General features: G+C 40.0%; 1 protein-coding gene across 4 annotated transcripts; it reads right to left on the bottom strand.

The window, feature by feature from the left end:
- Positions 1-14297: 14297 nt before the first annotated feature.
- LOC140484775 (membrane protein FAM174A-like) lies at positions 14298-48463 on the bottom strand. 4 transcript variants are annotated; one of them, XR_011962328.1, is made up of 4 exons: positions 47583-48453; positions 34125-34259; positions 18891-19013; positions 14298-14910 (listed from the first exon to the last, which is right to left on the bottom strand). XR_011962328.1 is itself a non-coding variant. In XM_072583597.1 (4 exons), the coding sequence occupies exons 1-3, from the start codon at positions 47903-47905 to the stop codon at positions 19191-19193; spliced, it is 462 nt and encodes a 153-aa protein (XP_072439698.1). In that variant the 5' UTR covers positions 47906-48457; the 3' UTR covers positions 14298-19013; positions 19147-19190. The 4 variants fall into 4 exon arrangements, 3 of the variants coding, with proteins under 3 accessions (XP_072439698.1, XP_072439696.1, XP_072439697.1); XM_072583597.1 differs by adding an exon at positions 19147-19194 and having other exon boundaries at positions 14298-19013; positions 47583-48457; XM_072583595.1 differs by lacking the exon at positions 18891-19013 and having other exon boundaries at positions 47583-48463.
- Between the last annotated feature and the right edge of the window lie 23626 nt (positions 48464-72089).

Raw genomic sequence — 72089 nt, 5'->3', positions numbered from 1 at the left:
AGTGCTCCAGACCCATGCTCTATTTAACTGAAACATCATTTCTCATTATTATATTTCATGCCTTTTGGTAGTGTCAATATTTCATTATCAAGTTACTTTTTATATCTGTGTACATAGAAACCCAAATCTATTTAGTCCTAATCTTTCATCATTAAGACAGTATTCTAATTAGTCTTTCACAGATGACTATAGTTTTCTATAAAGAACTCCATTTATGTTGCCTACTTACTTAGTCTCTGTCCTGTTGTATATTTCAGTGGCCATCCACTACTGAGTTTGTATGACCTACAAACTTGAACATACAGCTCTCTATTCTCTCATGCAAGTCATTAATATAAATTGTGAAATGCTGAGGGGCTAGTACTCATCCCTGAGGAACAGTAATTGTCATACCCAATCAATCAGTGAATCACTCTCCTATTTTTCAATCAATTACTAATCTACGTCACAAGATTACCTCTGATTTGATTCTTGTTAATGATATCTTGTGCAGAATATTATCAGATGTTTTCTGAAATCCATAGAGACACTATCTATAGAAACTTTCATAGCCATCATATTTGATGAAAATTTCAATTGGATTAGTCAGATATGATTGCAAATCTTATTACCAGAAAAATACTCGTGAAAAAAATCCAAATTGTTGGAAATACTTAACTGGATCATTAATGTCTTTCAAGGAAATAATTCTGTTACTTCCACAGGGATTGACCTAAATGTGACTCTTACACTTAACTTCCACTGATGTTGCCAAAAATTCACTTAGTTGTAAAGGAAACAGCTCAAAACAGCCTTCTCAGAACAATCCAGATGAGCAATGTATGCAAGATTGTTTTTGTTATTAAATTGTTTAAAACAAATAAATAATAACATAAGAAATTTATTACCAAAACCTGGGACTTCTATAAAACTTACCAGTGGAAATTCCAACAGACAAAGTTAATGAATTATTAGTGCATCTATCAGTGAACTGCATTGATTTTTGCCATGAATTGACCACTTAGATTGCTCTTAAGTATAGACAGCCGTGGTTACCTTACTTCATCTGAAAAGAAATTGAAGTTTACTTGTCAGTTGACATGATCTAAGAACTGACCTCAACCAATATGGCATTTAGAAATAGTAAACATAAATACTGTGAACAGTATTTATCTGAGGTAAAATATATTGGCAATTGATGCAGTACAGAGAAAGATCGCTAGGCTGGTCCTGAGTATGGAGGGACTATTTTATAAGGAGAGGTTGAGTAGGTCAGGCCGGTTCTCATTGGAATTTAGAAGAATAAGAGGTGACCTTATTGAAACATATGAGATTCTCAGATAATTTGACAGGGTAGATGTGGAAAGTTTACTCCCAACTGTGACAGAGGTTAGGACCAGAGGGCATAATCTCAGAATAATGGGGTCACCCATTTAAGACAGAGATGAGGAAGAATTGCTCCTCTCAGAGTGTAGTGAATTTATGAAATTCTTTACAACAGAGGGATATGGAGGTTGGTTTGTTAAGGATATTCAAGCCTGAGGTAGATTTTAGATCAGTAAGGGAATCAAGGATTATGTAGAAAAAGCAGGAAATAGGAGTTAAGGATTATCAGATAAGTCATGATCTCATTGAAGAGTAAAATAGACTCAATGGGCTGAATGGTCTACATCTACTTCTCCTATTAATCTTATTACAATCACCGGCACAGTGATCCAGTGGTTAGCACTGCTGCCTCACAGCGCCAGGGCCCCAGGTTTGATTCCACCTCAGGCAACTGTCTGTGTGGAGTTTGCACATTCTCCCCATGTATGCGTGGGTTTCCTCCCACAATCCAAAAATGTGCAGGTTAGGTGGATTAGCCAAGCGAAATTGCCCATAGTGTTAAGGGATGTGTAGGTTAGGTGCATTCGTCAAGTGTAATGTGGAGTAATAGCACAGGGGAATGGATTTGGGTCGGATACTCTATGAAGTAGACTTGGTGTGGACTTGTTGGGCTGAAGGGCCTGTTTCCATGCTCTAGGGATTCTATTTCACTTATGTTACAGTAATATTTTTTATTTTCTTAAAACAATTTTGGAAAACATTTGATTAAGTTCATTTTTGGTTGAGGATCATTTTGCTCACTGGCTTTGTTCTCAGTAGAGGACCCAAGCATATGAATAGCTCACATAATACATAATCAGTCTGAACTTCTTAAAACCAACCTTCGCCTTTTAAAAGGAAGCTGTATATGGGCCAAGGCAGCTGCTGTCTTAGGAAGGCTTTGGTAGAAGGAAGAAGAATGATAAATTAGCAGCCAAACACATAGGGGGCTCCCAGGTTCTTGGATGCTGCACTGTAAACCTTAGTGATGGAGGTCAAAAAGAGGAGAGAGATAACGTTTCCACAGGGCATCTGGATGCCCTCAAGGCACATTCCGTAAAGGGAAAGTGAGAGCATATGTCCAGGGAAGTCAATCCCCAGAGTCTGACCTCAAGAACCTGGCTGAATTGCTGGAAAAAAAGTTTAATTTTCTTGCATGGGTGGTCAAGGTCACTGAGTACACAATGAAATGAGATTGAGTAGGCATCGATGATCAGGCATGAACATACTGAAATATGAAATTGGCTTGAAGTGACATATCATCTACTATTGCTTCTATTTCTGACATTTTTATGGTTGAAACTGAAAACTTGTGATATTTCAGTTCACTTTAGTCAGCTATTAGCAATCAGGACTCAGGCCCAGCATTCCGATACTCCAAAGTTGACAAATTTTACAGATTCCACAGAACTATAGCTTTTCAACAAAGGCAGGGACATCATGCAATAATCTGCAATCATTCACTGACATTAAGGAAAAGATTGTACATAGTACAAAGCGTAGCAGAGAACCGGTAGGTTCCTCGGACCTTTAGAGGAGCCCATACGGCTGAAAAGTGACTCCCCTGCCAGGTCCTGATGTTCAACTCTCAAACAGCTAGAGTTCCAAAGAAAATGCTACACAAACGCTTTGAAGCTCTTCATGAAATGTGGCAACATTGACATTGACTGGGAGGAGTGTGCCACCAATTGTTCAAAATGGCAACAATTTATTCATTAAGATGCATCATGCTTCGAGTCATATGCCTTAATGACGAGGCTGAGCTGCAATAGGGAAGAAAGGAAAAAAAAGCGAATACTGCACACTGGATCCCAATACTTTATGGAACATCCTACCCAATGTCATAGAGTCACAGAGATGCATAGCACGGAAACAGACCCTTTGTCCAACACATCCATGCTGACCAGATATCCTAACCTAATCTAGTCCCATTTGCCAGCACTCGGCCCATATCCCTCTAAACCCTTCCTAGAAATTGACTAGGCTGACACAGAACGGACAATCTATATAGGTAGATCAAGGGTTCACTTCATCGAACAGCTGTCTGGTAGCTGCAATCAGTCCATGATTGAGTCAGGAGATTCCAATCCACTGTGAGAGTAGGTGCTAAAGTTTCTTATCCTGGCATCAATGGGTTTCCATTGTGGTTAGTCCACAAGTGAGGTACATTGGTGCCTTTCAGTTTGAGCACCCTCTCACAGAGGATCAGAATTCCCTAACTCAATCACGGACTGATTGCTGCTACCAGATGGCTGGTTGTCCTCTTGATTATACTGTAATTCCCACCATATTACTGTACCCCTATAAAACTGCCTGTGCCCATTGCTCGAGGAAGAGAACCTTTGATCGACCTGTCCCAGTATGTGTCAGGAGTGAGGCTGCCCTTAGGGCTTCAGGAGTAATTGTGCTTTCTGAGGACTAGGAATTCTATTGTCAGGCTGTCTCAGGAAGTGTATTCCCCAGTCTAGAAGTGGATTGAGTCATCACCTGTTTGGTAGTTAGCCAGTCTAGACAAGGCTCACGCACTCCGGGTTGTTTCTGTAGTGGCTTAGGCAGACATGGTTCCTTATGTTCTTTCTGTCCATGCTGTGGTGGACAGTGAAGTAGATCTTCTCCCACATATCCCCATCTAGATGTCTTTTAAACGCTGTAATTGTACCAACCTGAACCACTTCCTCTGGCAGCTCATTCCATACACGTACCACTTCTGTGTCAAACAGTTGTTCCTTAGGTCCCTTTTATATCTTTCGCTTCTCACCCTAAACTTATGCCCTCCAGTTTTAGACTCCCCTAGCCCAAGGAAAAGACATTGTTTATTTATCTTATCCATGCCCCTCATGATTTTATAAACCTTTATGAGGTCACCCCTCAGCCTCTGACACTCCAGGAAAAATGTCCCCTGCGTATTCAGCTTCTCCTTACAGCTCAAAAATCTCCAACCCTGGCAACTTTCTTGTAAATATTCTCTGAACCCTTTCAAGTTTCACAACATCCTTCCAATAGGAAGGAGACCAGAATTGCACGCAATATTCCAAAAGTGGCCTAACCAATGTCCTGTACAGCCGCAACAATGACCTCCTAACTCCTATATTCAATGCTCTGACCAATGAAGGAAAGCATACCAAACATCTTCTTCACCATCCTATCTACTTGCAACTCTACTTTCAAGGAGCTATGAACCTGCACTCCAAGATCTCTTTGTTCAGCAACACTCCTCAGATCTTACCATTAAGCGTATAAGTCCTGCTCTGATTTGCTTTTCCAAAATGCAGCACCTGGCATTTATCTAAATTAAACTCCATCTGAAAGATCTGTGGATTGAGAACTGACCCGTTCAGTCACATGATGACCCCTGACAGAAACTGCATCTCTGAGTTAACTTATCTCAGATGAAGATCTGATCCTCAAATTGAGAGACAGGGATGATGATATTTCTGCTGGCAGGCCTTCCAACTGCTTCGGCTTCTTTGAACTCCAATGACATTCTCTTATGAATCTAAAACACAGGTAGTTCATGGGATAACACGCATTTCAGCAATGCGATTTGGCTATAATGTCACTGAACAATTAGGGTACAGTATTTTTGAGAACACTTACCTTCGTTGGCAATAGTGCAATTCCAGTAGGTATCGGCTCGTGCGCTTTGTTCTGCACATGCGCCTGACCGACACAGCAGCTGTCAGAGGTACAGAGGAACCTCGATTATCCAAAGGCCACGGACAGGGAGTATTTCGTTCGGCTAATCGAATGTCGGATAACATAGTTTAGCCAAGCATTGGGATCTTGTGATCTTGTTTGGATGATCCAAAATTCGGATAATCGAATGCTGGATAATCGAGGCTCCTCTGTACTGCACAGACAGCAGCTTTCTTATATTTTTTAAATGTACTGTTTAAATTTACTTTTATTTCATTAATAAATATGGTTTCAACATTCATTCAGGCTGTGCTAAACTTTGTGTTAAACTTTTGGGTGATTTTTGAGCGATCATTATGATATTTTTTGCTGGCCTGTTCCAAACCCCACTTTCCCCATAGGCCCCATTGTTTCTATTAAGTGATTTTCTGTTAAGCAAGATTTTGCTGGAACACAACTACGGTGTTAGTGGAGAAATACCTGCATTTTCTAAACTCTAACTACACAGTACTTCAATTCAGTCTGTAGAAGTAAAATAAACTGAAAGTTGCATATTTTTAAATAGCACGAATGATAGAATGTGTATGCGTAACTTCCCTTTAAGAGAATTTGTCTTTAAGGACTCTATCTGAAGTGCATGTACCATACTGCAATCCTATTTGACAGTTAATCCAGTGCGTTTGCGAGCTGCATAATGACAATACCAGCTGGGTTGCTATTATGTCAGCTTTGCAACTTATAATATGTTTTACTGTTTTACATGAATGAGACAACGGAGTTAAACCATCTCCAACAAGTGATTGATTATTTGACCATCATCATTAATATAACATGGTGAACTAAAGTGGAAAATAGTGCGTCGGTAAAGCCTACCATGTTTGAGCAGTCAGCAAGCAAATTAATCTCTTTACAAAACAAATGGCTCACAATCTTAAACTACATTGAAGTGCACGAGACAACCCTTGATGACTTAGTTCATGACAGTGAAGAATATTGAAAACACAGCTCATTCATAAGCAGATAAATTCATATCATGAGGCCAGGTCAGCTAGTTATCAGGGTGTATGTCAAATCAATAGGGAGGGAAGCAAGGTCAAAGGCATATTGTTAAAACGTCCACAAAATTCCCCAGTTTAAATTGGGACACAGTGCATTTCCTAACAGAATGTAAAATGTTTAAACAACATTTTGAATTATGGATTCTAGAGTCAGGTTTGTCTGATGCAGAAAAAAACAAGCATTGCTTAGCAATTAGGAATGAAGGTTTACACAGATCTAACACATCAAGAATAACAGCTAAACAGTTAAAGGAACCCTAAAAGATATGGATCACATTTGAAAAGTAATTCAGGGACAGATTCTTGACTAGAATACATGTAGTTTAAAGAGAAGCCTATAGAATCCAGAGACCAATTTGTGAACAGAGGCAGAGAGAAGGGCTCAGTAAGTGATTTGTTTTTAGATGGAGAACTAGCAAACTAAATTGATAATGATTACATCCACTCCCATAGAAGATTTGCAAGACAAGCCGAAGACAGCATGAACAGAATACTGAAGTTTGGTTATTAGTTATAAGTAATCCTGTTCTGATAAAGGGTCACTGGGCAAAATATTAGCTCTGCTTCTGTCTCTACAGCTGCTGCCAGATCTCTTGAGATTTTCCTGAACTTTGTTTTTTTGTTTTTGTTTCAGAAGTTATCCTCATGGGTTGATGTTTACAGGTTCTAAGTACAAGCTTAATAGTTGATACAATCACTAGAACACTCAAAGCTAACAAAATATATCGAAGGCATGGCCTTCTGTATTTTCCAAAGGAAATGCCTACTTTTCAATCAATTTTGGAAGGCATGTGGTAGAAAAAGCCATTGCCAAAGACTAAATATGGAACCAACCAGATCTGTCAATCTACATAATGAGACAAAGTGAAGTGAACACGTCTTACAATGTCAATCTCATAAGCATCAATGTCATAACAACTTCTGAATTATCAAAAAGAGAACTGATATTTTTTATCTGCAATTATTGTTGATTTCTTCAAAATTCATCAAATAAATTTTGCTTATTAGTTAAACATTCCTTTCTTTCCTATTTAAGTTTCAATTAGCCTGATCAACATAGCCTGGTTTTGGGTTGTGCTGAAGAAAGGTGGGTGATTGGAGGGCAATGCCAAACTTCACCTCTAAATTACTGCTTTTTTTCTGGCAACTCTTTACTGTTCAGCCTCTTACATGGAAATAGTGCTGGGATAGTGAGGTTTAAGTCTCAAGCACTGCCGTCAGTGTTTCCAACTCCCGAGAGTTCGAACTTTTACGTAAGAGATTGCATAGCTTTTGGAGGTACCACAAGGATCATCAGTGTTAGGGCCTCGCTTATTTATTATCTTTTTTTTATTCACTCATGGAACGAGATCATCACTGGCTAAGCCAGCATTCATTGCCCATCCCTAACTGCTCTTGAGAAGTTGGCAATAAGCTGTCTTCTGAACTGCTGCAGTCTCATAGGGCTATTAAGGAGGGAGGCCCAGGATTTTGTTTTGGATGAAGAGACAAACTATAGAATAAATTCACTAATGATACAAAGATACATAGGAAAGCACATTATGAGTAGGATACAAACAAACTGCAAATGTTTACACATACGTTAAGTGAGTGAACAATCATTTTGCAGATGGAGGATAATATGTCATTGCTCACTATGGCAGGAAGAATAGAAAATATTATTCACATTAAGGCTGCAGAATTCTATAGTACAGAGGATCCTTTTATCTGAAGTTGCTACATTGATCTTGAGATAAGGAGATAAAATAGAAGAGCATGGAAGTTTTGTAAGAACTGTATAAGAACTTGGTGAGACCACACTAAGAGAATTGTATACAGTTTGCTCTTGTAACCTAAGAAAGAATATGGTTGTATGGAGAAGCAATTCAGATTTGGGTCACTAGGCTGATTTGCCGAATAAATGGGTTTTATGAGGAAAGGTTGAACAAGTTGATGCACACTCAATCATGTTTAGAAAAGTGAATGCTATCTTATTGAAACATAAAATGCTTTGAGGGAAGCTTAACTAAATAGATGCTTGGAGGAAGTTTTCTCCTATGGGGAAATCTAGAACTCCAGGGTACAGTTTTTAATCAGGGGGTCCCCTTGAAAGTGGAGAGGAAAAGGAGTTTCTTTGCTAACTGTCATTTGTCTTTGGGATTCTCTTCTCCAGCGTGGGAGGTGGGGTAATTGAAAATATCAAGGCTGACTTTGACAGATTTTTAATTAACAAAGGGTGTCAAGGATTACAACACAGGCAAGGAAGTGGGGTTAAAGTTAAAATCCTTTTATCTATGAATACACTGATTTGAAATGAAAACATTAGATTTAAAATGATTATGCAATGCTTTTAGGGTGAATCTCCTAATTATATCCTTCTTGTACTGTGCTAATTGCCTGTTGTCACATGGACAGCATAGTTTGCACAGTAGAATTACACATAAAGGCTCCTTACAAATCTGCCTTCAGTGGGTGATAGTAGTCTTCTGCCTTCCCACCATGAAATGCTTTCCATTGAAAGTGCTGTGTTCAGGAGTGCAGATTATGAGTTAGGAGTACTTACAAATGCTATTCACTCATATCTATGTTACAGTTTAGACAGACTCAAAGCTGACAGCCTATTATACATGGCATATGATAAAAGCACTTTCCTTTTAAATACTATAGATCACTTTCAAGTTTCTTTTCACAGTCAGAGCAACATTCTCCTCAGGTCTTGCTTTTCGGCAATCAACTATTTGTTTGACGGAATGTTTTAATCACTTGAGTGTTGTGATTTTCCGCACTAAACATTAACCTGGCTTTTGGTAAGTTAGTTAAATCAGAAGATAAATATTTATTCATGCAACATAGAATGTAAACACAATGGACGCACTCCTTTCTTGAGTTCTAGAAAATGAAACATGCAGCTGGATTATTAATAGAATACAAATGCAACTCACATTCAGATTGAGTCAACATGTGCACAGTGTAGGCCTCATAAAAGTAATTCCTCTCGCACTGCCCGAGTTGACTGGTTGTTAAACAGGACTTTTATTGGGTAGAGTAATTGTCTCTCTTGTTGGCTTCCAGAACAATTTTTCTTTGTCTAGTCCTTTGAATAGTAAAATTCATTATCTGCAGCCAGTTTAAGTCACATGATGAATATCTTTACTGGCTGCTCAGGATAATTGCTATACAAATAAGATTAGATGGTGGTCTTGTACATGTATGTACAATTTGACTGGTTTCTTTACAACTCCCACTGTGAACTTTCAAGCTGGGATGCCATTTATTAATTCCTGCATCTTCCCAAAAACGAGGTGTGTGAAATTTACGCAGTCATCTTGATACATCCTTTCAAGGGAGGCACCTTCCCCATGAACAATTACATTTTAAGAATTTTCCAGAAGTACTTTCAGACATGATTAATCCTTTGTGCAGAAATCACAGAATGAAACCTGAAACTCAGCTGCCAGCTTGGGTCAAGGTAAATTATCCATAGCCATGCTGCTGTTTTATTTTTAAAAGTGAAAATGACTTGGAAGCATATGATCAGAGTATGTTATTAGTATAAACCTTTGGTATTTCATGTGCTAGGTAGAATTTTGCTTGAATCAGCAAAATAATCCAATTGTGGTTCACACGATAAAAATATTAATTTATTACTTGTTCAATTTACAAACATTTTTAGTTTTATTAAGAGCTCAAATATTAAAATCAGTGGGTTTTTTTAAATCTATATAAATGGGAGTTTTGGCTTTAAGATACAATTACTATAATTATATTTCAATTGTAATAACCAGTGTAATTACTACACAGCAACACTTAGAATTATGCAAACATTAAAATTATGTTTCACTAAGCTTAGGTCATTTTTTTCATTCATGTTGTATATATAATTGTTGAGACAGTAGTATATTTAACATTTTAATAACTTTAAATACATCTTTATTGCATGACAAAGTTAAAAGATTAAGGAGAGTTTGAACACAGGAATCAGAATAGACAATAAGCCAATTGAGCCAGCACCCACATTCAATATAATTATGGCCGATCAAATGCTTCATTGCCTTTTACTCACATAATGCCCATAACTCTGTACGCCACTGGAAATCATAAATACGTAACAAACATTGAGCTTCCACATCCCTCTGTTGTAGAAAATGCCAAAAGGTTCACAATCATCGGAGTAAAACAATTTCTACTCAACTTGGACCCAAGTGGCTTTCCCCCTCTTTTCAAAAACAAATTGCATCCTGGTTCTAGACTCCCCAACCAAGGAAATACTTTACTTGTGTCTACTCTTTCTTTCCATTTATGTAGTTTGTAGGTTTCATTGAGTGCATTTCTCATTCTTCGAAATCTTAGGGAATATAAGCCCAGTTCCCAAACTCTCTTCACAGACCTGCCATCCTGATAATAAGTCTGGTGAAACTTCATTGCACTCCTTCTATGGCAAAGCTGTCCTGAGATAAGGAAACTAAAACTGCACACACTAGTCCAGGTGCAAGCTAGTCAAACTCCTCTGCAATTGGAGAAAGTCTTCATAACTCTTGTACTCAAATTCTCTTGCAATAATGGCTAACATTCTATTTATCTATATAACTTATTGACACCTAACTATTCTTTGTGCATCTATACTTCCCAACCTCTTACCATTTAAAAAATACATCACACATACTTCTATCAAAGTATAAACTTTATAATTTCCACATTATATTTCATTTGCCATACTCTTGCCCACTCACTAAGTCTGTTCAAATCCCCCCTGAAGTTACTTCAAATCATTCTCATGACATATACTCCTACTTAGCCCATCATCCGTAAATACAACATTGGAAATACAACATTTTGTTCCCAACTCCAAATCATGATATTTATTGCGGATAGTTGAGGTCCCAGATACAGATTCTTCTGGTACCCCATTAGTTCAATCCTGCCAATCTAAAAATAACCTATTACTCCTACATTGTTGTCTGTCTATTAGCCAAATCTTACTGCATGACAATACAGTAACCACTATTTTTGAGTTTTAATCTTTCTGATCAGTCCCGTGAGGACTCTAGGAAAAGTCTCCCAAAAATCAAAGTACACTAAATTCATTAACTCTATTTATGACTTTTGTAAATAACATCTTCAAAAAAAAACTCCAAGTTCATCAAAATTTCTCATTCACAAATCCATGCTGACTCTGCCAATCAGATCATTATCAACCAAGTATCTATTTGTCTTTTATTGTAGATTCCAGCACTTTCCCTATACTACTTAATGCAAGACTAACAAGTCAGTAGCTCCCCATTTTCTCTTTTGCTCCTTTCTTCAACAGTAAGGTGAAATTTACTACTTTCCAATCCACAGGAATCATTCCAGAATCTGCAGAATTTTGCAAGATAATCACCAATGCCTCGACTATCTCGAATGCCACTTCCTTCAGCACTGTGGGATGTAGACAATCAGATCCTGGACAGTTGTCAACTTTCAACTCATTTATTTATCCAGCACAAATCTTCTTGCTAATGCTAATTTCTTGCAAATTCTCATTGGACCTAGTTGCTTAGAGTGGTATCTTATTTTGTGAAAACGAATAAAGTAATAAATTTAGCTTCACTGCCATCTCTTAATGCATTATAAATTCTCCTGACATTGCTTGTAACATTTGATTTAGTCAAACCTTCCATTTTATACACCTGTAGAAGCTTTGACGGCTGGCTATTGTTGTGCAGTTGAAAATTTGTACTGTCAAGACTTGGACTAGAATGAGACATTGCTGAAGGAATTTAAAAAAAAACAAACATACTCACTTCAAGTATTTATCTTCTCTACTAAAATATGGTTATGATCTTATTACTGCTTAAATGTTCAGTCATATGAGGAGGATTCTGGATCAATGAAAATCATTACTGGAAACAATGCATTTGAATGGGTGAAAGGTTGTAGTGAATTGTCATTGTAATATCAATTTTTAACCAATGCAAAGGATCTGGGAAATTAAAATGTAGGAGAATTATACTCAAAAAAAAAAATCGCTATGCTTGTATTTCTCACAATCTTTACAAGGGCTCAAGATTCAGTTCACCCAAAACAAACGGCAACAGAAAAGTGGCCATGTCAAAATTGAGAAATTCCACCAATTGCACAAAGCAAAGCAATTTGGAGAAGCAAGTCATTCAGCCCTTTGGGCCTGTTTCACCACTCAATAAAATCACAGTCTATCTTCTACCTCAACATCATTTTCTTGCAATAGCCCCATTTTCCATGATTTGTAGAAAATGAATTTGAAGAAACTTGGTAGTACAGAACTGGAGAATTGCTAATAAAAAAAAAAGAGACTTTCCTTGAAGCTAATTCATAAAAATAGCAATTCATAGGGGAAACCAACATTTGCGCACACACTATACACATTGGTTTTCCCCTTCAATTGCTTTTCCTGCAAATTGTTTTCATGCATGGAAGATGGAAAGCTTTAACAAAACCTATACTTGTTTTTTCCAGAAATACGCTCAGAAATTTCAGTTTTGAAAATACATATGCCTGAATCTCCAGGGACAGAGAATTCCAGACACCAAATCAAAAATTCATGCTCATTTCAGTCCTTTGAGTAAGTTTCCCCTGAGCCTCCACTATTAAGCCCTGTAAGAATTCTGTATGCTCGAACGAAATCACTTCTCATTCCTCTAACCTCCAGACAATATAGACCTTGTCTACATAATTGCTCCTCGTTGGTCAATCCATCCACCTCAAAAATTAGTTTGATGAAACTTTCTTCTACTCCCTCTATAGCAAGTTTATCTTTCCATAACTGAAACATCTAAAACTATACATAATAATTTAGGTGTAATCACATCAAGGCTTTAAATAATTGCAGTGAGACATTTTTACTTTTGTACTCGAATTCTCTTATAATAAAGGCCAACATATCATTGCAAACTATTTGCTGCACTTGTACATTAACTTTCAGGAACTCACAATCAAGGACACACAAGTTATAGAGATATACAGCATGGAAACAGATCTTTTGGTCCAACTCGTCCATGCCGACCAGCTATCTTAAATTAATGTAGTTTAATATGACAGCATTTAGCCCACATCCCCCAAATCTTTCCTATTCATGTACTCAGCCAGATACTTTAAGTGTTGTAACTGTATGAGCCTCCACTATTATGTCTGGCAGCTCGTTCTATACATGCATCACTCTTCGTGAAAAAGTTGCCCCTTAAGTCTAAGAAGGGCTTATGCCCGAAACGTCGATTCTCCTGCTCCTCGGATGCTGCCTGGCCCGCTGTGTTTTTCCAGCACCATATTTTTCAACTCTGGTCTCTAGCATCTGCAGTCCTCACTTTCTCCTCCTTCACTGAGGGAATGCTACCAGGTTTCCCTTCTTATACCCCTTTGATGTGTTCTCTGCCTTCAGCCAATGGAATCACAGGGCAGAGGTCACAACAACAATGAAGTGAGGCCAGGTCATCTTAGGTGCACTAATTCTCTTTACAAAATTTGGTTAATTCAAGTTGCCTAGGAATCTGTCCAATACTGAGGAATACACAAACTATGTCTTTCCCTATTATTCTGGCTGACTACTTCTAATGGCTTTCAGGCCATAACTCTCCCATTTAGGTCGAACATCTCTGTTCCATATGTAGAACAGATCTGTGGTGGTCCTCATTAGCTTTCAACCCTTGGTAAACTATGCCTTTTTACATTGCATCGGGCCTTCCTTTCAGGAAATGTTTAGCCAATTTTATGTTGGGACTAGTTGCTTAGATCATTGGCCACTTGGCTATGTATTGATGCATGGCAGAATTTCCTTTGTGATTATGAAAATTTAGCAGAAACTTGAAGTGTACTCTAACCAGTGAAATTTCAATTACAGTTGAAAGCTGAACTTTCACCACAATATACTTAGCACACAGCGTTGATTCTTTTTATTTAACATGTAGATTTTTTTCATCTTAATACTAAATTAAAATATGAAATTTTAGGACTTTCAATTGTGAAGGAAGGCAAATCACCATCCAATTCAACTAAAAACAATAACAGATCTTTTGCTTTTCTTGCTACATAGCAGCATTTACAACAGATGAATGGTTACCCATAATGACCTCAATTTAAATTATTTCAATGAGAGTAATTTTCTAACAGTCTACCATAGATCATCACTTTCTAAACTAGCAGCGATTGCATCACAATCATTCATGATTCAATGCATTTTCAACAATTGATACAGCATCCACAGACTCAAGTACACTCGATATTTGTAGGGTAGAAGAAAAAATGCAAGATTGCCACAAATGCTAGAAGTGTTTTAAATATGATTTATTAACCAAGTATTCAATTTAATACATTCCTCCAAATGCCAAACAGAGCATTAAAAGTTTACAGAAATCATTTGTAGACAGCACAAAATTTCACATACATGTTACCCATGACTAAAACAGAATTTAAAAGTAATGCTAACATATTGTGAACATTTTTCAATAGCTAGTTTCAATCTTACAGTTTTAAAAATTAAAAATATGTTCAATAGTTATGTTACAAATATTTTAGTTGTAAAAATAACCACTCTGATTTGAAAGAGGCTAAAACAATGTATAAAGCTTAACCTATTTTAACAATGAGCTGGCACAAAATAATTTTTTTTACTAAATTCTCATGTTATGTTCAACTAGAACCCTAGGTTAAGAGCTGAAAGAACATGTTTGCATGTTGGGGAAACTACAAAATGGTGTTTGCTTTAGGGGCCTGAAATGCAAACACTTCCTTGATAAAGTTAAGAAAGAATAGCAACCAAAATGGCTTCTTGGGAGGAAAAAAATTTACTGACTTTTACTTGTAAAGCATCTTCATGATCTCATGGCTTTTCAAACAACGAAGTACTTTATGAAGTGCAGCTACTGCTATTTTGAAGGAAACACTGCAAGAAAATTGTACAGAGAAAAAACAATTTGTTTTCAGTGAAATTTGTCAAAGGCACCAAATATTTAGGATTCTGGCTAGTTGGGCATCTTCACAATACAATGAAGAGGTGTTCCACACAAAATAAGGTAAATTATCATCCTTACATATACAACCATTTTTTAAAAATAGAATATAATCCATTGCCTACTAATTAGCTATTTATATAGGAACGTGAACTTTAAGGCTAACCTTTAACACTGCTAGCAATTGAGCATCTAGAAAGGAGAAGACATGCGGAAATCTATAGAATAGCTACCAAGTATGGACGGCTTTTTGATATCACAAGCTTAACTGAAATCGAAAGTCAATAAAGACTTCTAAACAAGACAAAACTAGTCGAAATATTACTCTACCGATGCTGCAGCAAAACGTGCTGAGCACAAGTTTAACCTCTTGCCATCACAGCACATCAAATTAAAAGGCTGCATTTGTGGCCACAACCACCACTAGGTGGAGCACCACATGCAAGTACATGGAATTAACTTGTTGCATTCAAATTCAGGTCACTGAAGTGTTCGAAACTTACAAACTTGAGGATCTTCAGGTAACAAACATACTGGTGACAATTTAACTATTCTATAGACAAAATGCATTTTTAAAAGTAAGTAATTTATTAGGGTTCAGAGTGACTCAGATTCCAACACAAACCTGAGAATAGTAACAATTTGCTGCACCTTTTAGTAAAAGCAAAATGCAGTGGATACTCAAATCATCCTTTATTTAGACAAGTGCTGGAGAAACTCAGCAGATCTGACAGCACCCGTGGATAGAGAAACAGAGTTAATGTCGAGTCCAAAAACTCATCTTTGGAACAATTCTGTAGTCATCTTTGGACTTAAAACATTAACTCTGCTCCTCTCCTAATGGATGCTGCCAGATTAGAGTGTTACTCCAGCATTTTGTTTCTGTTATTGCACCTTTAACCTGAAAATTAGAGAGTGAGCACAGAAGCTTTAAGAAAGTTAATCACTATTTGGTAACATTACACTGCCAAAAGGAATTCAGGGGCTGAGATGATGATAATAGGACACTGAATAAGTTGGTAAATACAGTTAAACATGATTTAATTGGCTTCACCGAAGTCATTTGCACATTTACATCAAACCACACAGGTGCATAATGCTCTAGGCTACCAGCTCAAATGCATTGGGAACAGATTCAGAGAAGGAGTCATCCCAAGTTGCTCTGATGCAGCAATGGGATCAGAGCTTATTCTTGTTCATCTTAAAATGGTTACATGGCCTGGAAGAAATAAAAGTCAATCAAGACTACTCAAGAGTCACTCTGTTTCAATAAAATCTAATGTTGAATTCAAACAGTGGCATATGACAGAAGGACCTGAATCTATCTGTACACAAACCTTCAAAATTGTTGTGCTGCTTGAGGAAGTGGTTAATAAGACATGTGGGATCCTGGGCTTCTTTAATGGAGGAATGGAGTGCAAAAGCAAAGAAGTTACAGTGGTGCTTTACAAAAATGTATTAGCTTCAAATGTAGCATCAGGTCCCTAATTCTGGATATTACGATTTGGTGGGTAAAGCATGGTCGTAAATACTTTGTAACAAAAGAATGATTAGCATCAATTAGGTTTTTTTAAAAAAAAATCATGTCTGAATCTACGATTAAAACAAAATTGATTTTCGTTATATATTTAACTATTCTTAGTGGCTTAAAAAATGCTTTCAGTCTAAGTCAATGGCATAGCATTTTAATATATCCTTCTAATGAATATCACATCCTATAAAGCTTCCATTTGCACTCTTTCACTTAACGAGAAAAAGGTAGGTGTATACCTATTTAATGAAGCTCTGACAACAGAACAACAATCAGCAAATATCCTAGCAGCCAAATAAATACAAAGATACAGAATCAGAGAATCCAAAGTTGAATAATTAGTGTATAAATAGGTAAAAGAAGGCCCTTAAATCAGGGATGAGTTCACTTATAGAACACAAGTGTGATTATGAAGGTAATTAATTAGCTGGACAAACAAAAGTGCCAATTTAAAAAAATGGGAATTCTTTTGATTTTCTTCTTAAAATATAAAACAGATGATGAATTGTTAATTAAAGATAAACAGCCATAAGTGGAAATCTGTTTGTTCCAGATTTGGTGGATCTATTCCATTACAAGTGATGAAGACTTTATTAAACAATATTAATCTAAGTTCAAGAGTTTGTGCTGAATTGGATCAACACCTCTGAACTCTGGGAGGTTTAGAGACATCCAGAGATATAATTTAAATGCCACAATATGTTGCTGTCACTATTCAATGATCTAGAAAAATAATGGTTTCGAACTGGATTCTTAGCATACAAAGCTGAGGATGGAGGTTTTTTTTTAAAAAAAAAGAATCTCTACAGTGTGGAAACAGGCCCCACATGTCCACACTGACTCTCCGAAGAGTAATCCACCCAAACCCATTCCCCTTACCCTATATTTACCCCTGACTAATGCACCTACTCTACTATCCCTGAACACTATTGGCAATTTAGCATGGCCAGTTCACCTAATCTGCACATCTTTGGATTGTGGGAAGAAACCAGAGCACCCGGAGGAAACCCACACAGGCACAGGGAGAATGTTTGTGTGGAGTTTGCACAGTCACCCAAGGCTGGAATTGAACCTGGGTCCCTGGCACTTTGAGGAAGCAGTGCCAGGGACCCACTTACCATTCTGCCCACATGAAGCATAGGAGTAACCTAACTAGGAAGCATTTTAATTGACCTGTTCAAAAGGTAGGTCTGAGAGTAGCAAATTATTACAAGCTCTACAGCCATATCTTAATGTGAAGATCTCAGTACCAGGTGAATGAGGATAAATTTAGAAAAATGCACCAAATCACAGCATTCATGGAAGTTTTCTGGATTTACGCTTTCTATGCTCTTGTACAGGGATATGATGACCCAGGAAGGCACATTCATAAAATGTGGCCAAACAGGTTGAGCATCAACTTTCAAAATCCTTCCAAACAATGGCAGGCAGCAAAAATAGAAAACATTTCTGGGTCAGTCATGTGATGGCATTAAATTAGAGTTTCTGCCATCACTATCCATAACTCTGGGCAACATGGAGTTTGATTCCTGTTCCACCTAGGGCAAGTTCTAGGACCTGCATCCTTTCTCTGCCTGTGGTGGAGATTGTTGCACAGTGGGCATAAAACTCAAGATGTCACTTTGAAACATATTTTGAAATGGTGCACCTACTCAAAAAGTACTGAAAGTTCATCATTTGTCAAAAAGCTATAAACTATTATAGAAATGTCATTGTGAAGCATTGATCAACATTAAGCAAAAATTCTTTCAAATTTCTATGCTGCTTTGAAAAAAATGGAAACGTATGAAACAAATAAAAGGAATTCTCTTCAGGTAGTTAGTTTGTAAACATTTGCCTAGTTTGTTCACAGTGTATATTCTGTACAAAACATATGCTAATACAGTACACATTATCTACAATAGCGACATGACAGAAAAAATCATTTTAAACAAATTACTATACAGTACCAATACCTTCTCATAAGGCTCCAAGCCACAGTAACAATTTATATTGCCAAGGAAATCTTATTACCTCTAGATCTAATATTAGCCACCAGTTTTATTTTTACAATTCCCATCACTAGACTATTAATATAGGAGTCTGATTGTAATTTTAAAAAGAGGCTGGAGTTTGACTCAAGAACAGATTTGATTTTTTAAACCAGCAAAAATTCTATCTCCCAGATTATTTCTATTTAAACTCAGATTAGCATTCACAAATACAAAAGAAATGTCAAGAATTTGCAATCTTAAAAAAAAATGATAATTCTCAATTTTAGCAAGGAATTAAAAAAATACATTCTCAATTTTAATTTACATTTATTATCAGAATCAAAAGCTTTATCTTATTAAAATAGCACGTTTTTCAAGAAAGTAGAGCTACAAAATTACACTAACTTACAATCACACACAATACATAGACTTGGAGTTCATTCTGGTATATCAAGATGTAGGTAGTTTCTTTATATTACTCTACAGCTTTGGTTTTCTTGCAGGGCACCCTCTTAAGACTGTCTGCATTTACCTGCAATTAAATCAAAACAAAAATTTTTTCAGCTGTTGAAGTGCAAGTGTGAAGGTGCTTTATTATCTAAATAATGCAATGTCTTTGAACAGATTAAGTCTATTTTCTATTGAGGTAATACTTAAATTCTTACAGTAGATTCTAAAAGTGGAAAACGCTCCGTTCTCTGGTTAACTTTTACCTAAATGAAAGCAGAAATTTGAAAAATAACTTCAGGACAGCCACAAAATTATAATAGAATTATTTGTCAGCTGAAGATTTCAGTTTTACATCTGTTATTATCATTACAAGTTTAAAGGAAGTCCAGGTTTTACATAATTTTAGAAGTTGCGTACCTTTTTTCTATTAGACTAACTGAACAGATATTATCAAAATAATAAAGCCATTTGGAAAACTGAAAAAACTGTCATAGAACAGAATATCTAACATGCTTCTGTTGTTGAATCACCAGTACAACTTTCATCATATTTTTAACTTTGGCTGTAAGTGAATTATTGTTCACAAATTACAGTTAAATGTAAAGGTTTCCACTTAGGCAGTAATAAGGTGAGACAAGAGACTGTTAATCTGGCCTTGGAAAGGCAGTAGCCATAGTTGTGGAAACAACAGGGCTCAGTCAAATTATAGGGAGCTGTTCTTCTAAAAACTTGAACCTCAGCAATTGGATAATTTATTATTTTTGAGTGATAGGAAGCACGTTAGATAGGCATTTCAAAACCATGGCCACCCAGCCCTTGAACTCAATCTGTTATGCAGCAAATTATTTTGTACATGGCACTGAGAGTAATAGAAATAGTTATGATGAAAGTCAAGAAATATCTATAAACACAACTGTGATAGGAAACACCAGATAATCAAATATTTCTATTTCTCAACGTGAACATGGGCATGCAGTAGATGCTGATACTTAACATTTTGAAAATAGGAAAAAAAAGATGCAGATGTAAAAAGGGATCTTAGTGTTAGAGCCATATATTACTAGTGCATGCAAGCAAAGCCACAAGAAATGGAATCCTTAGGATTACATCTAGAGTCACAGAACATAAAACACAAAGGAATAATGTCCTACTTTTACAGAACCTTATTTTGGCCACAAATGGAACATTATACAAGTTTGGGCACGTTATTATTAAGGATGCATAGGCAATGGAGCAAGTATAGCACAGATACATTTACACTTATGTCAGGAATAAGAGGTTACAGTTACAATGTGATACTCAGCTCGGATTTCTCTTCACTGGAGTTAGAATCTTGGGGATATACAGCATGGAAACAGACCCTTTGGTCCAACTGTCCATGCTGACCAGTTATCTTAACTTAATCTAGTTCCATTTGCCATTATTTGGCCCATTTCCCTCTAATTCCTTCCTATTCATATACCCATCCACATGTCTTTTAAATGCTCCAATTGTACTAGTCTCCACCACTTCCTCTGGCAGCTCATTCCATGCATGCACCACCCTCTGCATGAAAAAGGTGTCCCTTTTATATTTTTCTCCTCTTCGCCCTGAATCTATGCCCTCTAGTTCTGGACTCCTCCACACCAGGGAAAATATAATAGACAATAGGTGCAAGAGTAGGCCATTCTGCCCTTCAAGCCAGCACCACCATTCATTATGATCATGGCTAATCATCCTCAATCAGTATCTTGTTCCTGCCTTATTCCCGCCTTATTCCCATAACCCTTGATTCCACTATCCTTAAGAGGTCTATCCAACTTACCTAGTTATCCTATGTATGCCCCTCACGATTTTATAAACCTCAACAAACGTCACCCCTCAGCTCCAACGGTCCAGGAAAAACAGCCCCAGTCTATTCAGCCTCTCCCTATAGCTCAAACCCTTCAACCCTGGCAACATCCTTGTTAATCTTGCAGCATGTTTTGAAGATAAACAATAGATAAGGTTGTAAGATAGACTGCATTCATTTGTAAGCAAGATATAAAGAGGGTGCAAATTTAAGAACAGACCCTAAAATAAGTCTCAAATTATAGCTGTATCAAATTTTTTGAAAATTAAACTTCATAGTTATAGGAAACAGGTTAATATTAAAGGACATATAGAGCAAACATATAAAGCATTAGGACATATAGAGCATGACTAGATAGGAGGAAACTCAGGAAAAATGTGATTAAATGGGACCTTTTTCTTTGTTTATAGTATTCCAAGCTTGCTGATATAGAAACAATTAGCTGGATTTTATAGTGCACCATGATCCCTGCTCCATGGCAAAAAAAAACAGGGAAGTCCACTAACAAGCCCAACAGCTACCAAGCAGATATTTAATGGTGAGAACAGCATTCATTGTTTTAGGGTGAGAAATTGTGCTCCTGTTTTGGAAAGAAGTCTTACCTTAGAGGATTGCTGGCCAATTAGATGGGAGCAGTGGCCACTGTTGGGCAAATAGAGAATTGGGATTGCAATTATTTGGAGGTTTGAAACAGATTGGACCTATAATCCATTGGTCTCGAAGAACACAAGGAAGTTTCAAGAATAGCTTACTGAATGGGCCTCAATCTTAGTGATTGTTATGAAAATTCCTTTACTTAATCCTGCTTTGGAGAGCTTATATTTTGAAGGCTTGCCAGAAATCACATGACTCACGATAACTGCTTGTTTTATTGTGAAATCTGCTTGGGTTGTTTTGAATAGGTGCTTGTTTATCTGGTTTGGCCAAAAGCTTGTAAAGACTAAGCAGATTTGGAGGAAGCAAATAAAGAGAATGCTGGAGAACCTCCGTAGTTCTAGCAGCATCTGTGGAAGGAGAAACAGATAACTTTTTCAATTTGGGATGACTCTTCTTCAGAACCAAAACTGTTCTGAAAAATGGGTTTTTGTTATACTTTTGACCGAGGTAAAGTCCCAGTGCAAAAATACTAAGGGGCTGTTAATGGTGGGTAAGAAAATAAAAATGGGTGTAAAGTAAGATGTGAAAGGGAGAGAATTGGTCCTCTTCTAAAATGCAATATAAACAGGACACTAATTATACAAGATAAGTGGAAGGCACAGAGTTATATCAACTCTTATACCCTGCTTCCTGCAAGGATTCCTTTCCATTCTGAGTTTCTCCATCTCACCTATTTTGATAATGCCACCTCCCACATGGTTACCTCCACTATCACCTTTTTCCTTAACCAAGGATTCACCCTTCTAGCGGCTGCAGGGCCTTTACTCTTGTCAGACTTATTTCCTGCAATTCTGCAGTCACCCCTTCACCTCATTCCAGAATGAGGGGATTCTCCCTACCTTTACTTTTCAAACCAATAGTCTCCGCACTGAAAATGATCATTCTCCAACATTTCCTGCACCTCAGCTGGCTGCCACAACCAAACTCATCTCTCCCTTGCCACTATCAGACTTCTGTAGTCCCTCTGTGACACCCTCGTCCGCTCCTTAAACATTCAAATGCTTCCTCACTCATCATAGCACCTTCTAATTTGCCTGCTCCCTCCTCACTGTCCTAGGACCCAAACCCACCTTCTAGATGAAGCAGTTTTTCACTTGTACTACTTGCATCCTAATCTACAGCATTCACTGCCAACAACGTGGTCTCCTTTATACTGTTGAAACTAAAATCAGACTAGACAAGTGTTTTATGGAACATCTAAGTTCTGTCTGTAGGAATGGCCTTGACCTTCCAGTTCCATTCCATTCCATTCCAATAAACCACCTTGCTCTAATGTTAACTTTTTTGTCCTGGGCCTACATGTTCCATGTTCTAAGGAGGCACAACACAAGTTCAAAAGTCAACATCTCATATTCCACTTGGGCACCTGACACCCTTGATGTCTCATTATTGTGTTTAATAACTTCAGAAACTGGCCACATCATATTGGTTTTCCATTTTCCTTACATTATCAGCTCTCCTGCATTGACCAGAGTATTTTTTTCAGAAAACCATAAGCAGCAGTTGCTATAGATAGCACTGATGTTTTAATATTAAGTTCATAATGAAGATAGGGAAAGTAGTACATGTTGATGAAATGGTATGAAATAAATAGACAGGGAAGCTTGTGTGGAACACCAATGCTCAATGATTTATATGAATATTTTATGCAATTTTGTACAGTATACTTACAGCTAATCTAAAATTGCACTGCAAAAAATGTTTGTCTGTTTCAACTGCTGTTTGGTTCCTAGCTAAAAATGTAAGAGGAGGGCCAAACCTTTCAACTGGTACTTCCACTGACTAGGAAAAATCCAATTATTATAATAAACATGAATGCTATTAAGTCTAATCATGTGCCACTGTGTTGATAACTCCTAGCAGAAGTGCACTCTCTTTTTTTTGAAAAAAGTTGTAGAAAATGTAAACTAAACATCTATATGCTAATTCATCATACGGAGAATATTAACACCACCACAGAGCACACGAAGTACTCAATTTGCAAGTTGTTTTTGTAAAATCTGTCATCTTGATAGCAACAATTAAAGCTTCAATTTGAAATACTTTTAATTGAATAAAATTTACATACTGATAGTACAAGTTATGTACAATTTAGCTAAGTAGCAGGAACCCTTTTTACTGTTCCCAAAATATTCATGCAGTGTCTCATTGTATCTGTTGGAGCTGCCCAGGCTGAAGGTAATGTGAAATAGCTAACTTAAGATGGCTGAAGAAAATTGTTAGTTGAACTCAGCAGTTTCCACAATCAGAATCATGGCCTTCATGCATGTGGCAACACCATAAGGAAGTGCCTCATAGACAATCGTAATGGGAGAGAGTGGAGGAATGCAAACATCAGACATCTTTGATAAGGCAAGCTCAGATGTAGCAAGCCAACTTAAAACTTGATATTTATTATGGAAGGAAGGGGAGAAACTACACTAACATTAACCAAAATTCTTTAGGTAATTATAAGCACATACAGTAATTTTAGTTTTAGTGTATTAAGCAATAGGAAGTTAGATTCCTATCGGGAGTCAACTCTCGACACAGACATTCCTCATAAGAAGTATCCTTGAAAAAAAACTTAGATAAATGCCTGGTACCAACCCGTCCAAAGTTTGTTATTCAGAAAAGTGTAGATAGGAAAGTCTGATCCCACCATGATTAACACTTTTTAGTAATTGCCATTACATAGTATATACATAGATATGCTGAAATTCTAAGTGCAACCAAACTAACATTTAGGAATTTAACTGAATTTTTTTGGACAAATGGCTGCCGATAGTAGAGAGAAGCTCCCACCCTGTCAGTGGGAGGATGGGAATTGAAGGACAAATGATGTAAACACAAAAAGGACCAGAGGACATATGACAAATGGTAAAAACATCCAGGACTGGAGGACAGATGACATTCATCCTGTCATTTCTGCAATTCCACAAGCTCATGCTGCAACGAACAGATGAGCTGGAGATTTCCTTGATGCAAATGATAGTATCTTGTTTTTTTTTGAAAACTGGTTTGGTGGATTTCAAAAATACAGGTCATGAACTGAACTAGTTACTAATAAACTAAATAATAAAGAGAACTTTAATTACCTGAACAGTGGCAAAGTGTAGAACATGCTATCATGAGGGATAGTTCAAACAAAAGTATTCAAATATTTAAGGGTCAACAAGATAAGCATGAGGGAACAAGGTATACATGGATATTCCGATACAGTCACATCAAAAGGGTTGGGAGCAGGCTGATGTGGAACATAACACAGTTATAGACTAGTTGAAATAAATGCCATGTTTCTGTTCTCTATACACGATGTACAAGTTCAATTCAAAGATTATTCCATTCAACATTTTAAGATAGTCATTGTATACACCCATGTGACCACCAGGTTCCAACATATTCTAACAATGAAAACCAAGTCTTACACACGTGAAGAAACAAAACACAATTAATCTTTAGATTTGAGAGTCATTTACAACATTATTACTGAAGGAAATGTGGGACCTGAAGCACAATTTTAAAAATAAAAAGGGTTCTAGAACAATAATGTTTCTAGGATAGAAAGATATACCACACATCTATCAAACTACATAATTTAACTGTCTATGTGACAGTAGAATATGAAGCCTAATTATCTGCATTTCACATTTCTGCAGATAGCTGTGTTGCTTCTGCTGATTTTCTTTCTCCCAGCCCCCCAAAGCCTCCTCTCAGTGAATTTCTACTGCAGTTGGGGGTTCTTATGAAATGGTAGCAATGACCCTAATGCTGGGGCAAAACACCAAAGTTTAAGACCCACCTACTCCATGAGGTATGTCATAACAGGTCTGAATAAGCTGATTGAAAATATCTGTAAATCACAGATGAATCTGTGTACTGGTTTTCTCACCTGAGCTGCACTAGATAATTAGAGTTTAATCCTGTTCAAAAGCACTTAAATTATTAGTATTTTTAAAATCACTAAACTTTTACAGCACTGAGTTATTTCAATTACTTGATTATGATGATTGGTTAATTTGACTTTTAAAAACAAAAAGTAACAATGGATACAAAATGGATTTTCACATATTCTCTAAGAGAGACTATGAAGCTCTATCATGAGCTCTAATGCAGAGATAACATGCCAACTAATAAACAAAAAAAGTTAACTCATTGCATTTAGGAACAAAGACGCAACAGTAGGCTATTCAACCTATTTAGCGTCCGCTGCCATTTAAGATGGTCAAAGCAGAAAGAAACCTTTAGACACTGGTAATCAGGTACCTAAAACATATTCAAAAGACGGAGTTTCCACAGCTCTCTGTTGTAGACAAATCCAAAGGTTTACAAACCAGAGAAAATAAAAATTCTCATCTGGATCCCGAATGGCAACCCTTTGATTTAAAGTTGTGCCCCATGATTCTAGACGTCCCAACCAGAGGAAACAGCTTATCTACAAACTATTTAAGGGAATAAACAGGGTAGATGTAGATATAGAGTCAGAGATGTACAGCACGGAAAACAGACCGTTAGGTCCAACTTGTTCATGCCGACCAGGTATCCCAATCCAATCTAGTCCCACCTGCCAGCACCTGGCCCATATCCCTCCAAATCCTTCCTATTCATATATCCCTCCACCATATATGCAGAAACTCTACAGAATACAGGCTCAGTTTGTCCAATCTCTTTGTCGGACAGTGTGGCCATGCAGAGAACAAATGGTGTTCCTTCATGGCCATGAAGGAAATACAATGTCATCCTTCCTGGGGTACAGAAACCAAAACTGCAGAGTACTCCAGGTGCGAGCTAACCAAGCTTCCTATACAGTTGAAGCAAAAGTTCACTACTCCTATAGTCAAATTCTCTTGCAATAATGACTGACGTTTCATTAATCTTCCAGCTGCAGTTGCAGGTTAGCCATCCTTCAGTGATTTACTGACAAGGATATGGCAAATGGATCCTTTAGTGCATCTATTTTTTCCAACCTCTCATCATTTAAGTCATATGTTTCTCCCAAAGTGGATAACTTATCAATTTTTTCCTGACTTTGTTCCATCTGCCTATGTCTGTCCAAATCCTGAAGCCTATATTTCCTCAGATTTTCACTGAGCTTTGTATAGTTCACAAATTTGGAAATATTACATGTAGTGTCTGCATCCAAACTGCTGATATATACTGCAAATAGCCGAGGCCCAAGTACTAATTCTTGCAGTACCCCACAAAAAGACATTAATGAATCAAATGAGATTTTTAAAAAAAAAACAAAAATCAATCAAATCAAAATCAAACGAGATCACTATTACCATGAATTACCATTAGAGGACTAGCTTTTAAATTTAAATCTTTACAGAATTTAACTTTCATCATATGCCACTGTAGAATGTGAATCTATGATCCGAAAACATTTTCCTGGACCTCTGTTTGACCAGTCCAGCAACATAATCACTACAGTCTCTTTCCACTTCTACCACAATCCTCATTTCCCTCTTCCCTAACACTTCCTCCAACACACACTTTCTGCCCCATGAATATTTCCAGCATCATCTTACTAATACCAATTTCCTTCAACTCCTCATTCTCCCAGTCACTTTGATCTGTAATTATGGGAGATTTCTTATACCTTCCTCAAATGAAAACACAAATCTGTTATCCTAGTATAAATAATATTCTGTTAAATAAAATCTGATTTTTGTCTCTTACCAAACAGCAATAAAAACTATAAAAGAATCTAGGGAACAAAGTTCAAAAAGACAATTAAAAACAAATTTCTTCATTAAGATTATATCAGAAAGCATCCAGAATCAAATACTTTTTTGTATCCTATAATTTTCTCCTTGAATTCCAGAAAGGGAAAGATCAGCTGTCCTGACAATTAAAAATCTATAAAACCATTAAAAGATTTGTAATTTTAAATGGTTTACAGAAGACAGTCTCCTGTACTTACATGTTTACAAATTCTATGGAGGTCAACTTTGAAAGTTTAAAAAAAAGGAATTTAATTATACAGACAACACTATGCATGCTACATAATGATCATCCAAGGCACTTCATAGGAGTATTATAAAACAAAGCATGACAGAGCCACACAAAGAGAATTAGGTCAGAAGACAAAATGGGTTACTTTTAAGCAGCTTTCTAAAAAGGAAAGCAAGGAACATGTTTTTTTTTTAAAAAAAAGTACACTCATGGGAAATGGCATCACTAGTTGGCCAGGATTCATTGTCCATCCCTAGTTGCCCTTAGAAGATGGAAGCAAGCTGCAATCTGCATGCTGTAGGTTGACCCACAAGTGTCCTTTGGGAGAGAATTCCAGGACTTCAACCCAGCAACAGTGAAGGAACAGCGATATGTTTCTAAGTCAGGATTAAGAGTGACTTTGAGGGATCTTGCAATTTCTGCAGTGCAACCGACCACTGCTGGTGGTGGTGATTTATAGGGAGGACATTCGAGATTTGGTTTGAGGCAACTGAAGGCACAGCTACCAAAGCAATAGCTACGAAAATCAGGATAATCTAGATGAGCCTAGAAATAAGAATGTAGATATCTAGAGAGAGTTTTGGGATTGGAAGGGATTATGGATGTCAGAAAGAATGAAACTTGGAAAACAAGGGTGAGACTCACAACCAGGCTATTACTTGGCCAAAAGCAAATGTGGTAGCACGTTCACGATGATGGAGATCTGGACTTGATGCAGGTTATGAGACTAGCAATAGAGCCTTCAATGGTCCAAAGTTTATGGAGGTTAAACATGGAAGATTAGTCAAGAATGGACTGGAATACTTGAGTTAGAGGTAATGAAGGAGAGTTTAACTGAGACATTAGGATAGAAATAGGTGGTTTTAGGGATGGCACAAATTTGTTTACAAATTATATTCATTCACAGATTTGCAGAAAAGTATTTTATTAGGTGCCACACCAAACAGTTATTGTAGAAAATTAATAAAATCATGGTATCGGGGTAACATAATGGCATGGATAGATGATTGCTATGTTCTGTTAGCTAGCCAGTCATAAATGGGTCATTTTCTGGTTGACAAAAATGTAAGAGATGGTGTGCCTCAGGGATCAGGGCCAGGGCTTCAAGCTTTTACAATTATATAAATGACTCTTAAGAAAAGATTAAAGGCATAGTTGATAAATTTGCTGATGACAAAGATACATAGGAAAGTAATTATTAAGAGGACATAAGGAAAGTTACAAAAGAGATATGTGTAGTTTAAGTCAGTAGGCAAAGATCTGGAAAATGATGTATGATAGAGGAAAATGTGAAATTGCCCATTTTGGCAAAATATTAACGCATATTATCTAAAAGGTAAAGAATTGCAGAACTTCAAGATGCAGAGGGATCCAGGTGTTCTAGTACATGAATCATAAAACGTTAGTTTGCAGGTACATCAATTAAGAAAGCTAATGGAATGTTATCATAAATTGAATATAAACATAGGCATGTTATAAAGGGCATATGCATCACAACTTTTGGAATACTATTTATAGTATGGGTTCTTTAACTCAAGGATGGATGTAAATATATATGGAAGCAATTCAGAAGATTTACAAGACCAATACTTAAGAACTGCTGAGGTTCACCAGTACTTTGTTTTTGTTTTTGAAGATGGAGGAGTTGACATATGAGGAAAGGTTGGACACATTAGTCTCATGTCTGTTGGAGTTTATAAGAATAAGAAACAACTTGACTGAAACATGCAAAATCCTGATGGACTTTATAGGATAGCTGTGGAAAGCTGTTTCTTCTTGAAGGAGAATCTAAATCAAGAGGTCACTGTTTCAAAATAATATGTAGCCAAGTTAAGAAAGAGACAAGGAGAAATTTGTTCTCAGCGGGTTATAAGTCTTTGGAACTCTCTTCCTGAAGAGATGGCAGAAGCAGAGTCTTTGGCTGTTTTTAACAGTAGAGGTAGATTGATTCTTGATAAACAAGGGGCTGAAAGGTTATGGAAGTGGTTAGAAATATAGAGAAATCAGAGCAGCCATGATCACATTGAATGGTGGTGCTTGCTTGAGACGCTGAATGGCCTATATTTATTTCCACTTCCTATGCTCATACATACTAATTTATATTGTGATTTTTGTCCTACATTTTTGTTATGAAGTTGTCGGCATACTATACCTTTAAGAGAGTTGAAAGGTTGGCAAGGGCTTAGCAAGCACACAGAGTACTGGAAAATTTTAAAATGTAACATTTGATTGAACAACTAGCAGTAGTGGGTTGCTATGAGACAAAAACAAATTCAAACGTGGCCAGTTTAAATTATGTCCCAAGATACTAAGCTCCAATCAAGTTTGAATTTAGTATTTTGACAATATTTAAACTAATGAAACGATCCGATATTTCGGGGTATAAATATCAGACATTTTGAACAGTTGGCCAGAGCGACAAAGCCACCAACAAGTTACCAGCAGAACTGCTCTCTAAAAAAGGTACCTTTATCTATTAAAGACCTGTGAAGCAGAATCCCTAAGAAGCAGAAACGACAACAGAAAAATCTACAGGAGGAAACTCAGCAAAGCTGACAGGTAAATCGTAAATTTTAAAAAAAAATTCAGACTACTATTGTAGATGGGGAGGTAAAAGATAGGTGTAAGAGAAAGGAGTTAGAAATAGTTGCTAGTTAAATTATTCTTTAAGTCTAACAGAGAATAAGTTGTTAATTTTAACTCTAACAGTGATCTTTGGGATAGTTCTTGAATTTTAACAGAATGCAGCATGGGGTGAATCTTATCTGTGTTGCTGGTTTAAATTAGCAGAGAGGATTACCCTATGTCATAACAGTTGCGCTAATTCAACTAATAAACTTTTGAGACCTGAGTTTATTGATTTAGTGGCCGAAAATTACCAAAAATAATACACACGTTCAGTGAACCTCTTCCTAGCATTGATACATTAAATATCAATTTAGTTGATTCCATAAAATTATCAGTTGCAGGATTAGGGTGTAAAAAGTACTTCGAAATAGGAGATCCAAAAGTATAGTAACAGGACAAGAACAGAGGTTATGAAATCTATAACTAATAAAGGGCCAAAATAAACCAAAAAACAAAACATGAACTCCATTACTCTAATAGAAAGCTCACCAGTAAGATAATAGTAAAATCTAGCTTTGTAGAAAGTTATGAAACAGATGCAAGAACCATAGCTGTTAACATATCCATAATTGCTCTGTTCAGACTGCTTTTAAAAAAAACTTAGAGATGCATTTTGCAAAGGCAAATCAGGGCAGGATTTATACACTTAATGGTAAGGTCCTGGGGAATGCTGCTGAACAAAGACTTTGGAGTGCAAGTTCACAGTTCTTTGAAAGTAGAGTTGCAAATATACAGGATCATGCTGGCAGCGTTTGGTACACTTTCCTTTATTGGTCAGAGCATAGAGTATAGGAGTTGGGAGTTCATGTTGCGGCTGTACAGGACATTGTTCAGGCCACTTTTAGAACAGTGCGTGCAATTCTGGTCTCCCTCCCATAGGAAGGATGCTGTGAAACTTGACAGAATTCAGAAAAAACTTACAAGGATGTTACCAGGGTTGAAGGGTTTGAGCGGTAGGGAGAGGCCAAATAAGACTGGGGTTGTTTTCCTTGCAGTATTGGAGGCTGAAGAGTGAGCTTAAAGAGGTTTATAAAATCATGAGAGACATGGATAGGGTAAATAGACAAGGTCTTTTCCCCAGGTTGAGGGAGTCCAGAACTAAAGGGCATAGGTTTAGGGTGAAAGTGAAAAGATTTAAAAGGAGCTCATGGGGAATGTTTTCATACAAAGGATGGTGTATGTATGGATTGAACTGCCAAAGAAAGTGGTGGAGGCTGGTACAATTACAACATTTAAAAGGCATCTGGATGGGTACACAAATAGGAAGGGTTCAGAGGGATATGGGCCAAGTCCTAGCAAATGGCACTAGATTAATTTAGGATATTTGATCAGCATGGAGGAGTAGGACCAAAGGGTCTATGTGCTGAACATCTCCATGACTCTATGCATCCAAACAGTTGTGTGTAAAGTTAAAATACCTCAATGCATGTTGTGAAAGTGAAGCATTTTAAAGTCTTCAAATCAACCTCCCCAGAAAAAAAAAACACAGCAATTTTGTTTCATCCAACATGAAACACATTCTTTCTCAAGATAAATCCTATCTGGATACGTCTAGAGAGCATAAATGTAGGTTATCAAGAGAGATGATTTGAATATGTATAATAATACTTCAGCAGGTTTAACTAGCTAAAAACCACATAGTGCTTACTAAAAACAAAAAATAGTAGCAAGCTTCCATATTCTTGACAAGCCAAGCCCACCCACATCGAGAGGAGTGCTGACTTAACTGAAATGAGGTGGAAGGAATGTCAGACTGCAGTCTATCTATCTCTCCATTCATAATTAATAAGTCAGTTAGAATGTTTATTTATCTGTATTGTGGAGACCTGTAGCATGCCTAATTCAGATACAGGATTACCAATTTTACCAAACTCAGCCTCAGAAAATCAGTTTCATGCTCACGAGTGAATGACCTGGTTTGAAAAGAGAGAAGAGCACATACCAAAGTTTGTAGATGTTAATAGGTACAATGAAGGAAAAGGGTAAAGGGCAGATAAATGGATGCCTAGTGAAGTGATACAAATGTAGTAGTGAAGTGTGAGGTAATCTATTTTGGAAATGAAAAGCAGATAAGGAAGCATAGGGTGAAGATTAACAGAGGGAGTTAGGTATCCTAGTCATTAAAAGCTAGTTCTCTGCTGAAGTCAAGAACGAGAAAATATAATTACAAAGAATGTTAGCCAGGTCTCCTTTGGACTATCTTATTCAGTTTTGGTCAGCCGTTTTAATACATTATTCTCAATTTGTGACTGGATATACATTTCATACATTCAAAGTAATTAGGTTTTATATTCAAAGTGACTGCTCACCTACATTGCTCAGAGAAAAAAAGACTAAAGCACTTTCAATTATGAACTGGCAGAGAACCTGAATAAGTAGCTTTAGGAGGAGTCAATTAGGAACATGTAATAGTTGATGTGAATGATCGTAAACACAGAGCCTTGAATAAATATATAGCCTTGCTTTTATTTTTAGGTTTGACATCTTTTAAAATAAACCTTTATACTCAGCATGGTAAAGGGAAAAAGTTATTAATCCTGTTAATCACAATACAGAAAGAGGATTTTACTATAGACTTTGTCATGGTGTATTTCACAGTTTGCATCCCTTTAATAAAGTTTTATTAATATGATGCAACCCTGAGCAGCAATGGAAGACTTACAGGATGCAAAGGTTACTTAATCCAAAAAAAAAGATAACAGCGCTAACCCATAGCCACCACTCCACAATCCCACACCCTGTCCCCACCCAAAATAGCACTGAGACAGGGTAGGGAAATGGGAAACATCATTGAGATGAAAATAGATGGTTTTGGTGATGGTGCAGATATGTAGTCAGAAGCCCATCTCAGTGTCAAATAGATACCAAGGATGTGAGCAATTTAGTTCAGTCCTAGACAGTTGCTACAAAACAAAAAAGGATTCAAGTCAAGTTGCCATAGTTCTACCAGACCACAGGGCTGCTCTTTCATTAGAAAAAGATGACTGGCGATTATTTAACTTGAAGACCACCATACCTCAAGTGGTGGAGAGAGTTAAGAATAGCCCTACATGGTAACCTCAGCCAGTGATGAGAATTGAGCCCACACTGACTATCCCTCTGCTTCACAAATCAAATATTCAACCAACTGAGCTAAACCAACCCCTGCTTAACTTGACATTCTATATTCATCTGGATTTTCAGGTGAAGTTCTAAATGTGGATTTACTACAAGCTTTATTTTTAATGGCAGACATCAAAAATAAAGTACACCGAAATTTTCTTCCATTTCCTAGCACGAGTGGTGCGTTTGTAGGAAAGAGATAGTGATTTTCAATTTCAGGTCACTCAATTGGAGTACTCAGTTATTCAATTAAGTGAAGTGAACAGGCTTACTTGAACACTTAGTTGTTTCCTATTATTAGTAAATTACCGCAATTTAACTCAGATACTTCACAAGCAATTCCATAATGCTGCAGTGCCAAAACTGAGTTTTCAACTGAAAACACTGATGCTTGATTAAATAATTTATGTGCCAAAGCTGCTTTGCATTTGTTGATGTGCAATTTTATATACACCCAAGTTTATTTCTTCTTCCATTAATTAGCATCTTTATGATGTTTAAAATTTGACTGAGGCATAACTACAACAAAAAAACATTCTGAAGAAGAATCATATGGGCCTTAGATTAGATTACTTACAGTATGGATACAGGCCCTTTGGCCCAACAAGTCCACACTGACCTGCCGAAGCACAACCCACCCAAACCCCTATATTTACCCCTTACCTAACACTACGGGCAATTTAGCATGGCCAATTCACCTGACCTGCACATCTTTGGACTGTGGGAGGAAACCGGAGCACCCGGAGGAAACCCACGCAGACACGGGGAAAAACGTGCAAACTCCACACAGTCGCCTGGAGGCGGGAATTGAACCCGGGTCTCTGGAGCTGTGAGGCAGCAGTGCTAACTACAGTGCCACCCGAAAAGTTAACTTTCTGTCTCCACTGAAGGTTGCCAGACCTACTGCATTTCTCCAGCATTTTACTTTTATTTAATGTTTTCACAATCTGTGATATTCTGTTTTTGTAAGACCGAACTAATTTCTAAGCTTGACACATTCAACATTCTTTTAGACAGAACATATTTTCAGCTACTCACCTTCTTGATTGATGTACATCAAATAATGTGTCATCCTCATCATCATCTTCCTGATCTAAAGGCTTCATTTCCATGTTTTCAAGATTCGTACTCAGTACACCATACTTCCGGTTCTTTCTGTGAATCTTTCTTATCCTAGAAGAAAATTATGAGAGTTGATTATAATCATCTCATACAGATCACAAAATACCAGCAGTTAATTTTAGTAACACGGCTTGTTTTGGAGGATGACATAATACAAGGAATTCAGTCGTAGTAGTGAGAAATATGACTGTTCAATTTTGCAGAGTATTTGAAAGTTCAACAGCAATTATCATGTCCCATCCTGTTGCCGCTATTATATTAACAACTTGTCAACAAAAGGTCACAGAATGTACTCAGGCTGGAGAATTTCAGAGCCAATCTCCCAGACTGATTCAGTAGCACTGCTACTCAATGAGCCAGTAAGATCCCAAAGTGACATGATTGACAGGTTGAAAGAGCCAACAATGGGAAATTAAAAGACCTCATTATCACCAATTTAATTGACAGGAGTATCTGTCTATCACTGTTTGGTCAGCATGACAACCACACAGAGCTTGGAACAGGACTGTGAAATAGCAATATTACTGTCGTAGAGTGATATTCAGGATGGAATTTATGTCATAAAACTGGGCAACTGTGAGTCACTTTGTATCAAAAAGCAGTAGCACAACCATTATACCACAATCCACAATTTCACATTCTAGCATACCTCCCACTCTATTATCATTAAGCTATAAACCCTGCCTGAATGAGTGTATGTGAAATATGCCGGACAGCACTAATATACCTTCGAACACTAGTTGAAAGTAAGTAGTGCAGATGGTGGAGATCAAAATCAAGATTAGACTGGTGCTGGAAAAGCACAACAGATCAGACAGCAGCTAAGGAGCAGGAAAATCTACGTTTCGGGCAAAAGCCCTTCATTAGGAACCCGAGAACGCTGCCAACACAAGATACACTACAGGATTACATGCAGGTCAGTGACATATTTATACCAATGGATTTGATAAAAGCTCAGAATCCTGTCATACAAGCAATAAAGCAACTAACAACACGTCATCAATATCTCCACCTTCAATTACAACAGAGGCTAGCACACAATGGAAAAGACCAGACTGAAGAGTTTGCAACTACTTTTAACCAGAACTACAAAGCGGATCTGTTTCCTCAAGAAGTCCTATCCATTATTATGCCATTCTCCTGACAATTAAATTCACTTCACCTGATGTTAGAATCAGTTAAAAACAATGAATTAAAAGGGAAAGGTTATGGACTCCCAACAACACTCTGACTTGTAGAGATGAAGATTTGAGCTCCAGAAATAGTTACGTTATGGCTAAACTGGTCCAGTATTGTTACAACAGTGGCATCTATCTGACAAATAAAAATTTTCAAGTACGTCATGTCTACTAAACAGACAACTCCAATCTAACCATCAGCAAAATGATAAATGGCATTGTTAATAGTGCCATCGAGAAGCACTTACTCTTCAAATACCTGTACAGTCTTCAGATGTTCAGCTTGGATTCCAGCAGGACCAAGGAGCGCCACATCCAATTGCAGCTTTGCCCAAACACAAACATCAAGGCAACATTTGACAGGCTGGGACAGAGCCCCAGCATAACTTAAGCCAATGGAAAACTCTGCTCTGGCTGGAATACAAAGATGGTGTGGTTGCCAGAGGCAAACTTCTCACACAGGAGATGCTGCAGGAGTTTGTCAGGCTGGTGCCTGATGTGCAACCAGTGCTAGCTACTTAATGAATAAACTTCCCTCCATTACAAGATTTGCAAGCCGATGCAGACTTCATGCTGTAGCTCGGCCTTGTTGCCTACATCAGTGGAGGAGTGTTCCAAACACCTTCATGGAGATTAGAGCTTAAGTTCTGCATGTCTTCTTACCTGTTGGCTCTCTATTTATAATTCTGGCTTTGTAACCAAGGTAGTGCTCAAGACTGGTGACTTTGCACACTTTTCACTGTACTCACATACTCTTATGTAATAATAAAATCTAATTTTCCAACATTATATTGCATCTGCCACATTTTCACCCACTCACTTAGCTTATATGTTCAGACTGTGTCATCATAACCATTTGCCATCTTATCCATTTGTGTTATCAGCAAACGTTGCTAATAGTATATTCACTTACCTCATTCAAGTCATTGATTTTGTAAATAATTCTTGCCCAGCACCAATCCTTTTGGCAGTTCACTGGTTACAAGTTGCCATTATTTATGAAATTTGCCTCATTACACAGCACCATATGCAAAACACCCTGATCTTTGGTTGGACCAATAACAAATTGTTCTGTGAAATTTTCCTGAACACAAGCTATGAATTCTTCCTCGTGGCTACCTCTGCCAATCTAACCATCCCAATCTACATGATGATTACAGTCACTTGGGATTAATGCACCATCTACTTTACATGCCCTTATTATCTCTTCATTTATTCTCAGTCCTACTGAATAGCTACCATGAAGGGGCCTATAGACCACTCTTAACATTGTCATCTTCTCCTTCTACTCCTTGCCTTCAAACATGCGGACTCTACATCTTTTGATCCAAGGCCATTTCTTGCTATCAAGCTTATTCCATCCTGTACTAACAATGCTAACCCCATCAGCCTACCTTTCTACTTGTCCTTTCAGGAAGTCACATATCCGTGAATATTTAGTTCCCAGCTTGACTGCCTTGTAACTACATCTCCATTATGGCTCAAAACATGTTGGTTAACTTGTATTTATGCTATTAATCCATTTACCTTGTTTTGAATACTAAACACATTCAAATAAAGGGCCAAACTAAAAAAGCCATCAATTTTGCCTCTTTCCCATTTGTTCACCCTTTGATCATATTTATTGCTGTTTTCTATGTCTGTACACTCTATAACTTTCTGTTCCACTTTGGATATTGTTATCCAAATAGCTTCCTGGAAGACGACATTTCCTCTTATACCAGTACTGGTGCCGGAATCACAGGGACTGAAACCCATTCCGCCCATACCAATCTTTAAGCCACGAATTAAATTGCTTAACTTTATGTACCCAATTCCAATTTGCCTGTGGCTATGAAGTAGTAGTCCAGACATTATTACCGATTTGCCAGGAATGTTTCAGCCTCAATATGTTCACATCTACCATTAAACTAGTGAAGTATGAACTACATAGACTTTTTTTTAATGCTTTTACTTAATGAGAAGATTAACAGCATGATACTAGGAACTATGTATTTGTTTCAGCTACAGATAACTTGTTTCTAACTTAATTCTAACAAATTCTCAGGACTACTAGTTAGTGATTTCTGTTCAAACTGTCAGCTTTACTCAGAATTGTACTGGGCTGCTGAATGGATGATAATGATTGTTACTTAATTGGACACAAAATCCAAAATGTTCCCTCATCTTCATGCATTCTAAAGGTTCATAAACACCATATTAGTGATATCTTCATGTACCTTGTGATGATGTACATGCAGTTACATGATGAATATGGTGAACAATTTAAAAACGTCTTTCAAGTTGTTGAGATCATCACTCTTTTTTTTCCATTTTTGATTTGGAACTGAGAGCTCAATTTGAGAATCGAACTTCAAAGAACAGCTTGTTTTGGAAAGGAGAAAAGAGCAAACAAACTGATGTTTGTTTATGGGAACTGGATTGGAAATGATAATTGCTGACGAGTTAGTGTCCCAAGAACACAATGAAAGTAGTGACACCAAGTTTGCATATAGACTTAGAGTGGCCCTGAAAATTTATGCATTCATGTCACAAAAACATAATAGCTCTATGTTAAATAACTGTCAGAAACTCAAAGGTTGATGCTCTTTTCAAATGGAGTATAATATAAATTCTGCAATTGTTCACCTGTTAAAATCTTTGTAACCTTCATTAAAATGCAAAAATATGTTATTGAGAAACTGTCAGTAACTTGGGGTTGCCGTTTAGCACAAATGTCTCTTTCTTGGCCCTTTGCTTTTTATCCTTAACCTCAGAGGTGTTCATAATAAAAACTGATTTTCTTAGTTTAGGCTCTGGAGGCTTGAGATTCCATTCACCACCAACTTTAAAAAATCTTACATATTAAATTCTGTTTATGATTTTTTTTTAATAGTGGGTCTAAAATATTTAAATATTTTCTCAATTGCAGTAAAATGCCAGATATGAAATTGACAACACGAGAGTCATCTCAGCACAGCTGGATTTGCTGAACTCCACACAACAAGAAATAGAAAAACACAATACAATATGGATTACCAATAACAAACACTGCATATAACAAAACATCCAAATTTAACAATCCTAGTGCAAGATCTAATATTCTCAACAGAAATCAGCCTACTGCAACAGACATTTCAGTAGCATGCATCTGGACTGGCTCAGAATAATATGATGTAAGCTGGGGCCAATATATTATCTTCCCATATCATATTTCTGCCTAATGCCTGATGAGACGGTCTTCTATTGCACAAACTGCAGCAAAGCTGTGAGAAGAGTTGACTACTCGTTCAGAGGCCATTGGTTCAAGGCATTATCTTAAAAAATTAAATACCATTCGTATTAGGTAGCTTCAAGCTTGCTTACATCCTAAGTACATTTTCAGGATATGTGCATGACCAAACTGCCTATCCTCACACCATTTTTTCACGTCACCTGAGCAAATCATTCTCAGAAAATTAAAAAAAGCCCCTTCACTAGTTCAACAAGCTAGGAACTTCCTCCATTCCAAGTACATCACAGGGAAGGTGCCCTTGTCATTAAGGGCACATTTCACTAAGTGGGGCATCATGGAGCCTGAGCAAAACTAAGGTCAACAGAAGGTGCGGAAAACTCTCCGGTGATTGGAGTCACACCTAGCTTTCCATCCATTATAAATCAGAGGTTGGGATGTTTACCAACAGCACAGTGTTTCGTACCTTTCACAATTCCTTGGGTACTGAAGTAGCCATGTACAAACACAGCAAAACCTCGACAATATCCAGGCTTCGGCTGACAAATGAGAGGTAACATTCGTGTCACACAAGGGCCAGGCAATGACTATCTCCAACGAGATGATCTACCTATTGTCCATAGATAGTCAATGCCATTAACTGGATGCCCAACCATCAATATCATAGGAATTATGACTTCTCATCCCCTGTGACTTAACAGGGAGTCAAAGGCTTTGCATCTTAAAATGATTCCCTAAAACCCGTACATCATGTACAATGTACTGGTCAAAAGTTTGATGGAATACTCTCCATTTGACTGGATGACTGCATTTCCAACAACATGCAAAAGGCTTCAGGTCATCCTGGACAATGCAACTTGCTTAACTGGCAATACATCCACAAATATTCACTTCCATCAAATGATGCGTTTGCACAGAACTTCACTAAAGAGCCTTAGACACAACCTTCCATCACACAAACACTATCATCTAGAAAGAAAAAGGACAGCAGGTATATGTGAACATTACAACCTACAAGTGAATTGCCAAGCCACTCACCATCCAGACTGGGAAATCTATCACCATTCCTTCAACATCACTATCAAAATCCTGGAAATGCCTGTCTAACAGCATTGTGGCTCTACTGTAGTAGATGGACAGCAGCAGTACTAGAAAAGGTCTCAACGAGAAGAATAAACCATTCATAGTTAACAAAGGTTGTCAAGGAGAGTATCCAGTCAAAACCAAGGCACACAAAGCGACAAAGATAAATGGGAAATCAAAGGATTTAGACGAACCAGCAGCACATAACTTGAAAGCTAATCAAAACAAAAAAAAGTTATTCATTCATGAGAATTAGCTGGAAATATAAAAGTAAACAATAAGAGTTTCCATGGGTATATAAAAAGAGAGAATCTAAATTAAGTGAAAGAACTTTGGAAGATGCAAGTTGGAAATGAATAACAATTAAACCAATATTTTGCATCAGTTCCATGGTGGAGGACACCATAAACATCCCAAAGACAACAGATAAGCAAGGTGCTAAGCAGAGGAAAGATCCTGTAACAGTCTCTACCATGAGGGTCAAAGTATTTCAAACTAATGGAAGTCAAGTCACCAGGACCCGATAGCCTGTATCCAAAGATTTTAAAGGATGTTAAAAGATGTAGAGATAGTTGAAGCATTGACCAAACGATTCCAGAGTTCAAGTGATTCTGAGAGGGGTCTAGCAGATTGGAGTACCCCTAATCTAATGCCGTGAACAAGAAGTGAGGGAAGAAATTATGAATCTTTTAGCCTAATGTTGTTGGCAGAATATTCAGAAATGCTTAACACGGTGGGTTGTTTTTCAGACTGGAGACCTGTGACTAGTGGTATGCCACAAGGATCGTGCTGGGTTGTCTACTTCTTGTCATTTATATCAATGATTTGGATGCGAGCATAAGAGGTATAGTTAGTAAGTTTGCTGATGACACCAAAATTGGAAGTGTAGTGGACAGCGAAGGTTACTTCAGATTAAAACAGGATCTTGATCAGATGGGCCGATGGGCCAATGGCCCGAGAAGTGGCAGATGGAGTTTAATTCAGATAAATGCGAGGTGCTGCATTTTGGGAAAGCAAATCTTAGCAGGATTTATCTACTTAATGGTAAGGTCCTAGGGAGTGTTGCTGAACATAGACACCTTGGGGTACAGATTCATAGCTCCTTGAAAGTAGAGTCGCAGGTAGATAAGATAGTGAAGGTGGTGTTTGGTATGCTTTCCTTTATTGGTCAGAGTATTGAGTACAGGAGTTGAGAGGTCATGTAAGCCACTGTTGGAATATTGCATGCAATTCTGGTCTCCTTCCTATCAGAAAAATGTCGTGAAATTTGAAAGGGTTCAGAAAAGATTTGCAAGGATGTTGCCAGGGTTGGAGGATTTGAGCTATACGGAGAGGCTGAAAAGGCTGGGGCTGTTTTCCCTGGAGCGTTGGAGGCTGAGGGGTGATCTTATAGAGGTTTACAAAATTATGGAGGGGCATGAATAGGATAAATAGACTAAGTTTTTTCTCTAGGGTCAGGGAGTCCAGAACTAGAGGGCATAGGTTTGGGTTGAGAGGAGAAAGATATAAAAAAGACCCAAGGGGCAACTTTTTCACACAGAGGGTGGTACGCGTATGGAATGAGCTACCAGAGGAAATAGTGGAGACTGTAACATTTAAAAGGCATTTGGATGGGTATATGAAAAGGAAGGGTTTGGAGGGATATGGGCCGAATGCTGGCAGGTGGGACTAGATTGGGTTGGGATATCTGGTCGGCATGGACGGGTTGGACCAATGGGTCTGTTTCCATGCTGTACATCTCTATGACTATGACTATGAGTCAAACAGAATCAACATGGTTTTCCACAAGGGAAATCAGTTTTGACAAATTTCTAGAGTTCTTTGACACATAAATAGCAGTCGATAAGAAAAATCTCGGACGTCCAGAAGACATTTGATAAGGTGACACATAAAAGGTTCACTGAGTGGGCAAAAACTTGGCAATGGAGTTTAACTTAATACACTTTCATTTTCTTTCCAATCAAAAGGCAGATTACTTAAACTAGAGAGCCTCAAGAAAAATGCAACGCAGAGGGATCTGGATGTTGTTGTACATGAAACAAAGTTAGCATAACAAATATATAAGAAAGCAAATGAAACTTTGCCCGTTATTGCTATAAAGTTAGAATTTAAAAGTTGGGAGGTCTGTAAGGGTATTGTTGAGAAACCACACCCGAAGTGCTGTATACAGCTTTGGTCCCATATTTAGGAGGATATATACTGGCATTGAAAAATGTCCAAAAGAGATTGGCCATGCCGATACCTTGGAGGATAAGTCAACCCTTTTAAGAATAGCTAAATGGGTTAGGAGTTTATTCATTAGAATTTAGAAGAACAACGAAGGTTGACCGTATTGAAACACAGAAGAATCTGAGTGTTCTGATGAAGGTCACTGAACTCTAAATGTTAATTCTGCTTCTTTCCCTAAGCACTGCTAGAGTTTCTCCAGCACTTCCTGTTTGCTTTTAAGATTCTGAGAGGACTTGACAGGATAAACATGGAGATGTTTTTAGTAATGGAGGAAATCGAACTGGGGGCATAGTTACAGATTAAGGGGATACACATTTTAAACTGATGTGAAGGCAGTGAGTATCTAGAATTCTTTATCCCAGAGCGTTGAAGGCTAGACCACCAAGTACTTAATCAGGGAGCAGACAGACTTTTCAAATATCAGGGAGTTGAAGGCTGTTGCACTGGCATGAAAGAAGAGTTGAGGCCGGAGGCAGATTAGCCATGATCTCATTGAATGATGGAACAGACATGAGGGGACAAATGGCCTGTTATTATTTCTTGTTCTTATGTACCCAGAAGACAGCTCAACTCGACCTTCTGAAGGGCAAATTGAGAAAGGCAACAAGAAGCCCATATATAATTACTTAATTTTTAAAAAGTAAAGAAACTACAACATTGGATAGGAATTCCCCAAGATGAGCAAATTGAAAAAAAGGAGTGTGTTGACTCATGGAAGAAAAAACTACTCTTAGGTCATCAGACAAAGAGGAACAAGGCAGGTATGTATTATATTATTACTGCTTATTCACGGGAAAAAAGTTACACACACAAAACATTAAATATGCAATAATTGTACGAACAAATAGTTTAATATTTCAAAATCAAAAGCTGCTCCAAGTTTTAGCCCTGAACAATGTGTGTGTTTTGTGGGTTCAACATTAAAAACAGAGAATGTTGGAGAAACTCAGCAAGTCTGGCAGCACCTGTGGCAAGTTAAACAGAGTTAACATTCAACCCAAAGTTTTTTCAGTGCCAACATCCGAGGTTTCCCAAACAGTCTTTGGAGATGAAAGGTTAATACTGTCTCTCCAAGACGCTGCCAGACTGGATTTTCTCCAGTATTCTGATTTTATTTCAGATCTCCAACATGGGCAATATTTTCTTTTTGTGCTATTTTCAACATTCTTTTCTTCTTCCACAGGCTATGAGTCAGGATTTATCAAAACTAAGCTATATTATTAGTGTACGTAAGTGACACATATAAATTTTCCTGCAAAATGTAAGCACTAAAATTTCAACCAACTGATTTCAGTAGCTTAACAAGATTACTGCCTTTAATTTCTCCTATTCCTCCAATCTATAACAAAATTAACAGATACTTCAGTCAAATGTGACAAATTAACCTTTAAACTGCAAGCAGATTCAGAGAATCTGCAGATCACCGTATCAATTGATTTTGAAAGATTACTCCTTACACAGAAAAAGAAACATTGAAAATAAGGAGTAGTTAGTTTTTCAAGCCTACTCCAGTATTCAATGAGCAAGGCTTATCATCCAATTCAGTACTCTGTTCCTGCTTTGTCCCCGTACTCTTTGAGAACTTCAGCCCCAAGAACTATATCTAGCACCTTCTTGGAAACATTTAATGTTTTACCCTCAACTGCTTGCGACCCCTGGTTCTGGGCTACTCGCCATCAGGTACAATCTTCTTGTGTTTACGCTCCTGCCTAGTCCTGTTAGAATTTTGTAGGGTTCTATTGGATCCCACCCCCACTCCCCAATTCAGCTAAACTCTTACAAATGTAGTCCTAAACAATCCAGTCCTGCTCTCTCAGGAATCAGTCTGTTATACTTTTGCCCTCCTTAGCCAGAACATCCTTCCTCAAATAAGGAAGCCAAAACTGCAGACAATATTTCAAGCCAGTATCACCAAGGCCCTGTAGAATTGCAGCAAGATATCCCTGCTCCTGTACTTGAATCTCCTTGCTATGGAGCCCAACATAGCATTTACCTTCTTTACTTGCATGCTTACTTTCAGTAACTGGTGCACAAGGGCATCCACATCGCATTGCACCTTGGCATTTCCCAATCTAACACCATTAAGATAATAATCTGCCTGTTTTTGCTACTATCCACATTATATTTCATCTGTTATACAATTGCCCACTAACTCAACTTGTCCAAATCACACTAATATCCCACCCGGCTGTTGACTGAAACCTTGGATATATTACATTTAGTTCCCTCACCTAAATTAGTAGGTCAGAATAGCTTGGGTCAAACTAATGCTCCCTGTGGTACCCGACTCGTCATTTTTATGAGGCAGACAGTGACATATTTACTTCCTGTCTGCTGACCAGTTCTCTGTCCATGTCGTTACACTACCCTCAATAGCAAGCACTTTAATTTTACATGCTAATCTCTTATGCGTGACCTTATCAAAAGTCTTCTGAAATTCCATGTAAACCACACCCACTGGCTCCTCTTAGCAACTCGACAAGTTACATGATAGGAAAAAATATTCCAAGTCAATAAACCGCTGAAACATTAGGTATAGCATTTATATTTATCATAGATTTTTAAAATTATGATAAACTGTACTCTAGATATGTCAGCAGAGTTTCAACCAGTTAGACTTGTTTGCATTCTCAAATATTTTGTTCACAGAAGTTGCTAGTAGTGCAAGTTTAAAACTGCAAAGGCAACAGTACATTTGGCACTCTGACGAATTCAAGAAAAACAATGATATATTGCTACAACTAATATTATAAGATTAAAAATGAACAACTGGAGAACGGAGAAGGAAGATGAATTTGAGTGAACACTACATCAAATTAGAGGGAAATAAAGAGAAAGGAAGAAAGAGTGACAATACCACAGAAAAGATTGTAAGTAAAGGTATAGCTCTTGGAATAAAAGGGCCAGTAGCAACATGGATACAAAATTGTGATTTGAAAGAATTTCCATTATTGGTACTTTTTGAGGATTTGCGTTTGAAAGTTTGTGAAAATTGGCCCGTTTGACATACTGAGGGATCACGAAGATCTACTTTTTCCTTTAAAAGGTCTCTGAAAAGACAGTCTGGACACTACTTTACAAAAAAAAAGCACTTAACGGAAATTGGGACGCTGAATAGGCTGGAGCTATTCTGCCTGTAGCATCAGAGGCCGAGGGGTGACCTTATATAGGTTTATTATATAATGAGAGGCATAATAGGATAAATAGACTCTTCTCCTCCACCCCCCCCCCCCCCCCCCCCGCCCCCCACCCCCCCAAGATTGGGGGAATCCAGAACTAGAGGGCATAGGTTTAGGTGAGAGCAGAAAGGTTTAAAAGGGACGTAAGGGGCAATTTTTTCACACAACGAGTGGCGTGTGTATGGAATGAGCTGCCAGAGGAAGTGGTGAAGGCTCGTACAATTACAACATTTAAAAGGCATCATGATAGGTACATGAAATGGGAAGAGTTTAGAGGGATATGGGCCAAGTGCTGGCAAATGGAACTAGACTAACTTAGGGTATCTGATTGGCATGATCGAATTGGACCAAAAGGTCTGTTTTCATGCTATACATCTCTATGGCTCTATGACATGACGTAAGCTAACTGCTTCAGCACACTGAAAGTCACATGTCTGAGTTAATGGCTGTCAGAAGTGTGACTATTTGATAAAATTTTGGGGTTTACCTAAAGTATAGCCTGTGAAGAGATATGATGCCTAGCTCAGCCTGTGCCATGTGCTGAGAAATCTTCCTTTGGATCTGTATGAAAATGGAAAAGCTATTCCACTCAAAAGACTTCTTGAGGCTTTCTCTCAACATCTTGAGTGTGTTTCCAGTGAGTTGTCTGTATGTACAAGGCCACCAGACTGAAAGCAATCTAGATAATTTCACATCTTAACCTTCCATTGTGTGAGAATGTACAATTACTTTGGCCAAAGTATTTTTTTTCTATAGCTCATGTCTTCAAAGAAAAGGTTCCTTGTTTTAATTATTTTTAAGTTGTATATGTATGTTGGGGCATTTAAGGGTAAATATTAATACTTTTATATTTAAACTGTACAAAACTTGGCAGCATTATGAATACTGAAGAGGATAGTGTAGAACTTTAAGAGGACAGACAATTGTACATCTATATACTGGATTAGTGGTGCTGGACGAGCACAGCAGTTCAGGCAGCATCCAAAGAGCACATCTATGTCACATCTCTGTGACTCGATGAAAGTGTGAAGTGATTCATTTTGATACAAAGAAAACAGATAGACTGTATAAACTAAAAGGGTACAATTCTAAAGAGGATTGAGGAGCAGAGACCTGTGTGTAAATGTGCATGCGTCATTGAAGGTGTCAGGACAGACTGAGAAAGTAGTTAACAAGCTATAATAAGTTCTATGTGTTATCAGTTATGGGATAGATAACAGCAAGGAGGGTCTTTTAATTTTGCATAACGTGCTGGCTCAGCATCAACTGGAGTATTCTGACCAGTTCTCAGTGCTGCGTTTTATTTGAATGAAGTGAAGGCATTTTAGAAAGTGCAGAAAGGATTCACGAGGATGATTTCAGGCATGTAGAACTTCAGGTACATAAGCAGTTTGGCAAAGTTGTAAGTTTCTTTTGAGAAAAGAAGGTCAAGAGGAGATTTGACAGACATACGTAAAATTGTGAGGGCTCTGGACAGAATGAATATGGGGAAACTGTTCCCACTGGCAGAAAGATCAACATTGAGAGAGCACTGACATGAGGTAATTGGTATATCAATAATGGAGTAAAAAGGGAGAAATCTTTCTCTAGGAGAAAGTGAGGACTACAGATGCTGGAGATCATAGTTGAGAGTATGGTGCTGGAAAAGCACAGCAAGTCAGGCAACATCTGAGGAGCAGGAGAATCACCATTTCAGGCATAAGGCCTTCATCCGAATTTTTTTTCTGCATGGAGTGGTGATGATCTGGGATACACTGCTTGAGTACTGCAGGTGGGTTCAATTCAGCTTATTCAAGAGAGAATTGGATTGTCTGACATTAAACCTGCACAGGTACACAGGCAGAAGATGGGGGAAATGACGTGCCAGGGTTGAAATATTTGAGCTATAGGAAAAGGTCTAATAGGCTGGGGCTGTTTCCCCTGGAACGTTAGAGACTGAGGGATGACCTCACTGAGACTTTTAAAATCTTGTGGGACATGGATAACTAGACAAGGTTTTTTTTCCCTGGGATGGGAAGAGTCCAGAACTAGAGGACATAGGTTTAGGGTGAGAGAGGAAAATTGAAAAAGGACCTAAGGGGAAATTTCTTCCACAGAGAGGGTGGTGAGTGTATTGAATGAGCTGCCAGAGGAAGTAGTGGAGGCTAGTACAATCACAGCATTTAAAGGCATCTTGATGGGAATGTGAATAAGAAGGGTTTAGAGGGATATGGGCCAAGTGCTGGCAAGTGGGACTAGATTAGATTAGGATAGTTGGTTAGTATGGACGATCTGGACGGAAGGGTCTGTTCTATGACTATGATACCAGGTGAATTACTCATTCAGATGTGGCACTGACACGACAGGCTATAAGGCTTCCTTCAGAGCTGTTATGATTTTGAGGTTTGCTCTTATTATTGCAGACTTGCTGGTTGTCCCCAGTCCATCCTGTGCTACCAACAGTGTTAAGGTGAAGCAGTAACATGGCTGTAGAGGGGAAACCCCTCTCCCTCACCTGATGGTCCTCACCACGAAGTACACAACCACCAAGGCGGTGACAGCGACGAGCACATAGAGAGCCCGCTGAATCATCATCGTCGTCGTCTGTTCATCAGCAGGCACATTGCTGTTGTACTCGCCGTCCTTGATGGGTTTACCTCCGGCCGCTAGCCCAGGACTGCTACCGTTGCTGCTGCTGTTATTGCTGTTTACTTGCTGCACAGGGACCTTGTTGGGTAGGTTTTCTAGCATCCTCCCGTACGTCTTCGAATTGAACACCACGTCTCCGGCCCACATCAGCGGACAGAGCCAGAGCAACCGAGGCCCCAACAGCCACATGGCAAAGCCGCGGCTCAACCCGGGTGCGAGTCCAGCTCCGGCGCGAGGCCCAGTTCCCGCTCGAGGCCCGGCTATGGCGCGAGGCCCAGCCTGTAACCGTTACTGAGGGAGCGCGAGCAGTCTGACACTCAGGCCGGACGTGCAGCCGCTTGTTTATTTCTCCAGAGAATCCGCCACGTGGAGAACAAACAGGACATCAGGGAAATGCGGACTGGATCACAGTTTACTCCCGGTCTGGAATGGAGTTTACTCCTGGACTGGAACACAGTTTACTCGGTCTTGGACAGTGTTTACTCCCAGATTGTAACACTGTTTACTGCCAGAGTGGAATAGAGTTCACTCCAGACTGAAACACAGTTCACTCTGGACTGATTAGATTCCCTACGATATGGAAATAGGCCCTTCAGCCCAACAAGTCCACACCAACCCTCTGAAGAATAACCCTCCCAGACCTATATTTACACCTGACTAGTGCACCAATCACCGTGGGCAATTTTCCATGGCCAATTCACCTGACCTGCACATCTTTGGATTGTGGGAGGAAACTGGAATGGTGGAATCAAACCCAGGTCCCTGGTGCTGTGAGGCAGCAGTGCTAACCACTGAGCTGCCGCTGCCCCAGTTGGAAAAGTGTTTACTCCTGGACTGGAACATAGTTTACTCCCGCACTGGAATACAGTTCATTCCCAGACTGGAACACAGTTTACTTCCAGACTGGAACAGTGTTTACTCCTGGAGTGGAATAGAGTTTACTCTTGGACTGGAACACAGTTTACTCCCAGTCTGGAATAGAGTTTACTCCCACATTGGAACACAGTTTACTCCTGGATTGGAATAGAGTTCAACCCGGACAAGATCCCGAACTGGAATTGAGTTCACTCCAGGATAGAACATTAGACAGGGTCTTGCTTTGGGCTGCAATTCACCAAATATGGTCCTGTCCTCGGCACCAAATAACAGTGTGTGGTACTACCACAGCCTGTCTTGTCCTCTGTGCAAAACAGAAATATCTCATGATCCAGCCTGCCAGTCCTTTGGAGTGGACCTGTTTCATTAAAATATAGTACCTTGTTCCCTCTGTACTGGACTGAAATATGTTACAATCCAGCATGCTGTTCTGTCATCTGTAAAGAGAGTGGTGTATTAACAAAGTTAGCAACTGTCCTGTCTTCTGTAGTGGACATAATTATTACAGTCCAGCACCCTGTTCTGCCCACCAGCCTTTCGTGGTGTCTTCCTTTCAAGTGGAATTGTACTATAATACAGCACCCTGTCCTATCATTAGTGCCAAGCAGATATTTACTACAGTCCATCAGCCTTTCCTGTCCTCCATCCCTTGGATGAATATATTACAATCTCGCAGCTTCTATATTTGGCACAAAAGCAAGTTTCTGGATTACGACATGAGCTAAATGGGGTATGGGAAATAAGATTAGTGCGACTCAAAGATGGGTATGGGAAAAAAAGGTTTCATTACATTCAGCCCATCAAGTCTGCCCTGTTAATCAACAGGATTATGGCTGATTGAATACGCTGATGCCTTTTACCCACCCTCATCCACAGACCCCTGAATGCTATTGGTAATCAGGCAATAGTATAAAGTAGTAGTACAGGTAAATAATAATCAGGATGACAGAGCATAGAAGTAACAGAGTGGACCAGCAAATTTGTTCAAGGCAGGGAAAACTTATAAAAAGATAGAATTAAATGCAGCATTCATATGAAAATATCAATGAACTAATAGCACAAATTTTACATGATATAAAAGTTAAGGAGGAATGTGTGTTGCAAGGAAGATGTAAAACATTTACAAGGTGGATTCGGACAGACAGTGATTAGGCAAGAATATGGTGGTTGGAGTATAAAGTGAAAAATATGGTTTCATGTTCAAATTGTGGGACATTATTAGTGATAAAGTGTCATAAGGGCATTCAGAGAATGTAGAAAATTCAATTCATCGGATAGACAGGAAGATGATTTGTTGGAGGGGGATGAGTCTAAAACTAAAAGCATCACAACAAATCCAGAGTAACATCCTACTGATGATCCAGTAGCCAAAATGGCTCAGAATGAGTTCGTGAATTATTTGTCAGTTCCAAAAGATAATGAACCTTTGGCAAAAAGGATAGGGAGAGGCAATAATGTCTAAAATACACAGTTTTAAAGAGTGCATATGGAAAGATTGTCCTGGGTATAATAAGTGTAAAGGAGAAAGTGAGGACTGCAGATGCTGGAGATCAGATCTGAAAATGTGTTGGTGGAAAAGCGCAGCAGGTCAGGCAGCATCCAAGGAGCAAGAGAATTGACATTTCGTGCATGAGCCCTTCTTCAAGAATGAGGAAAATATGCCAAGCAGGCTAAGATAAAAGGTAGGGAGGAGGGACTTGGGGGAGGGGCGTTGGAAATGCGATAGGTGGAAGGAGGTTAAGGTGAGGGTGATAAGGTGAGGGTGATAGGCCGGAGTGGGGGTGCGGGCGGAGAGGTCAGAAAGAAGACTGCAGGTTAGGAAGGTGGTGCTGAGTTAGAGGGTTGGGACTGAGACAAGGTGGGGGGGGGGGGAATAGAAATGGAGAGGTCAAGGAAGGGGAGAGAGGAGTCTGAGACGGTCCAGGTAAATTTGAGTCGGGGTGGAAGGTGTTGGTCAAGTGGATGAACTGTTAAACTTCCTCGTGGGAGCACGAGGCAGCGCCGATACAATCATCGATGTAGCGGAGGAAAAGGTGGGGGGTGGTGCCAGTGTAGCTGCGGAAGGTGGACTGTTCCACATATCCTACGAAGAGGCAGGCATAGCTGGGGCCCATGGCTACTCCTTTGGTTTGGAGGAAGTGGGAGGATTGGAAAGAGATAAGTGTATAATATTAAGTGTAAAGTTTTGAATGTGACCGGGTATATTGAGAGAGTAGTCTGCAAATGGGTTCCAAGCTTTACTGCTTAATAATGCAGGGAAATTATACTGAACCTTTATAAAACACTGTTTAGGCCACATTGGTTTACCTCGCCAATTCCTTGGTCATCACAGTTTAGGAGGATTGCAGGAAAATACAAAACAGATTTATCAGAATGGTAGAAATATAGCTGTGAGATTTGGAATAATAAACAGGGTATTTTCTCCTCAGAGTAAAGGAGACTAAAGAGAGATTTCTTGGAGGTATACAGGATCATAACAAGGTTAGCTAAGGTGGAGAATAGTTGTTCCCATTATGGTACAAGGACTAAGAGGTACAGATTTAAGGCTTTGGCAAAAAGATCGTGAGACATGTAAGCAAGAATGCTTTTTATGCAGCAAGAGATAATAGCCTGGAATTTGCTGCTTATGTAGTGGTAGAAATGGAGATGCAGAATGAGTTAAAAAGAAAATTTGATAGACTCTTTTAAAGAAATTAAATTTACAGGGCTGTAAATAAAGAATGAGACTGATTCCATTCCTCTATGGAGAGCTAGCATGAACTCAGTGGGCCGAATGGCCTCCTCCTGTACTATAATTGCTCAATAGATTTTATTAGCCCTCTACGAGTGGATAGTATGGCAAGGAAAAATGAAAGGTGGAATGTCCATCATCTTCCTGTCGCCATGCTACACTCTCAGTGAGATGGAAGGTAGATGATGGCCCTCTCACCCAGAGGCCAGTTGAACCATTAGTTGGTAATTAGAGGCTTCCTCACATTGATATTAACATTTTAGCAGTGGCAGGAGGACTCTGCATGTTTGAGGAGACTCCCTGATGAAATCTGTACACTCAAGTTGGAGATGGATTCCTATTCAAGGATTCTGTGGCCTATGAAGGAGATCCTCTAGTGACAATTAGTGCCCCTTCCCTCTCCAATTCCACCTTACACTATTTGCCAGGCTGCTAGAATGGCCCCACGTGACTAATTATGGGTGGGGGATATAATTGACAGTCTTCCAGACACTCTGCTCTTCCAGATGGAATTTCAGCAGTGGCCACTGCTCCATGTAGTGCTGTTGAAGCTGTTGAGTTTCCCTGACTAGCCAACAGCAGTTGGATATGGGTGGTCATCCTGGTAATAACTAATTTGGTGCCTGACAAGGGGTGTGATGAAGCTGGATGTCCAGAAAATAGTTGAGTCAGGAATGTCCCGGCTTTCCAGTTCATGGTTAGGAACTTTGCCTCAATTACAAACTTCCCCTGTGACTATAAATATGTGATGTTGGAGTTGAAATTGAAATAGAAAGGAACGGATGATCTACTGTAGTCTTTATATCCTAATTTCTTGATTTTATAAGTAAATCATAGAATCCCCACAGTGTAAGCAGGCCATTCGGCCCATCATGTCCACACTGACCCTCCAAAGATCATCCCACCCAGACCAAGCTACTCACCCCTGTAACCCTGCATTTCCCCTTGCTAACCCACCTAGCCTGCACATCCAGGACTCTGTGGGAATTTTTTTTTTAGCATGCCAATCCACCTAACCTGCACATCTTCGGGCTATGGGAGGACATCAGAGCATCTGAAGGAAATCCACGCAGACACGGGGAGAATGTGCAAACTGCACACTGACAGTCATCTGAGGGTTGAATCGAACCCGGGTCCCGGTGCTGTGAGTCAGCAGTGCTAGCCACAGAGCCACACCCTGAGCCACTGTGCCGCCTTCTGAGCGACAGTGCTGCCTCCCATAGATGGGTTGTATGAACTTCTCCTGTGTTCTAAGTTCAGTATAATCCTAAAAAATGGTTGCATGTGCAGCAAAAGTATATACAACCAAAGCTTTTCTTAAGGCTCATTACAGAAAGCTGTATATTTACTTCAGGGATGGAAGTTGCTGTCCTGACCTGATCTGGCCTACATGTGGCTCTAGACCCATAGCATTGTGGTTGACTCTTAACTGGCCTCTGTGCAATTAGAGATGGGCAATATTCGCTGGTCCAACCAGCAATGCCCACATCCCATGAATTAATAAAACAAAGTCTTGGTACTTGCATGTTTTCCTTAAAAAAAGAACAGATTGATATCACAGCCTCTGGCCTGGACTTGCCATTCAGCAGCAATGCTGGGCTCATTGCCTGGTCCACTAAGTTTGCTGCAGGTCAGGCAGCACCCGAGGAGATAGAGAGTCGATGTTATGCCTGAAACATTGACTCTCCTGCTCCTCGAATGCTGCCTGACCTGCTGTGTTTTTCCAACACCATGCTTTTTGACCCTGCTCTTCAGCATCTGCAGTCCTCACTTTCTCCTCCACCAAGTTTCATGCATGCTGAGAGAACTGTCTGTTTTCACACGGTACGTTGGACCCCGACTGAAGCAGAAATAAGCCCGTGTAATCTCTCCAGTGTAAATTCAACAAGTGTATGAGAGTAAAAGGAAGTTCAGGACATTCTCCCCTATTTTACATAGTCAGGTGAGCTTATAAAGCTTTTAATGAGTGAATTAGTGATTGTATGTGTGAATTTGTGCATAATTGGAGCTGGGACAAAATGTTGGCTGAAGTGGAGAGGGAGAGTAAAGTAGATTTGAAGTTGTAGTGATGATGGCCAAGAGTCAGGTTGCGTGGGTAGTAGACTAGGGTTAGAGAGGGATAGCAGTGTGAAAGGAGGTTGGGTCAGGGGTTGAATGGTAGTGATGTGAGACTTATATTGGGTTGGGCAAGGAGGATTTTCGAATCAAGTCAAGAATTCATAATGGGAAAAAGTCAAGCCAGTCAGCGTGGTGGTGCGGTCATGTCAATTCAAGGGTGTCATAGTTCGGAGAGTGAGGCCATTCGGGTCAAGTGGCCTGATCTAATCTGGGGCAGTGATGGGGCAGTTGAAGGGACGAGGTGATCTCTGGTGTTTTGTTCAGTTACACTAGCTAATTCCTGAGCTTGACTTTGAGCTTGGTCAGATAGTAATCAGTGTAACATTTCCAAAGTAAGTATGGGGTACATTGTAGGTAGCACTGAGCTTAGGGAAAGAAACATTCATGGAGGATCCCAATCAAGAGGAATCAACCCATCAGAAGTATTAATGTTTTGGGCAATTTCTGCATGATAGAACCTCTGCACAACACTAACCCATGACATAATCTTAAATTCCGATTTTGCATCTTTGGTCATGAGAGGGTTTGGACTTATATCTCTGAACAAAGTCTTAAAACAATTTAGGTAAAAACAATGACTGCAGATGCTGGAAACCAGATTCTGGATTAGTGGTGCTGGAAAAGCACAGCAGTTCAGGCAGCATCCGAGAAGCAGTAAAATCGACATTTCGGGCAAAAGCCCTTCATCAGTGCCTGAAGGGTGGAGAGATAAGTGAGAGGAGGGTATGGTTGGGGAGAAAGTAGCATAGAGTACAATAGGTGAGTGGGGGAGGAGATAAAGGTGATAGGTCAGGGAGGAGGGTGGAGTGGATAGGTGGAAAAGAAGATAGGCGGGTAGGACAAGTCGTCGGGACAGTGCTGAGCTGGAAGTTTGGAACTGGGGTGAGGTGGGGGAAGGGGAAATGAGGAAACTGTTGAAGTCCAATTTAACTGTTGAAGAACAATTTAACCTACTTTCCCAATTTTTGCCAGCTGCCAATCGTGACACTCCCTGTCAGATGTAGATATCAAAGTTGGGGAAAAGATATAGATTACTCACAGTGTGGAGGTAAGGCAGAGATGGCTCGACACTTGCTTCTGCTCAATAGCCAGACATCCAGAGAAGTCTCCTTACTAATTGTAAATGGCTGACTGAAAGGATTGCTATTTCTATCTACACCAAATCAGTGGAAGAATTGGAGGATCAAATTTGCACTTTTTACTGAACATTTGTCTGATCCCCGTCTGCTGAGAGCAATGTCAATTTCTATGTGGAGCCCATAGTGGCACAGGTCTTGAACATAGGATCTTACACAGGGCTTATAGTCAAATTTTAAAAATGTTTTGTCAATTTGTTCCAAAACATTAGAAGGTTATGTGCAGACAACTTTAAGCAAGTCACCTACTGATCTTATAACTGCTAAACCTTCTACTGTCAGACAAGTCAGTGTGTTGAGGGACTGTCCAGCCACATTAGACAGGCAGGAAGCTGGAAGAACACAGCAAGGCAGGCTGCCTATTAAACCTTTATCAAATCCACAGCCTCAAGCATTGCTATGCAGGTAACAGCCAGAAAGCAGATGGAACCAGCGAGATATGAAGAGAAAAATATCGGTCCCTTACAGTCATAAACTGAAGAGGTTATAATGGGGAAAAGAAGAAGATAGCAGACTAATTTAATCCATTTTGTTTTGTTCTTCCTTCACAAACCTGTTCCCCCTTTGTCCAATGCATACCTTGACATGGTCCTGTCCCCCTTAGTTCAAGAACTCCCCACCGACGTTTGTGACACTACCCACGACCTCCACCTCCTCCATGATTTTCACTTCCCCGCCCCCCAATGCCTTATCTTCAACATGGACATCAGTCCTTATACACCTCCATGTTCCATCGTTTCCCGCTGAACCAACCAGTACCCTTCCACTGACACCCTCCTTCGACTGACTGAACTGGTCCTCACTCAGAACAACTTCTCTTTCCAATCCTCCAACTTCCTCCAAACCAAAGGAGTAGCCATGGGCACCCGTATGGGCCCCAGCTATGCCTGCCTGTTCATCAGATATGTGGAACAGTCCATCTTCCGCAGCTACTCTGGCACCACCCTCCACCTTTCCCTCCACTACATCGATGACTGTATCGGCGCTACCTCGTGCTCCCACGAGGAGGTTGAACACTTCATCCACTTTACTAACACCTTCCACCCCGACCTCAAATTTACCTGGACCGTCTCATTCTCCTCCCTCCCCTTCCTAGACCTCTCCATTTCTCTCGGACGACCGACTCAACATGGATGCTTATTATAAACAGACTGACTCCCACAGCTACCTAGATTATACCTCCTCCCACCCTGCCCCCTGTAAAAACGCCATCCCATATTCCCAATTCCTTTGCCTCCGCCGCATCTGCTCCCAGGAGGACCAATTCCAATACCGAACAACCCAGATGGCCTCCTTCTTCAAAGACCGCAATTTCCCCTCAGATGTGGTTGACAACGCTATCCACCACATCTCCTCCACTTCCCGCTCCTCTGCCCTTCAACCCCACCCCTCCAATCGCCACCAGGACAGAACCCCACTGGTCCTCACCTACCACCCCTCCAACCTCCAGATACATCGTATCATCCTTCGTCATTTCCGCCACCTCCAAACAGACCCCACCACCAAGGATATATTTCCCTCCCCTATCAGCATTCCGGAAAGACCACTCCCTCTGCGACTACCTCGTCAGGTCCACACCCCCCATCAACCCAACCTCCACTCCCGGCACCTTCTCCTGCAACCGCAAGAAATGCAAAACTTGTGCCCACACCTCCCCCCTCACTTCCCTCCAAGGCTCCAAGGGATCCTTCCACATCTGTCACAAATTTACCTGCGCCTCCACACACATCATTTACTGCATCCGCTGCACCCGATGTGGCATCCTCTACATTGGGGAGACAGGCCGCCTACTTGCGGAACGTTTCAGAGAACATCTCTGGGACACCCGGACCAACCAACCCAACCGCCCTGTGGCTGAACACTTTACCTCCCCCTCCCACTCTTCCAAGGACATGCAGATCCTTGGCCTCCTCCATCGGCAGACCATGACAACACGACGCCTGGAGGAAGAGCGCCTCATCTTCCAATTAGGAACCCTCCAACCACAAGGGATGAATGCAGATTTCTCCACCTTCCTCATTTCCCCTCCCCCCACTTTTTCTCAGTCCCAACCCTCGGATTCAGCACCGCCTTCTTGATCTGCAATCTTCTTCCCGACCTCTCCGCCCCCAACCCCTTGCCGACCTATCACCCTCAACTTAACCTCCTTCCACCTATCGCATTCCCAACACCCCTCCCCCAAGTCCCTCCTTCCTACCTTTTATCTTAGCCTGCTTGGCACACCCTCCTCATTCCTGAAGAAGGGCTTATGCCCGAAATGTCGATTCTCCTGCTCCTTTGATGCTGCCTGACCTGCTGCGCTTTTCCAGCAACACATTTTTCAGCTCTGATCTCCAGCATCTGCAGTCCTCACTTTCTGCCTTCACAAAGGTGAACACAAATAATGTTCCAAACATGTTGAGGAATGCAGGGTCATGTGAGAGGGAAGAACTGAAGGAAATCACTATTGATGCAGACCTGATGTTGGGAAATTGATGGAATTAATGGCTGATAAATTCCAAGTGCCTGATAGTAACATCCCAGAGTAGTTAAGGAAATGACTGTGGAGTTAGTGGATACATTGATGGTTATCGTTCAAAATTTTGTAGACTCTAGAACAGTCCCTATGGATTGCAGGGTAGTTAATGTCATCCCATTATTTAAAAAAAAGCAAGTAGGGAGGAAATTATAGACCAGTTAGTCTGATATGCTCGAGGAAAATGCTAGAGTTCATTATAAAAGATTTAATAGCAAAGCACTTGGAAAACAGGAGCAGGATCAGGCAACACCAGAGCAGATTTACAAAAGAAAATTGCGTGACAAATCTGCTGGATATTTGAGAGGATATAACTAGCAAAGTTAATAAGCGGGAGGCAATGAATGCAGTTTACTTGGAATTTCAGAAGATTTCCAATAAACTCAAACATAAGAGATAAGCCTGTAAAATTAAAGCAGATAGGATTTTGGGTAATGTACTGACATATGGAAACAACTTGATGGCAAACAGGAAACGAGAGAGGGATAAATGGGTCTTTTTCCAAGTAGCTGGCTGTGCCTAGTGGGGTACTGCAGGGATCAGTGCTTGGACGATAGGAACTAAATGTAATATTTCCAAGTTTGCAGATAAAACAAAGCTATGTGGGAGGGGGAACTGTGGAAAGGATACAGAGATGCTTCAGTGTGATTTGGATAAATTGTGCAAATAGGCAAGTGCATGGCAGATGAAGTACAATGTGAATAAGTATGAGGTTATCTACTTTGGTTGCAAAAACAGGAAGACAACTTATTATTTGAATGGTGATATGGGAAGGGACAGCTGCAATGAGAGCTGGGTGTCCTTGTGCACAATGTGCTGAAAGTACACTTGCAGGAGCAGCAGGTGATTAAGAAGATAAATGATATGTTGGCCTCCGTAGTGACAGTATTTGAGTACATGAGTAGGAATTGTATAGGGCTTTGGTAAGACCACACCTGGAGTATTATAGTCTGTTTTGCTCTTCTTATTCATGGAAAGATGTTCTGGCTATGAATGAAGAGTAATGCAGGTTTAGCATACTGATTCCTGGGATGGTAGGACTGATGTATGAAGATCTTGGGAGATCATGTGGTGGCTGTACAGGACTTTAGTTAGGCCACTCTTGGAATATTGCATACAATCCTGGTCTCCTTCCTATCAGAAGCATGTTCTGAAACTGGAAAGGATTCAGAAAAGATTTACAAGGATGTTGCCAGGGTTGGAGAATCTGAGCTACAGGGAGAGGCTGAACAGGTTGGGGCTGTTTTCCCTAGAGTGTCGGAGGCTGAGGGGTGACCTTATAGAGGTTTACAAAATTATGAGGGGCATGGACAGGATAAATAGACAATGTCTTTTTCCTGGGGTCGGGGAGTCCAGAACTAGAGGGCATAGGTTTAGGGTGAGAGGGGAAAGATATAAAAGAGATCTAAGGGGCAATTTTTTCTCACAGAGGGTGGTATATGTATGGAATGAGCTGCCAGAGGAAGTGGTGGAGGCTGGTACAATTGGAACATTTAAGAGGCATTTGGATGGGTATATGAATAGGAAGGGTTTGGAGGGATATGGGCCGGGTGCTGGCAGGTGGGACTAGATTGGGTTGGGATATCTGCTCGGCATGGACGGGTTTGTTTCCATGCTATACATCTCTATGACTCTATGACTCTAATGTCTGGAGCACAGGCCTTCCTTGCTGCATTTCCGATTCCAGTTTTCACTTTCTTGCTTTGTTATGCTTTCATCATCCTGTTTTTCCACAATTATAGTGAGGTTCCTTTGTAGGACAAATTCATTCAGTGTACCAGAGACCAATTATTTGTGAGAGTCTTGGGACAGAGTTTGCTGTGAGGCATTCTCAGCAAAGACATATGAAGTGCTGTTTTAAAATCCCGGTGGTATGCTCAATAATCATTCAAGCTGCAGCATGGGTTTCATTACACTCTGCACTTACACTTTGCTGATGCAAAAATATTATGAGACCTGATTTGGAGATGCTGGTGATGTACTGAGGTGGACAAAGTTAATAATCACACAACACCAGATTATAGTCCAACAGGTTTATTTGGAAGCACTACCTTTCGGACCGCTGCTCCTTCTTCTGATGAAGGAGCATGCTTGAACGCTAGTGCTTCCAAGCAAGCCTGTTGGACTATAACCTAGTGTTGTGTGATTTTTAATTATGAGACCTGTCAGCAAAGCTAGTTTTATGTATTCATAGGCATTTACACCACAGATGAAGGACATTCAGTCCAACTGTTAGTTCTTTGCCAAATCAGTCCTAATCATAAGCTAGCACCTTGTTCTCTCCATCTTTGACATCCTCGTGAATTTACAATCTATGCTTAAAATTACACCAGTTATCCTAACTGTGTTCTAATTGATGTTTTGCGTGAATTTATCATTACAGTTTTATTTTTGTACACCATGTCCCTATTTATAGAATCCAAAATGCCGTTGCCTTTTTCTGTGGCTTTATCCATTTTACATTTATAACAATGATATATTTGAAGCTCTCTAATGATCCACAGCGTTCAGCATCTTTGCTTCAAACGTTTATTCCAATTCCTTACTTTGTTCGAGAATTAGAGCGATTTTAATTCTTCTGCTCTTTCAAAAAATGTGACATAGATGATTACCTTAAATGAAGATCCAAAAGCAGATTCCAAGCAACAGACATTTATCTTTATAATTTACCATAAAACCATAAGACATTGGAGCAGAGATAGGCCATTCAGCCCATCGAGTCTGCTCTGCCATTCATACCTAATTTGATATCATTAATTCTGATCTGACTATCTTGGCCTTGAATATACTTAATGACTCAACCTCAATAGTCCTATGTGGTAAAGAACTCCACAGAATCACTCCTGTCTGAGAGAAGGAACCCCTCTTCACCTCTGCCATAAATGTGTGACACCTTATATTAAGATTATGCTTTCTGGTCATAGATTCTTCCACAAGGGGAGACAATTTCTCTGCATTTACCTTGACAGGTCATCTAAGAATGTATGTTTCAAAAAGGTCATCTTTCAAAACTCCAATGAGAACAGCTCGAACCATCTCGACCTCTCCTCTTCCATGCACAGTTTGAATCTAATGAACCTTCACTGGATTGTCTCCATTGCCAATATTCCTTACCTCAGATAAGGGGCCGAAATGAGTTCACAGTATTCCAGCTGTGGACTGACTAGAGTCTTGTATAGTCTTTGTATGCTGCCAATCTTGTTGAATTTCTCTAGCAATTTTGTTTTATTTCAGATCTACAGCATTCATAGTTATTTATTTTATTCCATTTGGCTGTTGAAATTGGATGCTAGCTTTTTGTGATTCATGAACAAGTACTCCCCAATCTCTTTGATCTGCAGCTTTCCATAGTTTTTAATCAATTTAAATAATATTGCATGCTGGAGGAATCATATCAGTGGAACAAAATCCATTCCAGGAAGTAGTATTAGTGTGTAGATAGTTAAATTGACAAGATGCGACCACTGATGCTTCACAAGGATCTGTGGTAGAGCCTCAAGTATTCACATTATTTATTAACAACTTGCATAATGGCGTAGAAAGTCATATATGCAAATTTGCTGATGATGCAAAGTTAAGCAGTACTGTAAACAGTGTGGATGTTAGCTTAAAATTACAAAGGGATATTGATAGACTTGCTGAGTGGACAAAATTATGGCAGATGGAGATCAATGTAAGCAAGTGTAAGGTTATCCATTTTGGGGTAAGAAAGGATAAATCAGAGTACTTTCTAGATGGTCTTACAATAGCTGTCCAAAGAGATTTAGAAATTGAGGTCATTAAAATACCACAAACAAATGCAAAAAATAACAAGATAGCTAATGGAACGCTGGCCTTTATATCTATAGGACTACGCTATGTGGATGGAGAAGTTATGCTACAATTATACAAAACTCTGGTTAAACTTGGAGTAGTATGAGCAGATCTGGGCAACACATCTTAGGGAGGATATATTGGCCTTGGAGGGAATACAATATATACTTACAAGATACCCGGACTTTCATGGTTAATTATGAGGAGAGGTTATACAAATTAGGCCTGTTTCCTCGAGAATTTGAAAGTTAAGGAGTGATTAGATCAAAGTCTTTAAGATAGTAACAGGAAAAGACAGGATTGATAAGGATAAAGTATTTCCACTATTTGATGATTCTCGAACAAGAGGGAAAAAAATCTTAGAATTAGGTCTGTTGAAAAGAGATGTTAGGAAGCATCTCCATGCACAGAGTGGTAAATGTTTGGAACTCTCTTCCATAAGTGGCAGTGGACGCAATTGTTAATTTAAAATCTAATATGGATAAATTGTTGATAGGTAAATGTGTTAAGGGATACGGGTTAGGAAAGTCAGGTGTACAGAGTTAGGCCATAGATCAGCCATGATCTCATTGAACGGTGCGCCAGACTTAAGGGCTGAATGAACTACTCCTGTTCCAGCTTCTTATACAGTAATCTAGGAGAGCTGCAGGACATCTAGAATTGTATTATCTCATCATGTTCCTTCTATTAATCAGGGACAAAAGTCACATGCATGTTGGGTTTGCAGTACTGTATATCTCTGAGTTCCCTTATCTGACATCAGTTCATCTAAAAAATAGGATTCTTTCTGTTCATTATTGTAAGACAAGTTATATTGGTCCTTTAACAATATCTGTACAATCTTTTGATCTCATCTTTTCATGTGCACGATCTTGATGAACCGATCTTCAAACTCATATCCTGTCCACTAGTGCATTGCCTCATTCAGCCTTCAACACATCAGTCCACCTTTATCTAATGTCAATACAATGAAGTCCATATCCTTGCTGTTTGTCTTTTGGATTAATTTTACAACAGTCACCTCATTGGCCTTTTGAGGTCCATTTTACACAAATCCCACTTCATTTAAAGTTCCTCAGATCAATACTTATCCTGCATAAATCCCTACCAATCCCTAATTTCCAATGCTTGCTAGCATTTCTTCAGTCTCTATCTTTTAGCACAATAAGTTTAACATGCTCATCCTAGTCTTGAATTCCTTTGTTGCCTTGGCAAGTCCTAATTCTGTAGCTTCCTTCATCCTTTTTCCCTTCTTGAAGCATTTAATTTTCTCAACCGTGTCCATGATATAGTTCCTTGATATTCTGCACTGTCATTACTGCTAAATCCTTTCATCAGCCCGTCCAATCCGTTTTTGATATTCACCAAGCTTGTGGCTATCAGATCGCAACATGTGTTCCATGATACATATATAAAAAATGCAATATGAATAAAACAAATATGCCAAATTTTAGAAATAGTCTCAACAATGAAAATCAACACATTCATTACTGGAGTGGGGACAGCAGCTTCAAAAGAGCATTGCAATTGACTGTTCTGCAAAGCAAACCTATGTCTACATTTGCAAAGAGTAGTATCAGTGTGTCAACTGATGTGTTCTATTTTTGACAGAGTGCTTCAGTTTATTTATAAAACATTCTTCAGGAATAAATTGTCTCTATTCTATCAGTGTTGGCATTTTAGGACAACGCTTACCAAACTATTTTTCAGTGTGACCCAATTTTAACAGATTAATGTAACCCCAGCTGTCAGCAAAATTACAAGTATTACAACCAGATGGGGAGGAATGAAATGGCTCCCCCCTTTTCAACTTACTTGGTTGATCGCAAAAAAAAGACACAATAATCTTTCGTGCTACTTATTAAACCTGAGAAAAATAACAAAGAAATAGCATCAAACCTACACACAAACACATGCACAAATTTAAAAAGGGGACAGAATACAGCTCAGGAAATTTGACATGTCCATAAGGACCCTCACCAACTTCGACAGTATGCACCATTGAAAGCATACTTTCTGGGTACATAATGGCCTGGTACAGCAACTACTCTGCCCAAGACTGTAAGAAACTACAGAAGGTGGTGTGCAGACCGTCATGGAAGCTAATCTCCCATCCATGGACTCCATGTATGTGTTTCGTTGCTGCAGATACGCTGACTAAATCATTAAAGACTCATCCCACCCCGGTAATACTCTCCTACAACCTCTTCCATCAGGAGGAAGTGAGGACTGCAGATGCTGGAGATCAGAGTCAAACAAGTGGTGCTGGAAAAGTGCAGCCAGTCAGGTATCATCCAAGGAGCAGAAGAGCATAAGCTCTTCATCAGGAATGTTGGGGAGAGTGTGGCAAGAGGCTGAGAGATAAATGGGATGGGGGTTGGGGCTGGTAAGGTAGCTGGGAATGTGAGAGGTAGATGAAGGTGGGGGGTGACGGTGATAGGTCGGAGCGGTGGGTGTAATAGATAGATGGGAAGGAAGATGGACAGGTAGGACAGTTCAAGAGGAAGATGCCGAGTTGGAGAGTTGGATCTGGGATAAGGTGGGGAGAAGGAAGATAGGAAACTGGTGAAGTTGACATTGATGTCGTGTAGTTCAAAGGTCCCAAGGTGGAAGATGAGGTGTTCTACCTCCAGGCGTTGGGTAGCTAGACTTTAGCAGTGGAGGAAGCCCAGGACTTGCATGTCCTTGGCTGAGTGGACGGGGGAGTTGAAATGTTCAGCCACATGGCAGTGGGGTTGTTTAGTGCATGTGTCTCCGAGATGTTCTTTGAAATGTTCTGCAAGTTGGCATTCTGTCTCCCCAGTGTAGAGGAGACAGATGGATGATATGTGTAGAGGTGCAGGGAAATCTCTGCTGGATGTGGAAGAATCCTTTGCGGCCTTGGATGCAGGTGAGGGTGGAGGTGTGGGTGCAGGTTTTACATTTATTGCAAGGGAAGGTGCTGGGAGCGGAGGGTGGGTTGGTGGGGGCCGTGGACCTAACAAGGGAGTCATGGAGGGAATGGTCTCTGTGGAACACAGATAGGGGTTTGGAGAATAATAGACAATAGACAATAGGTGCAGGAGTAGGCCATTCTGCCCTTCGAGCCTGCACCACCATTCAATATGATCATGGCTGATCATCCTTAATCAGTATCCTGTTCCTGCCTTATCTCCATAACCCTTGATTCCGCAATCCTTGAGAGCTCTATCCAACTCTTTCTTAAATTAATCCAGAGACTGGGCCTCCACTGCCCTCTGGGGAAGAGCATTCCGCACAGCCACCACTCTCTGGGTGAAGAAGTTTCTCCTCATCTCTGTCCTAAATGGTCTAGCCCATATTTTTAAGTTGTGTCCTCTGGTTCAGCACTCACCCATCAGCGGAAACATGTTTCCTGCCTCCAGAGTGTCTAATTCTTTAATAATCTTATATGTCTCAATCATATCCCCTCTCAGTCTTCTAAACTCAAGGGTATACAAGCCCAGTCTCTCCAGTCTTTCAGTGTAAGGTAATCCCACCATTTCAGGAATTGACCTCGTGAACTTATGCTGCACTTCCTCAATAGCCAGAATGTCTTTCCTCAAATTTGGAGACCAGAACTGCACATAGTACTCCAGGTGTGGTCTCACCAGGGCCCTGTACAGCTGCAGAAAAACCTCTTTGCTTCTATACTCAATCCCTCTTGTTATGAAGGCCTGTATGCTATTAGCCTTCTTCACTACCTGCTGCACCTGCATGCTTACCTTCATTGACTGGTGTACAAGAACACCCAGATCTCTCTGTACTGCCCCTTTACCTAAATTGATTCCATTTAGGTAGTAATCTGCCTTCCTGTTCTTGCCACCAAAGTGGATAACCATATATTTATCCACATTAAACTGCATCTGCCATGCATCTGACCACTCACCTAACTTGTCCAGGTCACCCTGTAATCTCCTAACATCCTCATCACATTTCACTCTGCCACCCAGCTTAGTATCATCAGCAAATTTGCTAATGTTATTACTAATACCATCTTCTATATCATTAACATATATTGTAAAACGCTGCAGTCCTCGTACTGATCCCTGCGGTACCCCACTGGTCACTGCCTGCCATTCCAAAATGGAGCCGTTTATCACTACTCTTTGTTTCCAATCAGCCAACCAACTTTCAATCCAAGTTAGTACTTTGCCCCCAATACCATGCACCCTAATTTTGCTCACTAACCTCCTATGTGGGACTTTATCAAAAGCTTTCTAAAAGTCCAGGTACACTACATCTACTGGATCTCTCGCGTCCATCTTCAGAGTTACATCCTCAAATAATTCCAGAAGATTAGTCAAGCATGATTTCCCCTTCATAAATCCATGCTGCCTCTGACCTATCCTGTTACTACTATCCAGATGTGTCGTAATTTCATCCTTTATAATAGACTCCAGCATCTTTCCCACCACTGAGGTCAGACTAACTGGTCTATAATTTCCTGCTTTCTCTCTCTCACCTTTCTTAAAAAGTGTTATAACATTAGAGACCCTTCAATCTGTAGGAACTGATCCCGAATCTATCGATCTCTGGAAAATAATCACCAACGCATCCACGATTTCTCGAGCCACCTCCATCAGTACCCTGGGATGTAGACCATCAGGCCCTGGGGACTTATCAACCTTCAGACCTAACAGTCTCTCCAACACTAATTCCTGGCAAATATAAATTCCCTTAAGTTCAGGTCCTTCAACCACTGTTACCTCAGGGAGATTGCTTGTGTCTTCCCCAGTGAACACAGATCTGAAGTACCAATTCAATTCTTCTGCCATTTCTTTGTTCCCAGTAATATATTCCCCTGTTTCTGTCTTCAAGGGCCCAATTTTAGTCATATCCATTTTTTTGATTTCACATACCTAAAAAAACTTTTACTATCCTCCTTTATATTATTGGCCAGTTTACCTTCGTACCTCATTTTTTCTCTGCGTATTTCCTTCTTAGTAATCCTCTGTTGTTCTTTAAAAGCTTCCCAGTCCTCCGTTTTCCCACTTATCTTTGCTATGTTATACTTTTTCTCTTTTAACTTTATATGTTTCTTAACTTCCCTCATCAGCCACGGCCACCCATGCCTCCTCCTAGGATCTTTCTTCCTTTTTGGAATGAACTGACCCTGCAACTTCTGCGTTATACACAGAAATATCCGCCATTGTTCCTCCACTGTCATCCCTGCTAAGGTATTGCACCATTGAACTTTGACCAGCTCCTCCCTCATAGCTCCATAGTTCCCTTTATTCAACTGAAAAATTGTCACTTCCGATTGTACCTTGTCCCTCTCAAATTGCAGATTGAAGCTTATTGTATTATGGTCACTACTTCCCAATGGCTCCTTCACTTCGAGGTCACTGACCAATTCTGGTTCGTTACACAATACCAGATCCAAAATTGCCTTCTCCCTGGTTGGCTCCAGCACCAGCTGTTCTAAGAATCCATCTCTGAGGCACTCCACAAAGTCTCTTTCTTGAGGTCCAATACCATCCTGATTCTCCCAGTCTACCTGCATGTTGAAATCCCCCATAACAACTGTAGTAACATCTTTACGACCGACAAATTTCAGCTCTTGATTTAACTTACGTCCGACTTCCAGACTACTGTTTGGGGGCCTGTAGATAACTCCCAAGAGGGTCCTTTTACCCTTAGTATTTCTCAGCTCTATCCACACTGACTCTACATCCCCTGATTCTAGGTCCCCCCACTCAAGGGACTGAATATCATCCCTTACCAACATGGCCACCCACGGTCTCTGCCCGTCAGTCTGTCCTTAAGATAGCACGTGTAGCCTTGAATATTCATTTCCCAAGCCCTGTCCACTTGAAGCCACAATATTGTATCTACCAATTTCCAAAAGAGCCTCAAGCTTATCTATCTTATTTCTAATGCTTCGTGCATTCATGTATAGTATTTTAAATTTGTTACTGCCCTCACCCTTCCCATCAACTCCTATTTCACTCAACCTTACAGCATGATCCCTTTCTGAGTTTTCTGCCTCATTGATACAGTTGTCTTTCTTGACTTCCCTTGTTCTAACTTTCCCTCCAATTTCCTTCTTAAACATCCAGTTTGTCCCCTCCCCCCCCCGGTACTTAGTTTAAACATAGCTGTGTTGCAGTAGCAAACCTGCCTGTCAGAATGCTGGTCCCTAACCTATTAAGGTGCAAACCGTCTCTCTTGTAGAGTTTATGCTTACCACAAAACATACCCCAGTGATCCAAGAATTTAAATCCTTGCTTCCTGCACCAGTTCCCCAGCCGCATGTTCAAGTCCATTATCTCCCTGTTTCTGACCTCACCAGATAATATATCTCTTGTTGTGGGGGCTGTTTGTAGGTGGCAGAAATGGCAGAGGATGATGCGTTGTATCTGGAGGTTGTTGGCGTGGAAGATGAGGACCAAGGAAGTTCTGTCCTTGCTGCAATTGGAGGGGTAGGATTCAAGGGCGGAGGTGCAGGAAGTGGAGGAGATGTGCTGGAGGGCATTGTTGACCATATAGGAGGGGAAATTATGGTCTTGGAAGAAGGAGGCCATCTGGGCTGATCTAAAGTGGAATTGATCCTCCTGGAAGCAGATATGTTGGAGACAGAGGAATTAGGAGTAAGGGATAGCATCTTTACAGCAGGCAAGCTGGGAGGAGGTGTAGTCCAGGTACCTGTGGGAGTTGGTGGTTTTGAAGTAGATGTCTATGTTTAGTCAGTTGCTGGAAATGGAGATGGAGAGGTTCATGAAGAGGAGGGAGATGTCTGAGATGGTCCAGGTGGACTTGAGGTCAGGGTGGAAGTTGATGAACTGTTCAACCTCTGAGTGGGAGCACAAAGTGGTCCCAATACATTCATCAATTTAGCGGAGGAAAAAGTGGAAAATCATGGCAGTGTAGGTGTGGAAGATGGACAGTTCCACATACCTGATGAAGAAGCAGGCATAGCTGGGGCCCATGCGGTCCCCATGGCTACCCCTTTGGTATGGAGGAAGTGGGAGAATTCAAAAGAGAAATTGTTGAGGGTGAGGACCCGTTCAGCCAATTAAATGAGTGTGTCAGTGGAAGGGTGCTGGTTGGGTCGGTGGGAGAGGAAGAAATGGAGGGCTGGGAGCCCTTCGTCATGGCAGATGGATGTGTATAGGGACTGGATGACCATGGTGAAGATGAGGTATTGGGGGGCAGGGAACCAAAAGTCATGGAGGAGTTGGAGGATTTGGGTGGTGTCTTGCCTGTATGTGGGGAGATGCTGGACCAAGTGGGACAGGATGGTGTCAAGGTATGTGGAGATATATTTGGTGGAGCAGGAGTAGGCTGACACAATGGGCCAACTGGAGCAGTCAGGTTTGTGAATTTTGGGTACGATGTAGAATCGGGCAGTACGGGGTTCCCGGACTATGAAATTGGAGGCTGTTGGTGGGAGATCTTCTGAGGTGATGAGAAGTTGTGGATGGCCTGGAAGATGATAGTTGGGTGATGAGAGGTGAGGTTGTGGTCAAGACGGCAGTAGGAGGAGGTGTCAGTGAGTTAGCGCCTGGCTTCAGCGGTGTAGAGGTCAGTGCGCCAAACTACCACTGTGCTCCCTTTGTCTGCTGATTTGATGGTGAGGTTGGGGCTAGAGTGGAGGCAGTGGAGGGCTGCATGTTGTGAGGGTGCGAGGTTGGAGTGGATGAGAGGAGTGTACATGTTGAGGTGTCAACATCACGGCTGCAGTTGGTGATGAAGAGATCAAGGGCAAGTAAAAGACAAGCACTTGGTATCCATGTGGATAGAGTGTATTGGAGGCGGGAGAAGGAGTCTTCGGAGGGTGGGCGGGAATCCTGATGGAAAAAGTAAGCAAAGAGGCGGAGGCGGTGGAAGATAATTTCGATGACGCAACGCATGCTGAATTTGTTGTTCTGGAAACGTAGAGGGATGAAGGTGAGGCCTTAACTGAGGACTGATTGTTCATTCTCAGTGAGGGGGAGATCTGGGAGGATGGTAAAAACATGGCAGGTCTGGGAGCTAGGACTGGGTGTGAGCTGGAGTTGGGAATGGGGCCAGAGACTGTCTCTGGAGTGGGTTTGGTATCATGGGTGACCTCACCAATGGAATTGACGTATACCATAGGGGTCAGGGGGGCGGAAGCGGTGCATTCAGTGGCATCCGCGGGGACGAAGTGATGTTCCACGTGACATTGGCAATACCTTTGGGCGGCGGCTGCATGTTCGGCGGTGGGATTGCAATGAGTGATGTCGGTGGGGGGTGGAAGTGGCTGAGTCAAAGACAACTATGGGGACAGAACTGACTTGCCTGGTAGTCTTTGAAGTAGTTTCAGCAATGGTGGTTCTTTTGGCAGCCATGGAGGCGGTTGTCTTGGCTGCAATTGCGGAGGTGATATAGTCAGGCTGCACTCTGTGGGCCTCTAACTACACGGAATCAATGTTCAATTTCACAAGTTTCCTCATTTCCCCTTCAACCACCTCATCCCAGATCCAACCCTTCAACTCCAACTCAGTACCACCCTCTTGAACTGTCCTACCTGTCCAACTTCCTTCCCACCTACCTGCTCCCCCTTCATCTCACATATCGCATTCCCAGCTATCTTCCCTCCACCCCCCCAAGTCCCAGCCACCTCCTATTTATCTCTCAGCTAAATTGCCTCCCGCCACCACAATCCTTATGAAGAGCTTATGCTCGAAACATTAACTCTGCTGCTCCTTGGATTCTGCCTAACAGGCTTTTCTTTTCCAGCACCACACTTTTTGACGACCTCTTCCATCAGAAAGGAGATACAGAAGCCTGAGCACACACCAGTAGGTTCAAGAAAAGCTTCTTGCAGCCATTATTCAACTGATGAATGGACTCTCTTAGCTTTAATTCATGCTGATCTTGTTAATGTTAATCTTGCCTAGGGCCTAGGGCATGTCCTGTGCAGTGTAACCTGTATGCTTTACTCTACATGAGCTTTCTTTACCCTATGACATTTTATGTTCTTGCTTACTGTGATCTGCCTGTACTTCTCGCAAACAAAGCTTTTCATTGTACTTTGGTACACATGACAACAAATAAATCAAAACAAATAAAGAGTCCACTGCTAAATGGAAGATAAAACACAATACAATTTAAAGTCCTTCAGCAGTCCTTCATGTATTAGGCCTCAGTTATTTAGGGATAGCCTGGAACAGTGGCAGCCATGATGTCTTTGGCTCTCAGCTATCAGTTGTTTACTTCAGCATCTGTTATCATCAGGTGCTTTGTTCTTCAAGAGGCAACAATAGACAATTTATATGTGTGTCAGAAAGAAAAAGAGAGATTCCTCCAGTTACAGGTATCAATCAATCTAACTGCTCTGCCAAAAAGAAACTCCCTGAAACTAAGCTGATTTTTATATCCCAAAATCTGAGTTCATTGTTTTCAAGCTGGGTTAGTGGTAGGCCATGTTTTATTTCCAACATATGAACTTTTCAAAAGGGCGTAAATCAAACAAGAGATATAGATCCTGTTGACTGCTTTCAGTCACTTTAATAAAATATTAACTTCAGTTCAGATCTACTTGTTTATTGACAATTTCATGAAGTTTGGCTCAACCTGTAGTCAAGTGATCACTGTGGTCACTTTAAAGTCAGTCTTTTCTTTCTCTTTAAAACCATTTCAGTCCACGAAAGCCTCAGGTATTAGAATCATGGAGTCATAGAGATGTACAGCATGGAAACTGACCCTTAGGACCATCCTGCTAATGCTGGCCAGATATCCTACCCTAATCTAGCCTGATTTGCCAGCATTTGGTCCATATCCTTCTAAACCTTTCCTATTTATATATCCATCCAGATGCCTTTTAAATGTTGTAATTGTACCAGCCTCTACTGCTTCCTCTGGCAGCTCATTCCATATATGCACCACCCTCTATATGAAAAAGATACCTCTTAGGCCCCTTTTAAATCTTTCCCCTCTCACTCTAAACCTATGCCCTCTAGTTTTCCCCCACCCCAGGGAAAGGACCTTATCTATTTATCCTATCCATGTCGCTCATAATTTTATAAACATCTATAAGGTCACCCCCTGAGCCTCTGATGCTCCAGGGAAAACAGTCCCAGCCTATTCAGCCTCTCCCTATAACTCAAATCCTCCAATCCTGACAACATCCTTGTAAATGTTTTCTGAACCCTTTCAAGTTTCACACCATCCTTGCTATAGCAGGGAGATCAGAATTATGCACAATATTCCAAAAGTGACCTAACCAATGTCCCATACAGCTGCAACATGATCTCCAACTCCTATATGAATGCACTGACCAATAAAGGAAAGCATCCAAACACCTTCTTCACTATCCTACCAATCTGTGACTCCACTTTCAAGGAACTATGAACCTGCACCCCAAGGGCTCTTTGTTCAGCAACATTCCCTAAGACCTTACTATTAAGTATACAAGTCCTACTCTGATTTGCCTTTCAAAAATGCAGCACTCTCACATTTATCTAAATTAAACTCCATCTGCCATTCCTCGCCCTATTGGCCCATCTGATCAAGGTCCCATTGTAGTCTGAGATAACCTTCTTCACTGTCCACTACACCTCCAATTTTGATGTCATCTGCAAACCTACTAGTCATACCTCCTATGTTCATATCCAAATCATTTACATAAATGATGAAACCAGTGAACCCAGCACCGATCCTTGTGGCATACTGCTGATCACAGGCCTCCAGTCTGAAAAGCAACCCTCCATCACCACCCTCTGTCTTGTACCTTTGAGCCAGTTCTGCATCCAAATGGCTAGTTCTCCCTGTATTCCATGTGATCTAACCTTGCTAACCATTCTACCGTGAGGAACCTTGTCAAACACCTTACTGACTTCCATGTAGATCACTATTCCTGATTAAGGGCTTTTGCCCGAAACGTTGATTTTCCTGCTCCTTGGATGCTGCCTAACCGGCTGTGCTTTTTCAACACCACTCTGATCTAGACTTCCATGTAGATCACGTCCACCGCTCTGCCCTCATCAATCCTCTTAGTTAATTCTTGAAAAAAACTCAATTAAGTTAGCGAGACATGATTTTCCGTGCACAAAACCATGTTGATTTTCCATAATCAGTCCTTCCTTTTCCAAATGCATGTAAATATTGTCCCTCAGAATTCCTTCCTACAACTTACCCACCACCGATATCAGAATCATTAGCCTATAGTTCCCTCACTTTTCCTTACCACCTTTCTTAAGTAGTGGCACCACATTAGCT

The sequence above is a fragment of the Chiloscyllium punctatum genome, chromosome 2 (assembly GCF_047496795.1).
Source record: "Chiloscyllium punctatum isolate Juve2018m chromosome 2, sChiPun1.3, whole genome shotgun sequence".
Classification (NCBI taxonomy): domain Eukaryota; kingdom Metazoa; phylum Chordata; class Chondrichthyes; order Orectolobiformes; family Hemiscylliidae; genus Chiloscyllium; species Chiloscyllium punctatum.
The sequence above is the reverse complement of the archived record's forward strand: the minus strand, read 5'-3'. Positions and strand labels throughout refer to the sequence as shown.

Excerpts from the sequence above, each read along its gene's own strand:
- LOC140484775 (XM_072583595.1), bottom strand. The coding sequence starts at position 47,905 with ATGTGGCTGTTGGGGCCTCGGTTGCTCTGGCTCTGTCCGCTGATGTGG. Across the intron at positions 34,260-47,582 it reads TTCGTGGTGAGGACCATCAG|GATAAGAAAGATTCACAGAA; the intron begins GTGAGGGAGAGG and ends ATTTTCTTCTAG. Across the intron at positions 14,911-34,124 it reads GATGTACATCAATCAAGAAG|TGTTTCCTTCAAAATAGCAG; the intron begins GTGAGTAGCTGA and ends ATTTTCTTGCAG.